At 48.1% G+C, this 60948-nt stretch overlaps 1 protein-coding gene and 1 long non-coding RNA gene across 3 annotated transcripts; one reads left to right on the top strand and one right to left on the bottom strand.

Annotated features, from left to right (window-relative positions):
- Nucleotides 1–4946: 4946 nt before the first annotated feature.
- LOC146041761 (uncharacterized) lies at nt 4947–12140 on the bottom strand. 2 transcript variants are annotated; one of them, XR_014463580.1, is made up of 3 exons: nt 11985–12140; nt 11200–11299; nt 4947–5099 (listed from the first exon to the last, which is right to left on the bottom strand). It is a non-coding gene; the product is annotated as an uncharacterized LOC146041761 (long non-coding RNA). The 2 variants fall into 2 exon arrangements; XR_014463581.1 differs by having other exon boundaries at nt 11179–11299.
- Nucleotides 12141–37524: 25384 nt separating this feature from the next.
- Nucleotides 37525–55941, top strand: CCDC93 (CCC complex scaffolding subunit CCDC93). The gene is made up of 23 exons (XM_083162232.1): nt 37525–37814; nt 39876–39989; nt 40523–40617; nt 41983–42094; nt 42271–42369; nt 42546–42602; nt 43172–43272; nt 44218–44254; nt 45258–45344; nt 46146–46196; nt 46456–46542; nt 46662–46778; nt 48389–48451; nt 48543–48616; nt 48891–48972; nt 49152–49223; nt 49334–49405; nt 50549–50657; nt 50804–50886; nt 54751–54788; nt 54999–55083; nt 55425–55538; nt 55615–55941. The coding sequence occupies exons 1-23, from the start codon at nt 37794–37796 to the stop codon at nt 55666–55668; spliced, it is 1824 nt and encodes a 607-aa protein (XP_083018358.1). The 5' UTR covers nt 37525–37793; the 3' UTR covers nt 55669–55941.
- The last annotated feature ends 5007 nt before the right edge of the window (nt 55942–60948 follow it).

The raw sequence follows: 60948 nt of genomic DNA on the forward strand, positions 1-60948 counted from the left end.
CATATTTATTTATTTATTTATTAGCAGTTTCTTATATAGCGCACACAGATTCCGCAGCGCTTTACAGAGAATATTTGACCATTCACATCAGTCCCTGCCCCAGTGGAGCTTACAATCTATATTCCCTACCACATGTACACGCACACACAGACATTCTAGGGTTAATTTTGTTGGGAGCCAAATTAGCCTAGCAGTATATTTTTGGATTGTGGGAGGAAACCTGAGTACCCGGAGGAAACCCACGCAAGTATGGGGAGAATATACAAACTCCGCACAGTTAGGGCCATGGTGGGTATTGAACCCATGACCTCAGTGCTGTGAGGCAGTAATGCTAACCATTACACCATCCGTACTGCCCGACATATAAAACAAAAGCACTTTTTACAGCATGTAATGATCAGTTCTCAGTTATTTGTGTTGTTCTTTTGGTGAAGCAGGCCCAATGCGTTTCGTCAGAAAAGTGACTTCATCAGGGGCTTATAAGCAGAGAACTTTAACAACCAAATGGCACTTTATGTAGGCTAAAAGAGTTTTACAGGATTTCCGAGGTAGTTCCGTAGTGCATACCATTACAATACATATAAATTTACATAGGTAGAAATGATCCGACCAGATCAGTGGGGATAAAGAACTGCCCCAGACCCGAATAAGATCTTAATAAAAGATTTAGGCTCCGCAACAATATTTGCCCATATAAAACAGGACAACAGGATGTGTACTCTCTGGAAGTGTACCGTTAAAACACATATATACTATTCAGAAATTTAATAGCACAGACCTATAAGGTCGGACCCGGTTGGCGGGGATGAGACTCTGCTCAAAACTGATACGGTCAGACTAAAGGATTTAATTCCACAATAAAAAATCGCCCATATGGGTCAGGATAACCGGATGTGTACTCTCTGGAGTCCAGAACTGAATGTTCTGGACTCCAGAGAGTACACATCCGGTTATCCTGACCCATATGGGCGATTTTTTATTGTGGAATTAAATCCTTTAGTCTGACCGTATCAGTTTTGAGCAGAGTCTCATCCCCGCCAACCGGGTCCGACCTTATAGGTCTGTGCTATTAAATTTCTGAATAGTATATATGTGTTTTAACGGTACACTTCCAGAGAGTACACATCCTGTTGTCCTGTTTTATATGGGCAAATATTGTTGCGGAGCCTAAATCTTTTATTAAGATCTTATTCGGGTCTGGGGCAGTTCTTTATCCCCACTGATCTGGTCGGATCATTTCTACCTATGTAAATTTATATGTATTGTAATGGTATGCACTACGGAACTACCTCGGAAATCCTGTAAAACTCTTTTAGCCTACATAAAGTGCCATTTGGTTGTTAAAGTTCTCTGCTTATAAGCCCCTGATGAAGTCACTTTTCTGACGAAACGCGTTGGGCCTGCTTCACCAAAAGAACAACACAAATAACTGAGAACTGATCATTACATGCTGTAAAAAGTGCTTTTGTTTTATATGTCGCCTTGAATTAGGCACCTTTTATTAAATTATATGTAATTTACAAATTGTCTAATAATTTCTGATAGCGCACTCTGAACCTTTTTTCCCTATATATATATATATATATATATATATATATATATATATATATATATATATATATATATATATATATATATATATATAAAGATTTGGTGGCGGATCGGCACTCCAGCGCTCTGGTAGAATCACCTAGGTGCCCTCCGGGTCAGATGAATAGTGGAAGGATGGCAAGCAGGCGGCGGCACTTTAGGAGGAGATAGTGGGGGCCTTGAAAAAGGTCTGGTGGCAGACCGAAACATTGGCCCTTGGCCCACTGTCATGCACATTGCATTTTATTTGACTTGGTGAGATGAAATAAAATAGTCTTTATATTCAAGAAGACCGGTGAGTGTCCTCATCTGATTTTTCTATATATATCTATATATATTGATATTGATATATAGATAGATACAGAAGTACCAACACAGTCGCCATTCCTACGAATGGGGTGCAAACAGCACCCACACTTCCCAGGTTGGGAACTCTGTGTTTACTCTTTTTATATCATAATTACAACAGAAACTACCCAAATGAACCTGATCAAAATTTTACGTACCCTGGAGATTTTGGCCTGATAACATGCACACAAGTTGACACAAACGGGTTTGAATGGCTACTAAAGGTAACCATCCTCACCAGTGTGTGTGTATAAAAGGTCAGTAATGTTCTGGTCTCCTGAAAGACCCTTGCAACTTTCATCCAGTGCTGCACTGATGTGTCTGGATTCTGAGTCATGGGGAAAGCAAAAGAATTGTCAAAGGATCTGTGGAAAAAGGTAAGTGAACTGTATAAAACAGGAAAGGGATATAAAAAGATATCCAAGCAATTGAGAATGACAATCAGCAGTGTTCAAACTCTAATTAAGAAGTGAAAAATTAATTAGGGATTCTGTGGAAACCAAATCACGGTGAGGTAGACCAACAAAAATTTCAGCCACAACTGCCAGGAAAATTGTTCGGGATGCACAGAAAAATCCACAAATAACTTCACCTAAAATACAGGAGTCTCTGAAAAAAAAAAAAAGTGGTGTGGTTGTTTCAAGATGCACAATTAGGAGGCATTGGAAGAAAAATGGGCTGCATGGACGAGTCGCCAGAAGAAAGCCATTGAGTTTGAAGAAACTCAGGAGCCCGAGGTGTGCTCCCTACCACCAGTGCTGTGCCTAAACACGTGCAAAGAGGGCCGTGCGATCGAGTGGGCTTATCTCCCGAAGGAGACGGGCCCCGTTTTTCCCCTAACCCCTCTCAACCATAAGGCAGAAGAGGGGAAAATAGGGAACGGTGGGTCCTCTTCGCCGAAGCTTAGAGAGACCCTCATTCCTCAACCCCCGGAAGGGTTAGGACGGTGGGTCCTCCGCACCCGAAGGTTTGGAGAGACCCTCAGTGGACTTCCCGCCGCCTTGCGGCTCGGGGTCGTCCTCGGGGGACCGATGCTCTCCCCAAAAGGCGAGAGCTTCGGCACATTGAGGAAATTGAAGGCCCGAAAGGGTCGACCACACTACTTAAAAAAACGTGACAAACTACAAAAAAAACCCAGAAAACTTGAAAGTAACGAACGTGAGAAGGAAAATAAATAAATAATAAAGAAGACCCTAGCCAGAAGGCCGGGGTGGGGGGTGTGAAAAATTGTCCTACCCCATCCAAAAGGACGAGGTAAGGACGTGAAGCGCTAACCTAGAGGGAAGTGCGCAGTGCTTACTAGTGCATGGTGATTTTGGGATCACTCGTGCATGTTCGGCACCCCCGAGTTTCATAGTGCAGCCTCGGACTCCAAGAAAGCCATTACTACGCAAATGCCACAAAGCATCCCGCTTACAATACTCCAAACAGCACAGAGACTAGCCTCAAAACTTCTGGAACAAAGTCATTTGGAGTGATGAGACCAACATTTAACTTTTTGGCCACAACCATAAACATTACATTTAGAGAGGAGTTAACAAGGCCTATGATGAAAGGTACATCATTCCTACTGTGAAACACGGAGGTGGATCGCTGATGTTTTGGGGATGTGTGAGCTACAAAGGCGCTGGAAACTTGGTCACATCGGCAAGATGAATGCAGCCTGTTATCAGAAAATACTGGAGGAAAATTTACACTCATCAGCCCAGAAGCTGCGCATGGGACGTACTTGGACGTTCCAACAGGACAATGATCCAAAACTCAAGGCCAAGTCGGCCTGTCATTGGCTACAGCAGAATAAAGTGAAGGTTCTGGAGTGGCCATCTCAGTCTCCTGACCTCAATATCATTGACCCACTCTGGGGAGATCTCAAACGTGCAGTTCATGCAAGACAGCCCAAGAATTTACAGGAATTGGGGGCTTTTTGCAAAGAAGAATCGGCAGCTTTACCATCTGAAAAAATAAAGAGCCTCATCCACAACTACCACAAAAGACTTCAAGCTGTCATTGATGTTAAAGGGGGCAATACACGGTATTAAGAACTGGGGTATGAAAACTTTTGATCAGGGTCATTTGGGTAGTTTCTGTTGTTTGACAACAAATCGCTTCACCCAACCACTAACCATGAGTGAAAGAAAAGTTTGTGAGTTATTCATATAGTCTCTGACAAATGGCCGGAAAATCACACATTCTGCTAGGGTATGTAAACTTCAGCACAACTGTATATATATAAAACAAAAATATATATAAAGCATAAATGTTTAAATGATTATATATCAGTTTAAAAAGTGGATGTGTTCTAGAATAATTCTTAAAATAGATGACCTGTGTCCTCTTCAATTTATCTGTTTCAAGATAAGTGAAGAGGGGACAGAAAAAAAATTATTTCATGTTTATTAGGCATTTACAGCACACCGTCACCAGCCATTTTGGTCCCAGCTCCAATGATGTCCTTTTATGTCCTATATTCTGATTAGTCCTCTTTTATACATGTCTTTACACGGCGGGAAATGTAATAGGATTAAAGAATCAGAAAGTGAGAGATTTGGTAAGAAATTATAAGTTTTTTTTTTAACCAGTTTGATTTTGCAGTGTAAATGATTGCCGCTTAAAAAAAAAAAAGATTTCTTACCAACTCTCTCAAATCGTACAATTCGCGGGTCTATGAGAAGGGGGTGGGGCTAAATGAGGGAAATTAATGCTGGGGGGGGGGGTGCTTGCGGTATCTGGGAGGGTTGCCCACCTCTCCAAGGGGCCACAGTCCCAACTAGCAGGGGCTATTCTCCCACGTGGGGTTCCACGACCACCATTGAGGGAGAATAGAATTTGTGGCGAGCGCTTCGCAAGCGCAGTGAGCCCGCAATGGGCTTCGTAGTGCTCACCCACCTGTCGGAGTCCCAGATAGACTAATAACTGTCAGAGTCCCATACCACAACCATGTATACGAATCCGCATCTCCCAGACTTGGTAAACAGGAGTAATTTCAATTCCACAGCAGACACCGCACTGTTATTTATTTATTTTATTTCATGGAACTGTGATATTTATTGGTGTGATATCACGTGTCACATTATTACTCTCCGCCATCTGTCTGCAATGTGGCTCAGCGATGCAGCAAGCCTTCAGCAGCAGCCTATCGGAGTAGGAGTCTGACCTTGGATCTGGAGGAGGAAAGCAGGTTACTGAAAGTTCATCATATGGGAAAAGTTATGCAGGGACACTGATAAGATCCTATGCTATAAGGCAATGAGGCAGACAGCCTAAATAATTGCTTTGAAACCTAGGCGTGTAGATTTTATTCCACACTCATTCTTCCTTCTGGTGTCAGCGTCTGTTACTCTAAATCATTAAAATAGATCATATCAGCCGACTAGAACTGGATCCAAAATATTGTTTTTCGTGCTAAATCACGAGGAGGCGGAGGTGCTGACGGAGAGCTGAACCAAAGTTGGCTGCCATTTTTCTCCTATAATGTGCATGGAACATAATGCCTATTTTTTTCCAGTATCAGAGGCGGATCCAGGGGTGGGGGTAATCAGTGTGATTATCCCACTTGGTACCAACGTTAGCTATACATTGCTACTAGGCAGCCAGAAATGTATTATCTACTACAGGTCCATTTTTACAGCTGTCTGTTGTAAGGACAACCTGGCAGTGGCATAACAACAAATTTTGCACACATCCCCCCCCCTGCCGGAAAATGTTGGCATGCCCCTCCAGTAAAGCAGCATCATAACAATAGCCCCTGCAGACCCCCGGCGTCCACACTTACTCAGCGCCTCTCTGCCACTGCGGGGTCTGCGGCGCAATTGTTATGCCACTGTGACCTGGACCGAATGGGCCAGTACCACAAAACTTGTGTTTGGTTATTGTCTGACTGAATCACTAATGCCCAGAATCCTGTGCTCTGCTGAAATGTATACAGCGCCTCGGATGTTTACTTTCTCCCCCGGTCTCCACACTAAGAGCCCGCCCGTGTCTATAAGACTTGAGTACATTTAATAACTCCAGAAGGTGCCAGAAAACATAACACATAGATGTGAGATGTTGGGCTCGCACGGACATGGGAGGATTACAGACTGAGGGCAACCAAATAACTAGAGGATTCAGTGTCCTCCATTGCTGGAGCCAGGGAGAAACTATATGGATAATATATGTTGGGGGCGATTCAGGTGCATCCCGAATACGCTCCTCTGGCTGATGTTTGGAGTTTGCGCCTGCTCGAATATGTGCACACCCCAGGAGCGAACGCCTTCGGCGAGTTTCACACTCACCGAAGTGTTCGCTCCAGGATGGGTGGGCAGGGGGGCGGGAGCAGGGGAATGGCCAGCGTTTTATTGGTGCACCCATAGACATGCTGGGTGTACCCCTGGCATCACATGACATCAGCGCCCGCCCCATATTTGTCCATCCCTGGCCAGGATACAATACAGTCTAGACTGACTTTTATTAGCCAAGGGGTAAAAAGTTATTTGATGTTGAGCGGATTTGGCCGGGCGAACGGTGGGGAGGCGTTTACCTGCTCGATAAGCAGCGATTACACATTGCTTAGCGAACAGGTCTGAATCAGACCCATTGTTGGCGACCATCAAATGATTTTACGCCCGTATGCCCGCATGCCAGTCCGGACATTTGTGCGGCGGGGGGCATTCGCTTGCCCATCGGGCGTCATCTATCTGCTCGCTAAGCAGTGAAAGAATGCTGCTTAGCGAGTAGGTCTAAATCAGGCCCATTATTGCCAATGCTGCATTCTTACTCATGGGATATTCAGAAGATTCCTGATGGTTCTTACTGTGTGGAGTTTGTATATTCTCCCCATGCTTGCGTGGGTTTCCACCAGGTAGTCCAGTTTCCTCCCACAATCCAACAATATACTGGTAGGTTAATTGGCTCCTAACAAAATTAACCCTAGAATGTCTGTGTGTGTGTACATGTGGTAGGGAATATAGATTGTAAGCTCCACTGGGGCAGGGACTGATGTTCAACTATACTCTGTACAGCGCTGCGGAATATGTATGCGCTATATATGAAACTATGTACTTGTGTATTATCACTGCGCCCGTCACGTCGCATCGCATACCACTAAGTAAGGTATGCGATGGCATGCGATGGACCCGATTTGAGCCTTTTCCCGGGATGAGTGTACAATTTTAATATCGCGTCGCATCGCATGCCATTATAATGGCATGCGATGAGATTTCAATGTTAAATGCCCACCCAGACTCGATTTTTAATTGTATCCCCACCCTGATGGGTAATGACAATGTTAAATGCCCCCCCATTGTTAACGCCACCCCACTATCAATGCCAACCCGAAGCGTGGCGAGCGCAGCGAGCCCGCGAGGGGCGTCGTTACGCGTCCTCCGACCTTTTCATACCCCCACTATCCACTTCGGCGTGGAGTTGATTTTATATAGTGTGGCGTGCGCAGCAAGCCACCGAGCCCGAAGCGTGGCGAGCGCAGCAAGCCCCGTGAGGGGACGTGCATTACTTCACAAGTATTACGCGTCCCCTCGCGGGGCTCGCTGCGCTCGCCACGCTTCGGGCTCGGTGGCTCGCTACGCTCGCACACTATATAAAATCAACTCCACGCCAACGTGGATAGTGGGGGTATGAAAAGGTCGGAGGACGCGTACCACCGCCCCTCGCGGGCTTGCTGCGCTCGCCATGCTCCGGGTTGGCGTTGATAGTGGGGTACCGTTAACAATGGGGGGGCATTTGAACATAGTCATTACCCATCAGGGTGGGTGTACAATCTAAAATCGGGTCGGGGGGGGGGGGGGGGCATTTAACATAGGAATCAGGCATCTGGGTGCCTGTAAAATAAAAAATCGGGTATAATCGCGTCTCATCGCATGCGATCATATGGCATGCGATGTGATGCGACGCGATTTTGTGGTTGTACAATGCCCTGCGATGGAAATCGGGGGCGCCGTGATAATACACAAGTACCAGAAACTGGTAATAAATAAATAAATTACTGGGAAGTCCCCTGGAAGACTAGGCAAGCCTAAACCTTAACTCCCCCTCCCCGCAGCCTAAACCTTAACTCCCCCTCCCTGCAGCCTAACCCTAACTTTACCCTCCCTGCAGCCTAACCCTAACCTTCCCCCTCCTGCAGCCTAAACCTAACTCTCCCTCCCCGCATCCTAACCCTAACCTTCCCCTCCCAGCAGCCTAACCTTCCCCTCCCTGCAGCCTAACCCTACCCTCCCCACAGCATAAACCTTAACTCCCCCTCTCTGCAGCCTAACCCTAACCTTCCCCTCCCCGCAGCCTAACCCTAACCTTCCCCTCACTGCAGCCTAACCCTAACTATCCCCTCCCGCAGCCTAAACCTAACCTTCCCCTTCTGCAGCCTAAACCTAACTTCCCCTCCCTACAGCCTAACCTTCCTCTCCCTGGTGCCTAACCCTAACCTTCCCCTCCTGCAGCCCAACCCTAATCTTCCCCTCCATGCAGCTTAACTCTAACCACCCCCTCCCTGCAGCCTAACCCTCCCGCAGCCTAACCCTAACCTTCCCCTCCCCACAGCCTAACCCTAACCATCCCCTCCCCGCAGCCTAACACTAACCATCCCCTCCCCCCAGCCTAACCCTAACGTTCCCCTCCCCACGGCCTCACCCTCACATTCCTCTCCCTGCAGCCTAACCCTAACCTTCCCCCTTGCAGCCTAACCCTAACCTTCCCCTCCTAGCAGCCTAACCCTAACCTTCCCCTCCCTGCAGCCTAACCTTCCCCTCCCTGCAGCCTCACCCTAACCTTCCCCTCCCCGCAGCCTAACCCTAACCATCCCCTCTCCACAGCCTAACCCTAACCTTCCCCCTTGAAGCCTAACCCTAACCATCCCCTCCCCGCAGCCTAACCCTAACCTTCCCCTCCCAGCAGCCTACCCCTAACCTTCCCCTCCCAGCAGCCTACCCTAATCTTCCCCTCCCTGCAGCCTAACCCTAACCTTCCCCTCCCTGCAGCCTAACCCTAACCTTCCCCCTTGCAGCCTAACCTTAACCATCCCCTCCCCGCAGCCTAGACCTAACTCCCCCTCCCCGCAGCCTAACCCTAACCTTCCCCCTCCTGCAGCCTAAACCTAACTCCCCCTCCCCGCAGCCTAACCCTAACCTTCCCCTCCCCGCAGTCTAACCCTAACCATCCCCTCCCCGCAGCCTAACCCTAACCTTCCCCTCCCAGCAGCCTAACCCTAACCTTCCCCTCCCAGCAGTCTAACCCTAACCATCCCCTCCCTGCAGCCTAACCCTAACCTTACCCTCCTCCAGCCTAACCCTACCCTTTCCCTCCCTGCAGCCTAACCCTAACCATCCCCTCCCTGCAGCCTAACCCTAACCCCCCCCCCCCCCCTGCAGCCTAACCTTCCCCTCCCCGCAGCCTCACCCTAACCTTCCCCTCCCCGCATATTCACTGATCAGGATGCCAGCTGACTTTTTCATGGTTCCGGCGCCGGTCTCCTGGCGTAAATCGGTAATCCGGTGTCGATATATTATACTACATCTCCCCACACGATAGAATGTTTTTTCTTAAACATTCCACAGTAGCTGCAAAGCCCAATTGCTGCATAACGAAACCAAGTATCAAGATGTCAAGTGCATCCTCAACTTCAAATGTTTTCTTTTAGGTAAAGTGCCCTTATGTTACTGAGAACCAAAGCGATTACAGGTACATTGGTGGCTGTATTAGTGATACACCCTTGGCCTATTACCAGGCTCCCAATACATGTTCAAAATGTACCTCTGAGGACTGGCAATACGGCTGTTCCCGCAGTCCTGCCAACACGGCACATAATCACAAAGAAAACAGCCGGAGACCTAGGGAGGGTTTTATTCCAGACTAATTATTTTTTCAACAGTCACACTTTCTTGGCAGGCTTTGTGCTGACCCTGCCTGTCCGTCAGACTTCACAGTCTCACTGCCAAGGTGCCAGTCCAGGAAACGCGTGATGGGACTCAGAAAACTACCCCACCTGCATTATGTAAGGTTCTTTATTCTGCTCTGTGTGATTGCCGTGATTTAAGGCCCATACACACTGGGCAATTTTTACGTGAAAGACACTCGTTTTTCTCGTTTCCTCCCAGTGTGTACGGCCCATCGTTGAGCGTTGATGCGTGCTCCCGTATCATCGCCAGGAAAGCCGTTCAGCTGCTCTGCGCTATGCAAAGCCATTCGCTCCCAGTTCACCGTGCCAGTGCTGTGCCAGGCTTTCCCCCAGCGATGACAGCGGTCATCGCTGTCCATACATGCTGGGCATAATCACCCAGTGTGTATGGACCTTTAAGCTGGGTACACACTGGTCGGTATATGTGGCCTCATTTAGATCTGATTGCAGGTCACAAAACGATGCTACACTGCAGGTGGGGCAGATGTAACATGTGCAGAGAGTTAGATTTGAGTGAGGTGTGTTCAAACTGAAATCTAAATGTCAGTGTAAAAATAAAGCAGCCAGTATTTACCCTGCACAGAAATAAAATGACTCACCCAAATCTAAAGCTGGGTACACAAATAGATATCTGCAGACGGATCGGGCAACATATTCTCCATACACGTTGCCCGATCCTTCGGGACTGACATCACAAATGGGCGGGCACATTTGCATGTGCCCGCCCACTGAGCTGTCAATCACCGCAGCTCCCGGCGCGGGTGTGTGGGTGGTCGGTGGATGCATACCTCCCAACTGTCACGATTTTAGAGGGACAGTCCCGATTTTCGGGTCCTGTCCCGCTGTCCCACCCGCGGCAGGCATTGTCCCGCTGCGGGGGGGTGACAGTTGGGAGACCCCCAATCTAGTAGAATAGACGCTGTGCGCATGCGCACAGCGTCTATTCTCGTATGAAAATGAGGTCGCGGCTAATTAGCATAAGCCGCGACCTCATTTGCATACGCCCCGCCCCCTTTTCGGGCGCTCGCGCGGCGAGTGTCCCTATTTCACACGGACAGAAGTTGGGAGGTATGGGATGTTTAGATATATTGACCGAGCATCGGCTGTGCAACACCTATATATCTTTAAATTACCCCGTTCACAGATATATCGATGGTACGCACTTTAACTCTCTCTCTGCACATTAAATTTGCCCCACCTGCAGTGCGCATCAATCAAAATGTGCCCTGAGATCAAGTCTGAATTAGGCACATCAAATTGAGCGGACGATATCTTTTGTTGGACCATTGGCCAGTGTGTACCAGCGATATGTGTGTATATGGCAGTGTGTATGGAGATATATCAATATGTACCCAGCCTTAATGAAGTTATACCGGCAGTAGCCCCTTTCTTCTATTTTCCCTGTGCTGGATTTAGTCACAGGCTCTGCTGATAAAAGGGGATATTTCTGGATTCTCCAGGGACCCACGCAGCCTGAAAACAGAAAAAGGAAATGAAGGCTGTAGCAGGCCATGCTGGGAGGGAAAGACACACAGGGACAGACAGAACGGGGAGAGTGTGGGACAATATTCCTACAAGTTGCCCTGTGGTTGGGAACTTGGGAGGGAGTTTTGCCCAAGAAATGTGAAACGGGCATTGGGGCAAAAAAATCAGGTGTCAGGCGAGCTAGTTGCTTACAGAGTGAGGCACTGATGAGGCGGGCAGAGTTGCCTTCCCTGTGTAGAATAGACACAGCAAATATGCCTGGATCTCCCCCCACTCGAGATTAGAGGGCAGGGGGATGTGCGGAGAACAATTTCACATGACTATTTTTAGCTTACGCCACAATGAAAAACTTCAGTCACTGCACACAGGAATCCACTCACAGTAATGTCCACACATAAGGGAGCAGGGCAGAGAGGGAATTAGCCGACACAGCGAACACACAGCGCAAGCACATAATGGGCCCCATTCAGACCTGTGTAAATTCGGAGCCTAGGGAGCAGGTTAACGCTGCCCTGATGAACGCACACCTACCCCACCGCCCAAATCCCCTCGCTATGCTGCTACACTTAAACATCCACTCACAAGCGCCGCACAGAAGAAAAATGCTTCGATGTCTACTCATCATTGAAAGATTTTTCCTCTGCATGCAGCTGAAAGGAAGCCCAGGACTTACTTTTCGGCTGCACGCTTTTCTCCGAACTGGGGGTGGGCACTGACATCGTTTGACATCAGCCCGCTCTGAGCAGGCAGGGGACGCCTGCGTTCCCTGGGGCCCATCCAGGGATTCTATAGACAAGGCCATGAAACAATGGGTGTCCATCCCGGATCGCCCCCTGCCTGTCAATCACTGTCCAAGCGCCCCGCCGAAGGTGCTCGCAGCGGTACCTCAGTGGTATCCCTCAGGCCCTCAAGCAGTTCATGTTTTCCAGGTCTCCAACAGAATGACAAATGGAATTAGTTATAAATCAGTGGACTCCTATCAAGGTATCTTTAAGATAACCTTAAGATACCTTGATAGGAGTCCACTGAGTTATTACATTGTGATTACGGGTACGCCCCATTGGATATGTAAAGATACAGTACCATGTGTTTATATTGTACCATAGAGATGTGAGTTGGGTACCATAGAGATGTGAGTTGCATACCATAGAGATGTGAGTTGCGTACCATAGAGATGTGAATTGGGTATGCTGTCACAACAAGCAACCCCACTCACGGAATATTTTTTTGTAACAGCTATACCCATATGTGTTTTTCAATTACTGTATATTTCCTTATCTCGGAATATCCAGAGAAAAACACCGGAATGTACAAAGGTAAAAGGAAGTACCTCTTTGTTATTATTATTTTTACTTTTATTTTCATTGTTACTCAGATTTTTTTGTTTGTCCATATGCATGCATCTATGTATCTATAGAGGTAGCGCCAATTTATACATACCACCTTCTCCCACACAGGAGTTACATGCTCATTGCCAGGGGTTTCATGCTCATAACCAGGGGTTACATGGTCATTGCCAGGGGTTTCATGCTCATAGCCAGGGGTTACATGCTCATTGCCAGGGGTTTCATGCTCATAGCCAGGGGTTACATGCTCATTGCCAGGGGTTTCATGCTCATAGCCAGGGGTTACATGCTCATTGCCAGGGGTTTCATGCTCATTGCCAGGGGTTTCATGCTCATAGCCAGGGGTTACATGCTCATAGCCAGGGGTTACATGCTCATAGCCAGGGGTTACATGCTCATTGCCAGGGGTTACATGGTCATAGCCAAGGGTTTCTTATTCATTGCCAGTGTTATTTTTTTGCTTGTTACCAGTTGCCAACGTGTTACATGTTCATTGCGAGGTGGGTTACATGCTCATTGCCAGGTGGGTTACATGCTTGTTGCCAAGGGTTTCTTATTCATTGCCTGTGTTGTTGTTTTTTTAGCTTGTTGCCAAGGAATAACATGCTTGTTGCTAGGGGTTACATGCTCATTGTTAGGGGTTTACATGCGATATATGCTGATATATGTAGGGCCTCTAGCCTCTGTATCCTCCAAGGCAGCGGCCATTTTTGGAGAGATATTTTCAGCAGATTTCATACGCGTGACTGAAAAGACCACATGAACCACCTTTGGCAGAAAAAGCAATCATTCTCTGTTCTGGCCTCTTACATCGTCATTTGAGGAATTTTGGCACCCTACTCTGAACAACACTGTCTCGTGGACTTTGACTTTGCCATTCCAAAACCTTTCTTCTTTCCCTTTTCCAGATATATTTGTTATTTAGGGCCTTATTCTAGTTCACTCTTTCTGACAAAATCCTTCTTAGATGGACAAAACCATGTGCACTGCTGGTGGGGCAGATGTTACTTGTGCAGAGAAAATTTTATTTGGGTGAGTTATTTTGTTGCTCTAGTGGTGCTCGGCGGCGCCGTCAGCTCGTGAGCGGGTCGTGTGTTCCTGTGACGACCCGGTGTGTACCGGGCATAAGTCACAGGCTTTTTCCAGGCTTGCACAGGGCGGGATGTCACTCTGGCTGGCCGGCGGCTATCTGATCACAGGGCTCTGCAAATTTAACAGCCCAGTGATCAGGTCTGAATAACCCCCATAGTTCCCATCTACAGCTGTGAAACCTTTTCAGTAGAAGCCTGGGAAGCTGCACCTCTGTACGAATCAGCCTTCAAACAGGCTCCATCACTTGTCTCACTTCCTCTTCTTCATTGTAACCAGTTTCATTTCAGCCAGTGTGTCTGTGGTGCCCTGCGGTTCTCAGTCATCAGCCGTATAACTCCCTTTACAGGAAGGATCACTATGCAAATATTGTCCCGGTACATCCAGAAGACCATAGGAAGAGTCATGAGTCACTTATGAAGGGCTTGTAGAATAAACTTGGTTCTATGACCTCATAAGACTATACAATACAATACAATAGTGGCAGCTTATGTGGTATACAGCTTGGCTTCGGGTTCACCCTATTGGTGGACAGCAGGTGGAGGGGTTCGGGTAGATGCAAGGCCAGATTAACAATGGGCTGGATGGAGCTGCAGCTCCAGGCCTCCACAGAAAATAGGCCCATTATCATGACAGCATGAGGGTCATCAGCTGGCCCCATAGTTGGCTATAAATCATAAATATTACATTGCATTTCTATTTTCCACACACAATGATTCTATGTTTGCACTTGTATATAGTTAGGGAGAGACTGGTGGTTCTAGTGTGTGGGTTCTACCTGCCTACATGACATTGGCCTCACCTCCTCCACATCTCATAATAGGGCCGTGACCATGTTCTGCTCCAGGCCCATGAGGCCCTTGTATACAGGACAACAGGTCTAACAAGTTGTATACAGTCATTCAATAGTGTGCAAGACACAATAATCATCCCACACACCAACAGCCTCACATCAGTGCCCTGTGCTGACGGGGACTCTGCTCTATATACCTCTCAGTCTGTGACTTCCTGCTATTCTGCCATCACCAACTCATCACTCATCTCCTGATACACTCTGTGCTGCTGGAGACTCTGCCGCATATACCTCTCAGTCTGTGACTTCCTGCTATTCTGCCATCACCAACTCGTCACTCATCTCCTGATACACTCTGTGCTGCTGGAGACTCTGCCGCATATACCTCTCAGTCTGTGACTTCCTGCTATTCTGCCATCACCAACTCATCACTCATCTCCTGATACACTCTGTGCTGCTGGAGACTCTGCCGCATATACCTCTCAGTCTGTGACTTCCTGCTATTCTGCCATCACCAACTCGTCACTCATCTCCTGATACACTCTGTGCTGCTGGAGACCCTGCCGCATATACCTCTCAGTCTGTGACTTCCTGCTATTCTGCCATCACCAACACAGCACTCATCTCCTGATACACTCTGTGCTGCTGGAGACCCTGCCGCATATACCTCTCAGTCTGTGACTTCCTGCTATTCTGCCATCACCAACACAGCACTCATCTCCTGATACACTCTGTGCTGCTGGAGACCCTGCCGCATATACCTCTCAGTCTGTGACTTCCTGCTATTCTGCCATCACCAACACAGCACTCATCTCCTGATACACTCTGTGCTGCTGGAGACCCTGCCGCATATACCTCTCAGTCTGTGACTTCCTGCTATTCTGCCATCACCAACACAGCACTCATCTCCTGATACACTCTGTGCTGCTGGAGACCCTGCCGTATATACCTCTCAGTCTGTGACTTCCTGCTATTCTGCCATCACCAACACAGCACTCATCTCCTGATACACTCTGTGCTGCTGGAGACCCTGCCGTATATACCTCTCAGTCTGTGACTTCCTGCTATTCTGCCATCACCAACACAGCACTCATCTCCTGATACACTCTGTGCTGCTGGAGACCCTGCCGCATATACCTCTCAGTCTGTGACTTCCTGCTATTCTGCCATCACCAACACAGCACTCATCTCCTGATACACTCTGTGCTGCTGGAGACCCTGCCGCATATACCTCTCAGTCTGTGACTTCCTGCTATTCTGCCATCACCAACACAGCACTCATCTCCTGATACACTCTGTGCTGCTGGAGACCCTGCCGCATATACCTCTCAGTCTGTGACTTCCTGCTATTCTGCCATCACCAACTCGTCACTCATCTCCTGATACACTCTGTGCTGCTGGAGACCCTGCCGCATATACCTCTCAGTCTGTGACTTCCTGCTATTCTGCCATCACCAACACAGCACTCGTCTCCTGATACACTCTGTGCTGCTGGAGACCCTGCCGCATATACCTCTCAGTCTGTGACTTCCTGCGGGATGCGGTCATTTGGTCTACTGCATTATGGTAGAAAGTCATTAGGTCGAATCCATTAGGTCGACATGCTAAAAGGTCGACATGACTCTAGGTCGACATGGGAAAAGGTCGACATGATTCTAGTTCGAAAGGTCATTAGTTCGACAGGTCATTAGTTCGACAAGGTCATTAGTTCGACATTGTCTATGTCGACATTCACAAGGTCGACATGGAGTTTTTCACTGTTTTTTGAGCCAACATGTGCCGACAGGCGGTATTTCATGCCCTACCATCCACTAGGGCGTGGTGGGAGAATAAAATAGTGTGCCGAGCGTAGCGAGGCACCGTGCCCGACGCATAGCGAGCGCAGCGAGCGATGCGAGGGGATGCAGTGCACTTTAAACTGTGTCCATGTCGACTGTGTTGACATTCAGGTAAAAAAACAGTGAAAAACCCCATGTCGACCTTGTGAATGTCGACATAGACAATGTCGAACTAATGACCTTGTCGAACTAATGACCTGTCGAACTAATGACCTTTCGACCTAGAATCATGTCGACCTTTTCCCATGTCGACCTAGAATCATGTCGACCTTTTAGCATGTCGACCTAATGGATTCGACCTAATGACTTTCTACCATAATGCAATAGACCAAATGATCCCAACCCCTTCCTGCTATTCTGCCATCACCAACACAGCACTCATCTCCTGATACACTCTGTGCTGCTGGAGACCCTGCCGCATATACCTCTCAGTCTGTGACTTCCTGCTATTCTGCCATCACCAACACAGCACTCGTCTCCTGATACACTCTGTGCTGCTGGAGACCCTGCCGCATATACCTCTCAGTCTGTGACTTCCTGCTATTCTGCCATCACCAACACAGCACTCGTCTCCTGATACACTCTGTGCTGCTGGAAACCCTGCCGCATATACCTCTCAGTCTGTGACTTCCTGCTATTCTGCCATCACCAACACAGCACTCATCTCCTGATACACTCTGTGCTGCTGGAGACCCTGCCGCATATACCTCTCAGTCTGTGACTTCCTGCTATTCTGCCATCACCAACACAGCACTCATCTCCTGATACACTCTGTGCTGCTGGAGACCCTGCCGCATATACCTCTCAGTCTGTGACTTCCTGCTATTCTGCCATCACCAACACAGCACTCATCTCCTGATACACTCTGTGCTGCTGGAGACCCTGCCACATATACCTCTCAGTCTGTGACTTCCTGCTATTCTGCCATCACCAACTCGTCACTCATCTCCTGATACACTCTGTGCTGCTGGAGACCCTGCCGCATATACCTCTCAGTCTGTGACTTCCTGCTATTCTGCCATCACCAACTCGTCACTCATCTCCTGATACACTCTGTGCTGCTGGAGACCCTGCCGCATATACCTCTCAGTCTGTGACTTCCTGCTATTCTGCCATCACCAACACAGCACTCATCTCCTGATACACTCTGTGCTGCTGGAGACCCTGCCGCATATACCTCTCAGTCTGTGACTTCCTGCTATTCTGCCATCACCAACACAGCACTCATCTCCTGATACACTCTGTGCTGCTGGAGACCCTGCCGTATATACCTCTCAGTCTGTGACTTCCTGCTATTCTGCCATCACCAACACAGCACTCATCTCCTGATACACTCTGTGCTGCTGGAGACCCTGCCGTATATACCTCTCAGTCTGTGACTTCCTGCTATTCTGCCATCACCAACACAGCACTCATCTCCTGATACACTCTGTGCTGCTGGAGACCCTGCCGCATATACCTCTCAGTCTGTGACTTCCTGCTATTCTGCCATCACCAACACAGCACTCATCTCCTGATACACTCTGTGCTGCTGGAGACCCTGCCGCATATACCTCTCAGTCTGTGACTTCCTGCTATTCTGCCATCACCAACACAGCACTCATCTCCTGATACACTCTGTGCTGCTGGAGACCCTGCCGCATATACCTCTCAGTCTGTGACTTCCTGCTATTCTGCCATCACCAACACAGCACTCATCTCCTGATACACTCTGTGCTGCTGGAGACCCTGCCGCATATACCTCTCAGTCTGTGACTTCCTGCTATTCTGCCATCACCAACTCGTCACTCATCTCCTGATACACTCTGTGCTGCTGGAGACCCTGCCGCATATACCTCTCAGTCTGTGACTTCCTGCTATTCTGCCATCACCAACTCGTCACTCATCTCCTGATACACTCTGTGCTGCTGGAGACCCTGCCGCATATACCTCTCAGTCTGTGACTTCCTGCTATTCTGCCATCACCAACACAGCACTCATCTCCTGATACACTCTGTGCTGCTGGAGACCCTGCCGCATATACCTCTCAGTCTGTGACTTCCTGCTATTCTGCCATCACCAACACAGCACTCATCTCCTGATACACTCTGTGCTGCTGGAGACCCTGCCGCATATACCTCTCAGTCTGTGACTTCCTGCTATTCTGCCATCACCAACTCATCACTCATCTCCTGATACACTCTGTGCTGCTGGAGACCCTGCCGCATATACCTCTCAGTCTGTGACTTCCTGCTATTCTGCCATCACCAACACAGCACTCATCTCCTGATACACTCTGTGCTGCTGGAGACCCTGCCGCATATACCTCTCAGTCTGTGACTTCCTGCTATTCTGCCATCACCAACTCGTCACTCATCTCCTGATACACTCTGTGCTGCTGGAGACCCTGCCGCATATACCTCTCAGTCTGTGACTTCCTGCTATTCTGCCATCACCAACTCGTCACTCATCTCCTGATACACTCTGTGCTGCTGGAGACCCTGCCGCATATACCTCTCAGTCTGTGACTTCCTGCTATTCTGCCATCACCAACACAGCACTCGTCTCCTGATACACTCTGTGCTGCTGGAGACCCTGCCGCATATACCTCTCAGTCTGTGACTTCCTGCTATTCTGCCATCACCAACACAGCACTCGTCTCCTGATACACTCTGTGCTGCTGGAGACCCTGCCGCATATACCTCTCAGTCTGTGACTTCCTGCTATTCTGCCATCACCAACACAGCACTCGTCTCCTGATACACTCTGTGCTGCTGGAGACCCTGCCGCATATACCTCTCAGTCTGTGACTTCCTGCTATTCTGCCATCACCAACACAGCACTCATCTCCTGATACACTCTGTGCTGCTGGAAACCCTGCCGCATATACCTCTCAGTCTGTGACTTCCTGCTATTCTGCCATCACCAACACAGCACTCGTCTCCTGATACACTCTGTGCTGCTGGAGACCCTGCCGCATATACCTCTCAGTCTGTGACTTCCTGCTATTCTGCCATCACCAACACAGCACTCGTCTCCTGATACACTCTGTGCTGCTGGAAACCCTGCCGCATATACCTCTCAGTCTGTGACTTCCTGCTATTCTGCCATCACCAACACAGCACTCATCTCCTGATACACTCTGTGCTGCTGGAGACCCTGCCGCATATACCTCTCAGTCTGTGACTTTCTGCTATTCTGCCATCACCAACACAGCACTCATCTCCTGATACACTCTGTGCTGCTGGAGACCCTGCCGCATATACCTCTCAGTCTGTGACTTCCTGCTAGTCTGCCATCACCAACACAGCACTCGTCTCCTGATACACTCTGTGCTGCTGGAGACCCTGCCGCATATACCTCTCAGTCTGTGACTTCCTGCTATTCTGCCATCACCAACACAGCACTCGTCTCCTGATACACTCTGTGCTGCTGGAGACCCTGCCGCATATACCTCTCAGTCTGTGACTTCCTGCTATTCTGCCATCACCAACACAGCACTCATCTCCTGATACACTCTGTGCTGCTGGAGACCCTGCCGCATATACCTCTCAGTCTGTGACTTCCTGCTATTCTGCCATCACCAACACAGCACTCATCTCCTGATACACTCTGTGCTGCTGGAGACCCTGCCGCATATACCTCTCAGTCTGTGACTTCCTGCTATTCTGCCATCACCAACTCGTCACTCATCTCCTGATACACTCTGTGCTGCTGGAGACCCTGCCGCATATACCTCTCAGTCTGTGACTTCCTGCTATTCTGCCATCACCAACACAGCACTCATCTCCTGATACACTCTGTGCTGCTGGAGACCCTGCCGCATATACCTCTCAGTCTGTGACTTCCTGCTATTCTGCCATCACCAACACAGCACTCATCTCCTGATACACTCTGTGCTGCTGGAGACCCTGCCGCATATACCTCTCAGTCTGTGACTTCCTGCTATTCTGCCATCACCAACACAGCACTCATCTCCTGATACACTCTGTGCTGCTGGAGACCCTGCCGCATATACCTCTCAGTCTGTGACTTCCTGCTATTCTGCCATCACCAACACAGCACTCATCTCCTGATACACTCTGTGCTGCTGGAGACCCTGCCGCATATACCTCTGTCTGTGACTTCCTGCTATTCTGCCATCACCAACACAGCACTCATCTCCTGATACACTCTGTGCTGCTGGAGACCCTGCCGCATATACCTCTCAGTCTGTGACTTCCTGCTATTCTGCCATCACCAACTCGTCACTCATCTCCTGATACACTCTGTGCTGCTGGAGACCCTGCCGCATATACCTCTCAGTCTGTGACTTCCTGCTATTCGGCCATCACCAACACAGCACTCATCTCCTGATACACTCTGTGCTGCTGGAGACCCTGCTGTATATACCTCTCAGTCTGTGACTTCCTGCTATTCTGCCATCACCAACTTTGAAAGGGAACATCGATGGTCGTCCTTACTTTAGAGTTCACTGTTCAGTGAACTGCGGGTCCATAAGGGCATGGTTTCACAGGTGTCAGGGGTGGTGCTATGATCCGTGTCCCACACCCGAAAAAAAAAAACCATCCAGATCTCCACCATCATTGGTAAAAGTAGTTCCATAGGTTATAGACCACTGATGATTAGACAACATCGATGGTCGATGTCTATCCCAAGCGTGTGCTGCAGCAGCGAAGCATGGCACCATGCACTACACTAATTGTCAGGTGTCAAACCTGACAAAAAAAAGTGAAAAACTAATTCTGACATTTCCATGTGTCTGTCAACCTTTTAACTGCCAACCTTTTTCCTATGTCGACCTTGTGTCTGTCAACCTTTTGGGTTGGCCTAGCTCTATTGGCAACTTGCCATCTTCGATAGAACATCTTTCTTAGTATTTTTTTTTACCCCAAAGTGGCAAACATTAAGGACGAGACACATTAAACCAGCTCAGTAGTTACATCTTACTGCTAGTGCTTCTGCAGCACCCTCTGGTGGTGATCATATAAAATAACAGAAGGCTTTGAAATATGATGAGGGTGATGATGTCACCTCATTAGCTGGAATCCGTTGCAGCATGACCAATACCGCTTGGTACTCATTTCCCTGTGTTTCCAGCTGAGTTTCCTATTGCAGTAACCTGTGCAGGCTGAGACAGCTGGTATCATATTATAACACCTCTGCAGATAGGTATCACTGGAATGCAATCTGATGTTTCAGGCTTCCAGTTATGTTATTGGCCACAAAATGGCCATTTAATCTCCGGCTCTGTGTCTGCGACCATCGACTGATTTCTTCTGCTAGCAGCTGCATGCGAGGCGATGCTTTCTCGTACAGATCGCATGCGATACCCCGCCAACTCACCAGATACCTCCCGGGGAGACTAGATCGCATATGATACATCATCAGTGCTCGTCTTGCATACGATGTATCGTATGCGATCCCAGTAAGGGATCTGTGATTGAGATGCAAGGCACATGGGAACGAGCCTCACATCGCAAATGCAGAAAAAGGACTTGTGATATGGCACTTTCCATGCGATGTGTCGCAACAATGAAAAGCGCCAATGTTGCATTAGTGTATGGCATACTTGCCTACTTCTGAACTATCCTCTCTGGGAGAAGGCCGGAGAGGAGACTGACAGCATCACTTCTGGGGGCGGGGGCCTGATGTAGACGTCATCAAGCCCCCGCCCCCAGCACTGAAAATCCCCCCGATTTGTGGGACCTCGAGGAGGGGGCGGGACTACATGGCGCTATTTGCATATTTAGCCCCTCCCCATGAAAAGCCACAAATGACAGTAATTCAAGAAGGCGGCCAGGCAGATTGCGGAGGGTGAGGAAGAATCCGGGAGGATTGCCCACCTTTCCGGGGGGCCGGGAGGGGGACCCGATTTTCGGGATCCTCCCGGCCAATCCGGGAGGGTAGGCAACCCTGGTGTATGGGGGCCTTAACCCCTTCCCGACAATTGACGTACATTTACGTCATGGTCGGGAAGTACTTCCCGACACATGGCGTAAATGTACGTCATGGCTTGTAACTGTCACCGCGTCTATAGACGCGGTGACAGTTTCAACATGTCTGCTGTCCCTGACAGCAGACATGTCCGTGCATGCCCAGGGGGGGCTGCGATGCCGCCCCCCCGTCGGCGATCGCTGTGATTGGCTGTTCAGTGTGAACAGCCAATTACAGCGTTTTCTGTGTCACCGGCGAATAACGTTCGCCGGTGACACGCGATCGGAGGTGATTGGTGCTGTAAAGTACAGCACCAATCACCGCGGGGTGTAAGGGTGACACTGGTGTCACCCCACCTCACCCCGCCCGCCCCCAAAGGCCGTGATTGGTTCGTCGGACCGACGGACCAATCACAGCCAAGGAGGGGGATTTAAACTAACGGTGACTGCACTGCAGACGCCATTCCGGTCTGGAATTGCGTGCAGTGCGGTCACCGTGCCTAGCTGCCGCAGTATACTGACCTGAACCTTGCCAAATACTTACCTGATCCTTGCAAATACCTTGCCTGATCACTGCTTCATCACTGCTTGTAGTGTGCTGGATGCTTCCTGGATCCTGTTACTTGTGACTTCCTGTGTTGTGAACTTGTGCTGCTGCAGTGTAATAGCGTTAGATAGAGAGAGAGAGATAGAGAGAGATAGTGTCAGAGAGTGCTATATTTTGTGCTGCTGCAGTGTGATATAGTTATAGATAGAGACATAGAGAGAGATAGAGAGAGATAGAGAGATAGAGAGGCCTAGTGACAGAGAGTGCTATATTTTGTGCTGCTGCAGTGTGATAGTTATAGATAGAGAGATAGAGAGAGATAGAGAGAGAGAGATAGAGATAGTGACAGATTGTGCTATATATTTTTTATATAACTGACTGCTGCCCCCCCTTTTGTGCTGATCAGTATAAATTAACTGATCAGCAACTTTTTGGGGGCGCAGGTTTTTTTTTATATATATATTAGGGCGGAGTGAAAAAACTGAAATTGAGAAATTCAAAATCGGCTAGTGTGGGAAAGTTGTGACTTGACCTGAATAAGAAACGTGCAAAAGCATTTTGATCTGAGTCAACATCTTCTGTTCTGGCAAGAGGCCTAAAGTTTCACTTTTTAGGTGAAAATAACGAAACCTATGAAGATGCTCCAATCTAGTTATAATTATGTCAGGATGTCTTAGAGTGGTTCATTAATATACTTTAGCACAGTAAAAAACAGTACGAGCTTGTCCTAGTGCAAAGTGACTGACTGGCGGGAGAAAAAATCCCTAATAATTGACCCATATTCATGGTCACAATTGTGAATATTGTGTGTTTTCTCCTGAACGTGTTTATAATAGAAGCACAAATACTCTAAATGGAATTTCAGTGACACTGTGTGAAATATAACACTGCATAATGGCCCTTAATCAGACCTGATCGCAGTACAAATTTGTTTTCAAAATGGGCAAAACAAATGCTGCATTGCAGGTGGGGCAGATGTAACGTGAGGAGAGAGTTAAATTTGTTTGGGGTGTGTTGAAACTGAAATCTATATTGCAGTGTAAAAATAATGCAGCAGGTATTTACCCTGCACAGAAACAAAATAACTCACACAAATCTAAAGGTGGCCATACATCTACAGATCGATTGTCAGATCTGGCTGGTTGGAACAAATACCTGGTAATATCTGAATGACAGTTTTTGGCAGTTTTCCAGCATTTCAAAGCAAAGTATCAGCATTTCAAAGCATCCATTACCAGTATTTTGTTCCAAACAGACAGATCAGACAATAAATCTGTAGATGTATGGCCACATTAACTCCCTCTGCACATGTTACATCTGCCCCACCTGCAGCTGCATTACAGCATATAATTATGCCAAAGATAAGCCAATATATTAACAGTTAAATACATTAAAGTGCATTATGCTGTAATAAGTATTGCTGATCAATCCTGCCTAGCAGGGCCGTCTTTTTGTATGGCCTTAATGGGCACTTGCCCAGGGGCCCCAGGCGTATAAGGGCTCTATGTTGATAGCTGAGGATCCCCTTTTTCCAGGAATACCAGAATTTTAAAAAAATCGGCCCTGGGGAACTGCAGATATCCAACTTCAAAGCAGCAGTCCACATCCGACCTGTTAATTACAATTTCCAGTCATATTTCTCAGGTTTTCTCTGACACTAGCGGCTTGTCTCTATCATGCCCAGAACCAGAGATATCAGCCTTCAAGCAGCCGGTCCCTGCTCCAGCTCCAAACGTCTGGTGTAGTTTTATATTTTTGTCAATGGATTGCTCTGGCTCCTGATCTCTGATACCCAAGTTCCCAGCACCTCCTGAAAGTTGGGACTCTAGGTTTTTATACTAGGCTAGGAAATCTATTTCCAGATAATGGCGATATCTGCAGTCAAACAAGCTGCCCTTCCACCGGAAAATGACGAATATTAAGCCCACTCCATTATCCAACTGTCCCCTGTGTATAAAACACCCCCTACCTCCCTGGAAGTCATTTACAAGGGACCCTTCATACAGCTCAGTGCCCCCTTCCACACGTTAGTGTTCACCCTCCCACCACCTGTGCAGTAAAGGAGTAATTAGCAGAAGTTACTGCTCCAGGTCCTACATGTTGAATGGAAGATAGAGCACCCCCTGCCACCCGTGGGACATCAAAGCTGCTGCTGATACCACCCCCACCCCTAGGAGGGGAGAATGGGTAAGGGCCCCAGTGCATTGCTTTGCCCAGGTGCCCACACTGCTGTTAAGACGGCCCTGCTGCCTAGGAATGAACACAGTGATTGGCATATATGTACTGCTGGACACCACTCATAGAATGATTAACCTGTTATTTTTTGAATCAATGTATTTGTTTATTTATTTACAGTTTCTTATATAGCTCAACAGATTCTGTTGCGCTTTACAATAGTAGACATTGATAAAACAAACTGGGTAATGACAGACAGACTTGGGGGTTAGAGGGCCCTGCTGCAAGCTTACAATTTATTACATCATAATACACTTCAACGCATTTAACAGTTAATATATTGGCTTATCTTTGGCATAATTATATGCTGTAATGCAGCCCAATCATGTTCCCAGTATAGGGGATGCAACACTGTTTTTCTGTCAATAAACAGAAGTGATATGTAAAATGATACATTAGACAGTTTACACTGTTACTTGTAAAACTTATTGTAAGTTACTGTTTTTCAATAACAGACTGCAACAGTTATTTCTTATTTATATACACAGGATTGTCTATCTTTGTATATGCACTGCAAAGAGAGCAGCATAAATCCAATTTCATGTAGTTCAGTGACACTGTGTGAAATATAACACTGCATAATGGCCCTTAATCAGACCTGATCGCAGTACAAATTTGTTCTCAAAATGGGCAAAAAAATGCTGGACTGCAGGTGGGGCAGATGTAACATGTGCAGAGAGATTTAAGGTGGCCATACATCTACAGATTTATTGTCCGATCTGTCTGGTTGGAACAAAATCCTGGTAAAAGATGAGAGCAAATGACAGTTGACCACTTGCTTTGAAATGCTTAAAAACTGTCATTCAGATATTACCAGCTGTTTGTTCAAACCGGCCCAATCTGACAATCGATCTGTAGATGTATGGCCACCTTTAGATTTGTGTGAGTTATTTTGTTTCTGTGCAGGGTAAATACCGGCTGCATTATTTTTACACTGTAATTTAGATTTCAGTTTCAACACACCCCACCCAAATTTAACTCTCTCAGCACGTTACATCTGCCCCACCTGCAATGCAGCATTTGTTTTGCCCATTTTGAGAACAAATTTGTACTGGGATCAGCTCTGGTTAAGGGCTATTATGCAGTGTTATATTTCACACAGTGTCACCGAAATTCCATTTAGAGTATTTGTGCTTCTTCTATTATAAACACGTTCAGGAGAAAACACACAATATTCACAATTGTGACCATGAAAATGGGTCAATTATTAGGGATTTTTTCTCCCACCAAAGTCATTCACTTTGCACTAGGACAATCTCGTACTCTCTTTTACTATGCTAAAGTATATTAATGAACCACTCTAAGACATCCTGACATAATTTTAACTAGATCGGAGCATCTTCATAGTTTTCGTCATTTTCACCAAAAAAGTGAAACTTCAGGCCTCTTGCCAGAACAGAAGATGTTGACTCAGATCAAAATGCTTTTGCACGTTTCTTATTCAAGTCAAGTCACAACTTTTCCACACTAGCCGATTTTGAATTTCTCAATTTCAGTTTGTTCACTCCGCCCTAATATATATATACCTGTCACTGCTGCTGCTGCAGTGTCATAGAGTGTTAGATAGTGAGAGATAGAGAGAGATAGTGACAGAGAGTGATAGAGAGTGCTAACTTTTGTGTCTGCTGCCCCCGCCTTTTGTGCTGATCACTATATCTGAGGTGATCAGCAACTTTTTGGGGGTGCAGAGGTTTTTTTTTTTTATAAATACCTGCCAGTTGCACTGTCAGTTGCACCAAAGGTTGTGCACCTGCTGCCCCTCACTGGTAATCAGTGTCGCATCACTGATCACCTTTTTTTTTTGTGTGTGTGCTGTGGGGTCTTTTTTTAATTTTTTTTTTACACACACTGTGATTTTGTGGGTGTCCTGTGGCCGCTGTGCGCTGATCAGTGACGTACATCACTGATCATCTTTTTCGGCACAGGGTTGATCTATTTTTTTTTTTTTTTGATCAAATTCCTGTTGCCTTTGAGCGCTGTTCAGTGACGGACGTTACTGACCAACATCTGTGCTCAATTTTTGGCGCAGGACCTTTTTTTTTTTTTTTTTAACCCCTTCAATTTTTTTTTTAACCCCTTCAATTTTTTTTTTTAACCCCTTCAATTTTTTTTTTTTTTTTTTTTTAACCCCTTCAATTTTTTTTTTTGTATAAAGTATTTTTTTTTTTCTGCACTACATACACACTACACACTACATACCCCCCGGGTTGAAATAAAGTTTGTACCCCCCCCTACACTATACACGTGTTGAAACATTTCACTACCAGTAACACAAAAATAAAAATGGCATCCCAAATGTCATCCCAAATGTCATCCCAGTCATCCAGAAGAATGTATTCAGCGGAGGAGGCATATGCCATGCTTGCTTCTGACTCTGACACAGCCAGTGATGCAAGCGGGGAATTTGAAGGATTCGCCTTAAGCTCCTCTTCCTCCTCTGGTGATGAGGGACCCCCTCAAAGACGCCCCCGTAGAGCAGCTGAGACCCCCCCCCAATAATTGATCTCGTATGGACCCCACCACCAGACAATTTTGAGCCCCAGGTTCCTGAGTTTTTGGCCATGCCAGGAATCCAATTTGATTCCACAGGTCTCAGAGAAATTGACTTTTTCAAATTATTTTTCTCTGATGATTTTATAAATTTAATGGTGGACCAAACTAATTTATATGCCCAGCAGTTTATTGCTCAAAACCCCACGTCATCATTTGCTAGGTGGACTCCTGTAGATGCAGTAGAGATGATGACGTTTTGGGGTCTGGTGTTTCATATGGGCATAGTAAAAAAGCCAGAAATTAGGCAATATTGGAGTACAGATGTTCTGTACAGCACCCCATTTTACCGTATGGCCATGCCCCGGGCTCGATTTGAGACGATCCTTAAATTTTTGCATTACAACGATAATGCACAGTGCCCACCCAGAGATGATCCCACCTTTGACCAGCTATTCAAAGTCAGGCCGGTCATTGATCATTTCAGTGCCAAATTTGAAGACATGTACATCCCAGATAAATTCATTTGCATAGACGAGTCCCTTATACATTTTAAAGGAAGGGTTAAATTCCGCCAGTACCTTCCCAGTAAGAGGGCAAGGTATGGCATAAAAATGTATAAGCTGTGTGAAAGCACCTCAGGGTACACTCACAGGTTTAGGGTATATGAAGGGAAGGATTCAAGAATTGAACCGCCAGAATGCCCCCCCTCCCTCGTAGGTGTTAGTGGCAAAATTGTCTGGGATTTAGTGCACCCCTTCCTGGATAAAGGTTATCACCTCTATGTGGATAACTTTTACACTAGCATCCCCCTGTTTAAGGCCCTTGGTTCAAGAGGTACAGCAGCTTGCGGTACTGTGCGCAAGAACCAAAGAGGCCTCCCAAAAACGCACATTGCCCAAGTAATGAGAAGGGGTGAAAGCAGGGGAATATGCACCGAAAATATGTTGTTGGTCAAATATAAGGACAAGAGGGATGTCCTTATACTGACAACAATTCACGGAGACAGTACCACCTCCGTCCCTGTACGAGGTACCAGTACCCACACCTCAAAACCTAATTGTATCCTGGATTACAATAGGTACATGGGCGGAGTGGATTTTTCAGATCAGGTACTGAAGCCGTACAGTGCCCTGCGGAAAACAAAAATCTGGTACAAGAAGCTGGCCGTGTATATCATCCAGATGGCACTGTATAACGCTTACGTGCTATTCCGTTCTACCGGCCAGAGGGGGACATTTATGCACTTTCAAGAGGAAGTCATAAAGGGCCTAATATTTGGGAACCAGCAGGCAGAGGGCCCCAGTACTTCTAGTACTGGCCCCCGTATTGTACCAGGGCAGCATTTTCCTGATGAAATCCCCTCCACTGGAAAAAAGGGCAGGACACAAAAAAGGTGCAAAGTTTGCTATAAAAAGGGAATAAGAAAGCAAACTATTTTCCAGTGTGACACTTGCCCCGACAAACCCGGCCTATGTATAAAGGAGTGTTTTAAAATATACCACACATCTATGGATTATTAGGTTCATAATTTCACCGTGCTTCGGGGGTCTTGCTAATGCCACATAGCACCCACCATTCATTCCACCAGAATCTGAGCCGCAAAATCCAAAAATCACTCCTTCCCTTCTGAGTCCTGCCATGCACCCAACTGGTATTTTTGGTCACATGTGAGGCATTGCCGTACTCGGTAGAAATTGGGGCACAGATTTTGGGGTGCTTTTTCTCCTTCATACCTTCTGAAAATGAAAAATTTTGAGCCAGAACTGCATTTTTGTGTAAAAAAAATGTAATTTTTCATTTTCACTGCCCACTTGTATCAAAATTGGTGAAACCCCTGGGGGTTTGAAATGTACACTATACCCCTAGATGAATTCCCTGAGGGGTGTAGTTTGCAAAATGGGGTCACTTGTGGGGGGGTTCCACTGTATTGGTGCTTTGGGGGTCTTGCTAATGCGACATAGCACCCACCATCATTCCACCAGAATTTGTGCTGCAAAATCCAAATATCACTCCTTCCCTTCTGAGTCCTGCCACTTTTTGGTCACACATGAGGCATTGCCGTACTCGGGAGAAATTGGGGCACAGATTTTGGGGTGCTTTGTCTCCTTCATTCCTTGTGAAAATGAAAAATTTTGAGCCAGAACTGCATTTTTGTGTAAAAAAATGTAATTTTTCATTTTCACTGCCCAGTTGTATCAAAATTGGTGAAACCCCTGGGGGTTTGAAATGTACACTATACCCCTAGATGAATTCCCTGAGGGGTGTACTTTGCAAAATGGGGTGACTTGTGGGGGGGTTCCACTGTATTGGTGCAACATAGCACCCACCATTCATTCCACCAAAATCTGTGCTGCAAAATCCAAAAATCACTCCTTCCCTTCTGAGTCCTGCCATGCACCCAACTGGTATTTTTTGGTCACATGTGAGGCATTGCCGTACTCGGGAGAAATTGGGGCACAGATTTTGGGGTGCTTTTTCTCCTTCATACCTTCTGAAAATGAAAAATTTTGAGCCAGAACTGCATTTTTGTGTAAAAAAATGTAATTTTTCATTTTCACTGCCCACTTGTATCAAAATTGGTGAAACCCCTGGGGGTTTGAAATGTACAATATACCCCTAGATGAATTCCCTGAGGGGTGTAGTTTGCAAAATGGGGTCACTTGTGGGGGGGTTCCACTGTATTGGTGCTTGGGGGGTCTTGCTAATGCGACATAGCACCCACCAAAATTCCACCAGAATCTGAGCTGCAAAATCCAAAAATCACTCCTTCCCTTCTGAGTCCTGCCATGCACCCAACTGGTATTTTTTGGTCACATGTGAGGCATTGCCGTACTCGGGAGAAATTGGGGCACAGATTTTGGGGTGCTTTTTCTCCTTCATACCTTCTGAAAATGAAAAATTTTGAGCCAGAACTGCATTTTTGTGTAAAAAAATGTAATTTTTCATTTTCACTGCCCACTTGTATCAAAATTGGTGAAACCCCTGGGGGTTTGAAATGTACACTATACCCCTAGATGAATTCCCTGAGGGGTGTAGTTTGCAAAATGGGGTCACTTGTGTAGGGGTTCCACTGTATTGGTGCTTGGGGGGTCTTGCTAATGCGACATAGCACCCACCAAAATTCCACCAGAATCTGAGCTGCAAAATCCAAAAATCACTCCTTCCCTTCTGAGTCCTGCCATGCACCCAACTGGTATTTTTTGGTCACATGTGAGGCATTGCCGTACTCGGGAGAAATTGGGGCACATATTTTGGGGTACTTTTTCTCCTTCATACCTTCTGAAAATGAAAAATTTTGAGCCAGAACTGCATTTTTGTGTAAAAAAATGTAATTTTTCATTTTCACTGCCCACTTGTATCAAAATTGGTGAAACCCCTGGGGGTTTGAAATGTACACTATACCCCTAGATGAATTCCCTGAGGGGTGTAGTTTGCAAAATGGGGTCACTTGTGGGGGGGTTCCTAAATTTTAGCATCTTATGGTGCCTAGAAACCTACATGGTGCCTAAAAAATAATCTCATAAAAAGGAGGCTCCAAAATCAAGTAGGTGCTCCTTCTATTTTGAAGCCTGTGGTTTGGTCAACGTGCACACTAGGGCCACATATAGGATATTTATGAAAACAAAAGAATTGGGGGAATCAATTTTTAGTCACATTTCTCTAGTAAAATGTACTGTGTTCCTTAGAAAAATGTATTAAAATTGCAAATCTGCAAAAAAAAATGAAATTTTGAAATTTCACCTACACTTTGTTTTAATTCATGTGAAACACCTAAAGGGTTAACAAACTTCCAAAATGCTGTTTTGAATACTGTGAGGGGTGCAGTTTTTGAAATGGTATCATTTATGGGGGTGTCTCACATACAAGTCCCTCAAAGTCACATCAGAACTGAACTGGTCCCTAAAAAAATCAGTGTTTGAAATTTTCTTGAAAATTTGAGAATTTGCTATTCATATTGTAAGCCTCCTAGTGTCCAAAAAAATTAAAAGGAAGTTGAAATAATGATGGAAACATAAAGTAGACATATGGTCTATGTTAGTTATTAACTATTTTGAGTGGTATGATTATTTGTCTCACAAGCAGAAAATTTAACATTTTGCAAATTGCTAAATTTTCCATTTTTTTACGACATTTTGGTATTTTTCACAAAAAAACACAGACTGTATCGACCCAAATTTACCACTAATTTGAAGTACAATGTGTCACGAAAAAACAATCTCAAAATCACTGGGATAAGTAAAAGCAAAAAAAAGTTATCCCCACTTAAGTGAGACATGTCAGATTTGAAAAAAAGGGCTCTGTCAGGAACGCAAAAACTGGCTCTGTCAGGAAGGGGTTAACAGACACTCATAAGGTAAGGGGGCCCTGCGTGCAAGCCTACAATCTATAGGGAAATAGGCACTGATACACAGGGATAGGTGTTATCTATTGCATAATGGACCACCAGTTTGCAAAGGTTTCTGGTGGGCTGTATGATATGGTGACCCAGCAATATTGGCCAGGGGTCAGAAGGATGGAAAGTGAGAGTGGCTATGTGTGTACTGTACAGTGGGAGTGTGATGAGTTTGAAAAAACTCAGGAGCCCGAGGTGTGCTCCCCACCACCAGTGCTGTGCCTAAACACGTGCAAAGGGGGCCGTGCGATCGAATGGGTCCGTCTCCTAGGAGACAGGGCCCCGTTTTTCCCCTAACCCCTCTCAACCATAAGGCCGAAGAGGGGAAAATAGGGAACGGTGGGTCCTCTTCGCCGAAGCTTAGAGAGACCCTCATTCCTCAACCCCCGGAAGGGTTAGGACGGTGGGTCCTCCGCACCCGAAGGTTTGGAGAGACCCTCAGTAGACTTCCCTCCGCCTTGCGGCTCGGGGTCGTCCTCGGGGGGCACGAAGCTCTCCCCAAAAGGCGAGAGCTTCGGCACATTGGGGAAATGGAAGGCCCGAAAGGGTCGACCACACTACCCAAAAAAAGTGACAAAACTACAAAAAACAAGGAACGTGAAAAGTGACGAACGTGAGAGGGGAAGAGAAATAAATAATAAAGGACCCTAGCCAGAAGGCCAGGGTGGGGGTGTGAAAAATTGTCCTACCCCATCCAAAAGGACGAGGTAAGGACGTGCAGCGCTAACCTAGAGGGAAGTGCGCAGTGCTAGTGCTTACTAGTGCATGGTGATTTTGGGATCACCCGTGCATGTTCGGCACCCCCGAGTTTCCCCGGGGGCACAGTGCAGCCTCGGACTCCAAGCAGCCAGCCAGTCAGCGTCCGACCAAGTGTTTCTCCGTCTCAACAGCAGGCACTTTCCAGCCCCTGGCATGGGAATGGGTACTCCACTGGGCTTTTCGAAAGACTCCCTTAGGGGCTACACCCCCCTCGGAAGAGCAATCTACTCAGTCCCAGTGTTTCTCCGCTCCCAGGGTTAAGATACTAGGCTGAGCTTTTCGCTGTGCCCAGGCTGGGGGCCTGCCCAACCTGGACCATTCTACTCGGTCTCAGCTTTTCTCCGCTCCCTGGGAATGGATACTAGACTGAGCCTTTCGCTGTCTCATCCTTCGGGGGCTACGAACCCTGTCAAGAGAGTCAAACTACTAGGCCCAGTGTTTCTCCCCCCCTCTTACCAGTGGATTTACGGAAACAACACCTCCTACCAAAGGCAGAGGTGAAGGTACTCAGCCAGACATTTCACCACTCCCAGGCAAAAAAGAGGGGTCCCACACCCTCTGCCCATCAGAGCAGCTACTCAGTCCAGCCTTTCTCTATTCTCTGCCAGAGGCCAGTCCATACCCACTGATAAGAACAGATACTACACTTGATCTTAGCCAAAAGGTGTGATTGGATAGGAACGGTATATGAAGGTTCTGTGGCTGGTTCCTGAATTTGATGAGCTGCCTGAAGAGGTGAGTTTTCATGGAATGCTGAAGGCTCAGAGACTGGAGGAAAGTCTTATTGTGAGTGGGAGGGCGTTCCACAGAGTAAGAGCAGCCCAAAGAAACTCTTGCAATGATGGCGGGTTAGGAGATATTGGGGTGATTCGGGTTGGTTTGCAAAAGCAAACTCCCATACCTCCCAACTGTCCTGTTTTTCACTGGGCCGTCCCGCCCCCCGCCCAGGATCGGCGACGGGGGGGCAGTGCCACCAGCCTGACGGAATAGACACTGTGCGCAGATTCTATTCAGTGGAACAGAGGACGGAAATGGGGCGTGGCCCTCATATGCACACACCACAGCCCCATTTACCCCCTTTTCGGCACTCTTGAAAAAGTTGGAAGGTATGAACTCCTTTTAGGGACAAAACAATGCTGCACTGCAGGTGGGGCAGATGTAACACGTGCAGACAGAGTTAGATTTGGGTGAGTTATTTTGTTTTTGTGCAGGGTAAATACTGGCTGCTTTTTTCTTACACAGCAATTTAGATTTCAGTTTGAACACATCCCACCCAAATCTAACCGTCTCTGCACATGTTACATCTGCCCCACATGCAGTGCAGCAGGTTTTGCCCATTACAAAGAGATTTTGCTTTTGTGAGCCAACCCGAATTAGGCCCATTTTGAGATAAGAGAAGGGCTGTACATTGGTGTAGTTTGGTTTATGGCCTTGTGTGTGAGTAAAAGTATGTTATATTGAATACAGAAGAATGCAGGTAACCAATGGAAGGAGCGACAACGCAAATCAGCAGACAATAAAAGTCTTACAACGTGCGATCAGTCTCACATAGGGTGGCCAATCCCGGGATCGGGATCGGCGGGATCCCGGGATTTGGCCCCCAAAACACCGGGATTTCAATCCCGGGATTGGTGTATCCAATCCCGGGATTTCGGGATTAGACTGCGCATGCGCAGTCTAATGCCGGGCAGCATCTGAGCATCGCTCAGATGCTGCCCGACTTCCCCTGTACCCAGCAGTGCGGCCCTGCGCAGCGTGACGAGGTCATAGGTCACGCTGCGCAGAGACCCCGCCTACCCACCCGGCTCACGGAAAACACTTTCCTCCACCCGGCTTGCTCCGGTCCGAGACCCCGTCTACCCACCCTGCTCCCGGCGACCCCTCCTGGCTCCATGCCCACCCTCCCGACGACCTCAGCCAGCAACGTCCTGCGCAGCGTGACGAGGTCATAGGTCACGCTGCGCAGCCCGCCCCGCACAGACAGCTAAGAAGCATCCTGATGTGCTGGCTCACGGAGACCCCGCCTACCCACCCCGCTTGCTCCGGTCCGAGACCCCGTCTACCCACCCTGCTCCCGGCGACCCCTCCTGGCTCCATGCCCACCCTCCCGACGACCTCACCCAGCAACATCACCATGCCCAAGTAAGTAAACATGCGGGGCATTTTTTTTTTTTTTTAGGGAAGCCAATCCCGGGATCCCAGGAATCCCGGGATTGAGCATTTTTCAATCCCGAATCCCGGGATTGAAAAAATGCCCCGGGATTGGCTTCCCTAGTCTCACAGTTGTATACAGAATGGATTGTAGTGGTGAGATCAATAACAAGACTATCGCAATAATGAATGGACTATAGAAATAAAAGATAATAATTTACATAAATAGTACAAGGTGCAGTTATAAAAGAGGTTCTGGTCTTAACTCTTTGGTACCCAGACCCTTGCAGGCTCAGCTAAGCATTGTGGGTAGATTTCTGCAGGATGAACCTCCTGGGTAGTTCTCTATTGTCGGGGAACTGGCATGCAAATGTGGGACTGTCAGCAATGATTCAAGAGCAAGGTACACACACAAAACCCTACAGCTGCTTTGTAATATGTTCTGGCGGAATACAAAACAAAACACTACACTTGTGTATATTATAAGTCTGTATGAGTTACAAACTCTGTAAACAGCGCTTTAAACGTAATCCTCTTGATTTAAGCTGAAATATTCTTTACAAGGAATGTAATACCCCTTTCACACTGCAGCTCTTAACCAGTATATTGCCATTTTTTTAGCCTTTTAGACCGGTTAGAGCTGCAGTGGGAAAGTGCCAGTCTGCATTTACCGGTTACAAATAACCGATACTTGCAAACAGGTAAAAAGCAGAGTCCTACACGGTTCAGAGCCGTTTTTTATGCAGTGTGAGCGGCTCGGAACCGGTATATAGGACTCAGGAGCCGCTCATTTCATATGCGCATATGTAATAAGTGGCTAATTCATATGCACATATGTAATGAGTGACTCATTCCTATGCGCATATGTAATGAGCGGGATCCGCTCCCTCCTAGTGACCCGTGCACGCCCGCTGCCCGGATCCGCAGCCAGGTACCAGGGGAGGGAGGGGGTGTTACTAGGTGGGGGCCCTGCCGCCCCCAGGTCGCCCCCTGAACCTGATCTGGTATATTACTGGTTAATTACCGTGTACCTTTCACAACAGGTGCAATGTGAAAGGTAAAAAAATGGTAAATAACCAGTAAAATCAGTGTGAATGGGGTTAAACTTGCTCTGACCCGGAGAAACGGGTCAGAGCAAGTTTGGCAGTCGGAAAGCAGCATAATAGAAGCACCGGGCTGTGTGATGCGTGATTGTGATGTGTAAGTGTGATGCTACTGTAAACATCTGATATGAACTAAAAGGACACTAAACAATTATGTGTTATCCAACTCCTTGTCACAACTCACCGCCTACTCAGTCTCATTCTACTCTTTTGATCTCCTCGCCGAGAACTCTTTGTGGGGAGATTTAAGTGGCAAATGCATGGAGCACCATAATTTGGATTATTGCACAATCTGATTTGCTGCACATGACAGCATCATGCCCACTCCCCACCCATTTCCTTAGGGAAGTGGGCAATGTGCAAGAGGGTTTTCTGACACTTGGTGAGGCATTTTGCATCATCTCGGCCCTGCTCCGCCCTGTGCAATGATGGAACCACACAGTAGGGACCAGTGTTGGACTGGCCCACAGGAGCATCCCATGCTTACCTACCCTCCCGAAATGGCCGGACACTTGCAGGGGTGCCTCAGGACACTTGCAGGGGTGCCTTGGGTTGGTGGACCAGGATCAATTCATATTATTAATGGTCAATATAACAGGCAAAACCAGTGCTGGTGGCTGCCAATCATAATATATGTGGACAAACAGGAGCAAATCCTGTCCCTCACCAGATAACTGTGACGTATAAACACAATGCACTTCATTTCATATTTTTTCTAAATTTCTCAGAAAGAAACATTTGGCCTAGGGGAGCCTTGAAAACATTTTGATGCTAGGGTGCCGTGATTCAAAAAAGTTTGGGAACCACTGCTCTAATGGTTAGCCAAACCTCTGAGGCATCTGGCCACACCCCTCTGGAGACTGGCCACACCCCTTAGCAAGTTGGCAGCCTATGCTCAGTAAAATGGCAGTCTGCCAAACCTAGCAATCAGTGCTAGGTGATTGGCTTCTGTGTCCCAGCATGCATATGCCTATCTCTTATACCAAATACTGTATTGCTGAATTTTCTATTTGACTACCCATTCTGCTTTTGTAGATTTCTGTGTATCAATCTGGATCCTTTATCTGAATTTCTATTGTTTAATCTCCGCCTACTCAACCTGACCACCAGTGTACAAGACCGTGGATTATATTTTGATTTGCCACAGCCCTTACAGCTCTAGCCTGACCATGGATTTTGCCAAATGTTCTTGTATTTGGACTTGCTTTGTCCTGAGGATTTATATTCGGATGTGCCTTGTCTCACCTCTGCCTGCTTTAATTTGACATCCAGTGTATACAGACTGCTTGGCGACAAGATTAACCATATTGCATCAACCATGCAGACGAGAAGACCTCTTTGGCCTAGGGATGGCCATCGACCATCGATGATTTGAAATCATCGAGCGTTTATGACCAATGTCGAATACTTTTGCCATCGATGGGGGAGAAGAAGATAATTTCCCTCCATCGATGGAACAGCAAAAACGATGTTTTTTTTTTTTTTTTTTTCTAAAGTGCCGGGACTGGAGCATAGCTCCTACTTTGGCCAGTTATCTACTGTGGTTGCTCACCATCACCATCACCATCACCACCTCCGGCAGGAAACCAGAGAGACAGAAGCCAGTGGAGTGCATCAGCCAATCGTTACACTGGAGTGATGAATGACAGGTCCATGAGCCAGTTAGCTGAATGAAGAGTTAGCCAATGACAGAGAAGTTTTGCAGCAGGAGCAGGAAGTGTCTGGGCTGGCTCATATCAGTTGCTACCCATCGGGGCAGCTACGTGCACAGTGCCGCCCGTCAGAGTTCCGGGGTCTCTGCCGCTGTTGTGCACTGAAGCATGGAGCCTGGCAGCGCTTCGGTAAGCACCACCAACGCTGCGACTAACGGTCCCGGGGTTCCCCTGATGTAGCTCCTCCTATCAGGGTCACTGATGACCGTCACGTGGGTGTCTGCTGCAATTGCAACCGTATTATTGCTGCTGCCCAGCATTATAATGCAGTCTGTGGCAGAATATATACATGCCTCCCAGCATGACCCTCTCCAGGGGGGCACAATGCTGTTTCTGGACTTCCCTATTAATGTATGATCACTGTCACCTGAGAAATTAGGAGGGATGTCCAGAAACAGAGCATTGGGTACTTCATCTTTGCCGCCACCACTACGCCAGTGACGTTAGCCGCTACGGCAGTGACGTTAGTCACTACAGCACCATTGTCCCCTCGCGGGCTTGCTTTATTTGCCACGCTTCGGGTTTGGTGTCTCACTTCGCTCGCCACAACTTTACTAAAGGTAATAAATAGATGGTGGCGTGGTGCCGTCGTACAGTACGTAAGTTACGTAGCATAAGCGGTGGCTGCAAAAAGGAAGTACCGAGCATTGTGTCCCTCCTGGAGAGGGTCATGTTGGGGATTCAGTATTGAATCCCGGCGGTCGGGATCCCGGCGTTCAGAATCCCGACGCCGGAATCCTGACAGCCGAAATGCCGACAAGGGGGGGACGTGGATCGCCCCCCCTTGCGGGCCCGGTGCCTCGCTACGCTCGGCACACTAATTTATTCTCCCTCCAGGGGTGTCGTGGACACCCCAGGAGGGAGAAAGTGTCGGCATTTTGGCGGTCGGGATTCCGGCGTCGGGATTCTGAACGCCGGGATCCCGACCGCCGGGATTTTAACTGCATCCCCATGTTGGGAGGTATGCACACATACAGCACTCACGGTTTGAAATAAAATAGAAAAGTGTATTGGTCACATAGAACCCAATGTACATACCGATGCAGGCATACAGAATTTTGATGCCAGTGTCCCGATGGAGGTAATCCTGACCGGTACAGTAAGTATACTCCGGGCTCTCACAAGAAATAGTGGGGCCAGGGACTGACACAATAGGCAGGGCCCTCCTTCCCTTTCTCAAACACCTGGAATGACTGGTGACGCTTGTGTATGCAGCACTGGCCACGCTAAGCCACTACATCGCTTCAAGGGAAATGAGAGCTTTGTTTATGACAAATTATACTTTATAAACTCCAGTCCTGGGGCCCCCTTTCTGTCTTGGCCCCCTGATGGCTGCCCTGAGTATACTTACCTACCCCCTCCCCAACCTTAACTGCTAGTGCCTATTCGCTAGCAATCTCACACTCCCCACTAGTGCCTCTCCCTACCTACCCCGCCCCCTAAACCTATCTCCTGCCGCCCTTCTCAGTACCCAACCCTACTTCCCTACGCTGGACACGACCATGTCATCTGAGTGGGGACGTTGGTGTAAAAGGGGTCAAATGCTGTGTTGGAGCCGGCTCCAAAAACTCGGGTGCGAACCGGTCGTTTGGTGTAAAAGGGGTATAAACCACATGTGTATGTAATAAAGCATAGTGTTTACATCTATACATCAAGGCCCCAGAGAGTAAGCTGCGGTACCATAGCCCGACCAGAGGACTTCTTCTCGCAGTCCTCCTGCGGTGGCAGCAGAAATCCAACTAAACTAGTGCCACAATGCTGTTTTCCGCCATTAGCGCGGTGCCAGGAGCATTGCGGAAGGCTTTTCGGTCGGAGAATGCTGGTTCTCACAACTCAACATCCAGCTTAAAAATGAGAACTGGGATCTCCCTGCTAGTGATGAGGCTCAGGGACCTCCTTCCCGGTGCTATGCTATCCCTTTGAATTAAATTGACCCCATAGAAATTAAGCCCTTCGCATGGATGTAGCAAGTCTGTTTTATAAAATGATCTCTACGTCTTGGGTCTCCTGGTTGGCCGTGAGGGTAAATTACACTGGCTCCTTGTTGCGAGTGACCTGCAGACATTTATCTGTGCAGTTTTGGGGTTCTCTGTATGGGTCTTATTCATCCCCTGCCCTTCGCACTCTGGTACCCATCATCAGAGCCTTAGGTAATATGAGCGTTAAATACACCATTCATTCTCATTTCAGGTAGAAATCAGGGAGGACGAGGAGCAGAATGTGAAGCTGGCTGAGATCCTGGAGCTACTGGTGGCTGCTGGGTATTTCAGGGCAAGAATTAAAGGCCTCTCTCCCTTTGACAAGGTGAGCTTGGATGAGTTCTCGTTGTAATGGTCCTATGTTGCATGCTGGTGGTTTCATGTAGGGATGGCCATCGGCACATCCCCCATCGATGGTTGCCATAGAAGGCTTTTAAAGCAGGAACCATCGATGGCTATAAACCATTCTACCCCCTACCATCGATGGTTCCTGCTATTGATGCGCAGAGCAAGGGGACGGGCAGCCACGGCGCTGCGGGGGGCCTGCCCGGCTGGGATGTGCGCACATGCGCTGAAGAAACTTTAGCTAGCCATCCATCTAGTTTAAGGTTTTTCTGCGCATGTATGCACCTCCCGGCGGGGCGGGCCACCCGAAGCGACACCACTGAATACAGCAACGCTGCGCACCCAGTGCACACGCGCCCCCAACCTTACCATCGCAAGCCATACATCAAACTATTTGACTGTTGATGCCCAAAACATCGAGCACTGGGTCCCAACCATCGATGTTTTGGGAACATCGACAGTCAGTGGCCATCCCTAGTTTCATGCCTTTTTACAATGTGTCGCCCCCTACAGGTGGTCGGTGGGATGACCTGGTGTATCACTACGTGTAACTTTGACATCGATGTGGATCTGCTTTTCCAGGAGAACTCTACAATTGGACAAAAGATGTGAGTTTAGTTCAGGTTCTGAGGTGTCCACTATTGTATGGGTGACACAGAAAAATCATTTTTTGGGTACTGAAAGACCCCTACGCTGCTGTATTTGCAAATGGAAATATGCATGGAAGTATTTAAGCTGTCACAAAGCCAAGTTAATTTGTGTGCAACCAGCAGCCGCATAGCCCCTGCAATCATTCCAGCTCTGCACTTAATGACGGCCCCTAGACCACTCTGCACCCCACTAATGTTCTGCCATACAGAGTCCATCACAATGAGCAGGGATAGCACAGGTCAAATGTTGCTGCAAGGTTACCGGACATTCCCTTCATATTATTGGTATAATACATCTGCAGCGCACGGGTAATGTGAGAAACATCACACAGGTTTGTGCCAGTACTTGATGCTGGTCATGCAGCTGTTGAAATTATGTATTCCTTGCTCACCAATGGTATTGGACATTATACAGCAAAATGGTGCAGCAACCCCCATACACAGCTTGCTCCACTGGTAAAAGATACGTTTGGTGCCGGAGCGGTACAGGAAATATTTCAGCAAGAAAGGGGCACTCCAGTGTCTGATGAGTTAATGCAGCTATCAGACACATGTAAGAGGTCCGTACCTACACAATTCTTGGAAAGAGATAAAAAAAACCGGACAGTCTGGTCCTAACCGCCATGTTACAAGCGCGGTTTGAAAATAAACAGCAGCTGGTTTGTTGATACTTTGGGGGGTATTCAGTCTGGGATTACGACAGTCGGAATCCCAGGCCATTTTCGGTCAGCTTGCCTGCAACTCAACAGTCGAGTGGAGAAAAGTGGGCGTGTCAGTGAAAACTTTGGTGGATTGTCGAGAAACGGTGGTGAATTTGACAATCCAAGGCCGGTTCCGACAAAACAGATCCGACTTGTTTTTATAGTTGGATCTGTTTTGTAGAAATCTGCCTTCAATGCTGTCAGAAACGGCGGCATTGAATAGGCAGCGGGCCTATTCCGCCTGTTGGAAATAGCGCCTTACATTAAATACCGCCCTTTATCTCTCTCCAAGGCTTAGTACACCTGCTCCAAAGTACCAATCAGCTTCTACCACTTTTCAAGCACTGCCTATAGAATAGAAGTTAGTAGCTGATTGGCCGGCACTTTGTCTCTCTATGTCTGTGTATAACCTCTCCAAGCGATGATGTATATGCCCCTTTGCCTGTTACTAAGTGGAAGATTTATCAAAGCTTGGAGAGAGATAAAGTATGAATCATTCAACTCCGGTCATTTTTTAAACACAGCCTGCAAAATGAGTTAGAAGCTGATTGGTCGGTACTTTATTCAAGCTTTGATAAATGCAGACAAGACCTATCGCATGAGTTCTGGCCTCTTGTTTCAGAGCATTAACTGAGAAAATCGTATCGGTTTTGCCAAAAATGAAATGCCCCCACCGCCTGGAGCCTCATCAGATCCAAGGCATGGACTTTATTCACATCTTCCCAGTGATCCAGGTAAGATGCCGTGTGAGACCTGAGGCCGAGCGGACGTTTGTCGGGTAATAGTGGTGGCCGGTGTGGGGTAATTACTGCTATTTAGCCAGGAGGTCTGACTGTGCCGAGTGGAAGGTCCTGGGATGATCTATCGCATACTCCTATACACTCACCCCTTATATCTGTGTCTCCGACAGTGGCTGGTGAAACGCGCCATCGAGACCAGGCAAGAAATGGGGGATTACATCCGCTCCTACTCAGTGTCTCAGTTCCAGAGGGAGCACAGCCTTCCGGAGGTGCGTACTAGGAATGCCACGGGGAGGGAGGAAGCACAGAGAAGAGGGGGAGCCACACAGGGCACAATCTGACATAGAAATAGGAAATCGCTTTCTTTATGAATGTGTCACTTTATAAAATTCTATGTGTAATGTTCCGGCACATTCCTACTTGTCCCTGTGCTTCCCTGTTATAGGATGATGAGTTTGTGAGTCGGAAGGAGAAGGCTGTAAAAACTATTACGGAGACCTTTGTAAGTACCTCTGGCCATACGCTTTCCCCAAATACTGCAATATCATTGTCCGTAACCCAGCGATTAGGTAAACAGCGCACCTTACACGCGATAATCCTCCTGTGTGCACGGCTGCAAATACATTCACAGCCGTGCACATAGGGGGGCAACCATTGTAATCACTCATGGACTCGAATGGTTTCCCCTGAGTGCGCAGCGGCGAGTAAGTCAGGACTCCGTGGGGAGAAGGAGGACGCCGCTGCTGATGTCAGCATCAGTCCATCCTAATGGCCGGGCAATGCCTTCATTTTCCGGGGCACTTCTTACAAACGCACATCGCCTATCAATCAGCTTACAAACAACCAGCGATGGTTAGCCATCTCTGGCTGTGATCGCAAGGATGGCTGCGGTCATTTGATAATCGCTCGGGCGGGTTTCCGGAGCAGACAGGCGTACCCCTGCAGCTTGCGCTACCTTCTCCACCCTCAGACTGCATAGATAATAGTCTTATTTGTCTTCTCCAACATGTTCTGGGCTTTCTTGTCTCGTATATATCACTCTCTGTCTCCTAATCTCTGCCCTCTCCCCAGGACACCTACAAGCCGCGCAGGAAGTACAAGAGGCAAGGAGACACAGCAGCACTAACGGACGAGGAGTCACGTGTACACTCCACTCTTCTGGAGTATGGCAGGTAGCGCACCCTGGGGGATACAGCAGCAATGTGTTACTTTGTCAGCTCTGGAGCTTTCACAGCTGTCCTATAGAACTGTGTAGCATTGTATCATTAAGGGGAGGAAAGGAAAACTGGCATACAGAAAAGATCCTGCTGTAGCCCATAGCAACCGGATGTTTACTAAACACTTGGCAGCCTGACTGTTAGAATTGGTCTGTTACCGCAACTTTCTCCTATGCACCAATTGTGTTGCATGTCCCCCAAGGCTGATTAATCTGACCCCTGCGCATATGTTTTATCTCCAGACATTTGCGTAGGGGCAGGTTATAACTGAGAGATGCCAAGGGTCCTGAATGTATATAAATATAAAGGAGGAATCAATATATAAAATATAGATAAGCATAATAACAGCTCTGACTCTATAGAACTCACTTCCCTGCACAGTTTGATAGGCCCCCACAGACTCAAGACTTTCCTGTTTACTCAAGCATTTACTTAATTCCATTAAGTATCGTTTAGGAAAAGCTTTTCTGTACTTTATTGTTTCCGTACTGTATTATATTTGTTCTATCTGTTAAACGCCTTGAGTCCTACTGGAGAAAGGGCGCCATATAATTAAAATGATGAATTTTACTATAAGCCAATGTCATATGACAGAGGGGCTTTGGCGCGGTCCTGGATCTGACATTTATATTAGATGATACTTCACAAATGATGAAATAGGAAATACAATTTTGAATATTTAAAATGTAAAATGGAAGAAAATCAAAGAAACCAATGTCAGAATCCGCTAACCTAAATCCTGTATACAGAGAATGTCGGGAAGGCTTGTGTAAGGACTGGGGGTACACAGACATCCTAGACCTAACATTACATAGGGAGATGGAAATATTACATTAAATCTCCCATCGGTTACGTGGCTGCTAGATAATGAGTCTCCTTGTATCGCTCCTGTTTCTGCAGGAGGTACGGGGTCAGTAAGCCGGGAAAGACGGACAAGGTTTGTTATTATTACACGGTCTGTTCCCTTTTCCTTCTCACGCTCCTTTATCTCCCCCTATCTGTTCTTGCTCACACTTATTTATTCCCCCCCCCCCCCAGTTGTTTCACACACCTTTACTCCCCCCCCCCCCCCCCCCCCGTCTGTTCCCTACTCGTGCTCCTTTATCCCCCTCTGTCTTTTCCTCACTCACGTTCCTTTACTGCCCCCCCCCAGTCTGTTCCCTGCTCGTGCTTCTTTATCCCCACCTATCTGTCTGTTCCCTGCTCTCTCTCCTTTATCCCCCCCACCCCAGTCTGTTCCATGCTCACGCTCCTTTATCCCCCCCCCCCCCGTCTTTTCCCTGCTCACGCTCATTTATCACCAACCCCATCTGTCTGTTCCCTGCTCTCTCTCCTTTATCCCCCCCCCCCAGTCTGTTCCCTGCTCACGCTCCTTTATCCCCCCTATATGTCTGTTCCCTGCTCACGCTCATTTATCCACCCCCCCATCTGTTCCCTGCACTCGCTCCTTTATCCCCCCCCCTTCCCCCGTCTGTTCCCTGCTCATGCTCATTTATCACCAACCCCATCTGTATGTTCCCTGCTCTCTCTCCTTTATCCCCCTCTCTGTCTGTTTCCTGCTCGGGCTCCTTTATCTCCCCCCCCCCCCCCCCCTCCCCGTTCCCTGCTCCCACTCCTTTATCCACCCCATCTGTCTGTTCCCTGCTCTTGCTCCTTTATCCCCCCCCCCATCTGTCTGTTCCCTGCACGCGCTGCTTTATCCCCCCTATCTGTCTGTTCCCTTCACGCGCTCCTTTAGCCCCCCTCTGTCTTTTTCCCTCTCGCACTTCTAAATCCCCCTCACAGTGAACAAATGCCTTATAATACACAAGTGGTGATAGTATATGTGTGTGATCACAGATATATTATATTGCTTTCATTTAACACCTAACCTTCTGGGCTTCTTCAGAGGAAAGCCAGAAGCTGCTGCAAGTGACTGTTCTCATTGCTCTGTCTGACAGCCGGATGACCACAAAATACCCGTCCCATCTGGGCTAGTGGGAAAAGGAGACGCGAGGGAGGAGGAGGAGCTGCACGCGCAGGAAGAAGTAAGTGATCGCTGGAAACGACACCCTCCGCAAGCACCATCTGGCCAGCATGGCCACCAGCAGGCTGCATAGGCGCTCAGTGAAGGCCGACGCCTGGCTACATGGTAGGAGAGGGACAGATCGCATAAGTGCCAGGCAGCACATTCTCTAGGGCCACAAGGTGGCCCTAGTGCCTGGTATAAGGTGATATGTCTACCTTGCGGCACAGGCTGCTGAATTACAGTCACTATATGATTACTATTGAGTATAGAGCATGTGCTTGAGATGATCTTCCCTACATAGTGTAGGCGGAGATGCTCTCTCTTTCTCTTCCTGTCTCTTTTTTTTTTCTTTTTTTTCTCCTTTTTTTTCTCTTTTTTTTTTTTCTCTCTCCTCTCTTCTCTCTCCCTCCTTCATCAACCAGGTGTCACTGGAGTAACAGTGGGAAATAGAAGGGCGACTGCAGGGAGCATGGGCACTTTAAGAATTTTAAAGACCGTAGGCCAGCTCCTCCCCTTCTACTTCCCCCAGTCTTATTTTGTGCCCTGCGGGAGCTTGGCGCAATTCTGACTTGCTCCAGGGAAAGTTCATGAAAAGATATATTTTTTTATTGAATAAAGCTGCAATCAGCAAGAGGAGGGTCAGGTAGCTTCTGCCTCTGCCTCTCAGTGACACCTGTGGAATCGGAGAAAAGGATTTAACGATAAGTACAAAATCCTGTTTTCTTTATTTTTCCAGTTTTTCTTTTCTCTCTCTCCCCCCCCCCCCCCCTTAAATGTTTTCTAAAGTAACTGTGCTCATGTATGTTTCTCCTCTGTATAGCTCCGTATAAAGGCTCTGATGACTGGAATGGCCGCCATGGACCTAGAACAGGTGGGAGTCTCATTGTCATTGGATGATATTCCTGTTCTGTAGTGAGTTATTGGCAGAGACAGATTACTTGTAGGTATGATACGGAGTACTGACAATGTGTGGGCTGCAAAATGCCCATGTAGCACCCATAACAGACGGAATTGGGTTCATCTTTCTCTAACACGAGAGCTATTCACTGTGTGATTTCATAAAAAAATTATATATATTCACACATAAAATCACCGTGTAACCTGTCTGTTGGCTGGATTTGGAATTTCAGGGGCGCCTGACGGCAAGCACCGTGGGGCAGATCGTGGGGTTGCAGTCAGACGAGATAAAACAGGTGGTGTCTGAGTACGCTGAGAAGGTGAGTACCCCTAAGCATGGAGAGATTACCCATAGCGCCCCCTACAGGTTCCCAGCTGCTGTCATTAGGCTGTGACCTGCGATACGCGTCCGCCTGACTCGTCTCTGCTTCTATTCCAGCAATCTGAGTTTACATCAGAGGAGCGTCCTGAGAACCTGGGGGCCGCTCAGCAGCAGCGCAGGAAAGTGGCCTCCGTCACTAAGCAGATTGCCCAGAAGAGTAAAATCCTGGAGCAGGTACAGGAGCTGAGCGCTTGTTACCATTTATCAACCATTGTTCATGGATTAGCGCTGGCGGAATTTCTGAGTAGCGGACAGAGGGCAGTAACATGGGCTAAAATCCTTCTTCACACCTGGGGGAGGGGCTGGCTATGCATAGCGACGCGCCTGGGGGAGGGGCTGATTTGCATAGCAGGACGTCTGGGGGGTGGGGCTGGCTATGCATAGCAGGGTGCCTGGGGGGAGGGGCTGGCTATGCATAGCAGGGCGCCTGGGGGAGGGGCTGACTATGCATAGCGAGGCGCCTGGGTGGAGGGGCTGGCTATGCATAGCGAGGCGCCTGGGTGGAGGGGCTGGCTATGCATAGCGAGGCGCCTGGGTGGAGGGGCTGGCTATGCATAGCGAGGCGCCTGGGTGGAGGGGCTGGCTATGCATAGCGAGGCGCCTGGGTGGAGGGGCTGGCTATGCATAGCGAGGCGCCTGGGTGGAGGGGCTGGCTATGCATAGCGAGGCGCCTGGGTGGAGGGGCTGGCTATGCATAGCGAGGCGCCTGGGTGGAGGGGCTGGCTATGCATAGCAAGGCGTCTGGGGGGAGGGGCTGGCTATGCATAGCAGGGTGCCTGGGGGGAGGGGCTGGCTATGCATAGCAGGGTGCCTGGGGGGGAGGGGCTGGCTATGCATAGCGAGGTGCCTGGGGGAGGGGCTGGCTATGCATAGCAGGGCGCCTGGGGGGAGGGGCTGGCTATGCATAGCAGGGTGCCTGGGTGGAGGGGCTGGCTATGCATAGCAAGGCGCCTGGGTGGAGGGGCTGGCTATGCATAGCGAGGCGCCTGGGTGGAGGGGCTGGCTATGCATAGCGAGGCGCCTGGGGGGAGGGGCTGGCTATGCATAGCGAGGCGCCTGGGTGGAGGGGCTGGCTATGCATAGCGAGGCGCCTGGGTGGAGGGGCTGGCTATGCATAGCGAGGCGCCTGGGTGGAGGGGCTGGCTATGCATAGCGAGGCGCCTGGGTGGAGGGGCTGGCTATGCATAGCAGGGCGCCTGGGGGCAGGGGCTGGCTATGCATAGCGAGGCGCCTGGGGGGAGGGGCTGGCTATGCATAGCAGGGCGCCTGGGGGCAGGGGCTGGCTATGCATAGCAGGGCGCCTGGGGGGAGGGGCTGGCTATACATAGTGAGGCACCTGGGGGTTATTAAAGGCAGTATCTGACTTTTTCCTACAGAAAGGGGTCTATGTGGTTTCCATTGAATCTTTGTACTGAGTCCGGGCAGTGCGAGGAGCTGTGATATTCCTTTAATAAGCGACACCTATGAATTACACAGGTTCACTGGCTGATTTAATCCACATGAAATGCAGACACAGAACCTGTATAATTCATAGTGTTCCAGATCCAAGAAATATAAAAGCGACCCTATGGGAGGCCCCACTATAAGAGATACCTGGGCCCAGACGTCCCGTGTAATAATACCAGAGAACACCTGCGGGCCCGGGGGCGGTATCCCTTACACTAGTGCTACAGCAGCTCATAGTAATGTACTTGGTATTAGTGGCTGGTGTCCGTGGATACGCAGCTCGGGTCCTTGGTCTGTGCCTTCGTTCATTTATAAAAATGTAATTTTTTTTTTTATAGCTGAAGGAGAAATCCCACGACCTTCAGGCCGAATGTGATGCAGCAAAGCAGAAGCTTTCCGAGGTGATTAGCATTGTGGCCCCTGATGGTGGCAGGTGTGGCCCCAGGCGGTTTGTCTCCTCTTAGTCATTCTCTGATACTTCCCGACTCTCAGGTCACAAGTCACAGCGAGAAGCTGGATGAGGAGCTCGCGGCCCTGGAGACGGTGGAGGCCAAAGCTGACCCCGCGTGAGTATTCGGAGTAATAATCTGGGTATTATTGTTACCTGCAGGCAGCATCACGGACCTCAGACTAGAGGGACTGTGATCCCTACTTACATGATATAAAACATGAGAGTTGTGTAACTTTGTAGCACTAAACTGGGGATGGTGATTGGATCATTAGCGTTCAAGGCCAGTTCTTTAGTGACCCAGCTGTCATGGAACAGCCATAAGAAGTCCTATAAACATGACAGACCATGGAAGGTAGAACTGGATCAGTACATAATATTTCTATATTCAGCATCTTGCAGAAGCTCCGATCCCTGGTGGCCATGAATGAGAGCCTGAAGACTCAGGAGCAGCAGTTCCGGGCCCACTGCCGGGTGAGTCTCATATGATCTGCTGGGTCAGGACCTCCTGGAAATCTCACCAACATGTCCCGGGAATCCGATGTACTGGACTAGAACTATATGGGCTATAATAACTCTGATCTTCTAGAACTCTCCATTTCTTTTAGACCTTCACTTACACTGTATAAATGAGTTTATTCTGCCGCGTGCAGGAGGAAATGGCCCGCCTGCAGCAGAACATAGAGAATCTAAAGACTGAAACTTCAGAGAGCGGAGAGGAAAAGGTAAAGTGGCCACTTTTGTCCGCTAACCGTATCCCGACTTTTACACCTTTCTGTTCTTGGTGATAGATGAAGACTGAGGAATATTATTGCACATTGTGCTGTGTTTCCAGGAGCGATCTCTGCAATTTGAACAGCAACACAAAGCGGAGCGGGAGAAACTGCAGAAGATCCGACTCCTCCTGGTGAGAATCCCGCACTTCGTGTGTATACCCCAAACCGTTAGCGTTGGTGCTCTCCCACTGGACATTTGTATCATGGCTGCAGGATTCACATCAATTCCAAGTTGGTGAGGTGGAGCACTGATGTCGGGCAGTAAGGTCGGACTGGATGTGTAGGATGGGGTCCGGACTGTGCAGGACCGCCAGGTTCTTCCACATCAGTCCCGGCAGACCAGTCTTTCTGTGCACACGGGCATTGAAATGTTATCGTTGGTGCTCTCCCACTGGACATTTGTATCATGGCTGCAGGATTCACATCAATTCCAAGTTGGTGAGGTGGAGCACTGATGTCGGGCAGTAAGGTCGGACTGGATGTGTAGGATGGGGTCCGGACTGTGCAGGACCGCCAGGTTCTTCCACATCAGTCCCGGCAGACCAGTCTTTCTGTGCACACGGGCATTGAAATGTTATAACAGGAGAGGGCCTGGTTTTATCAAACGGCACAAAGTCGGCAGCTCACGATTCTGTAGAATGTCAATGTAAGATTTCCCTTCACTTGGGACTAAAGTGCCCAAACCAAATCATGAACAAGAGCCCCAAATAATTGTTCCTCACCCGCCAACCATTACGGTTTGTCTGCCAGACAGTGAAGCGTTAAACATCACTCCCGAGAAAGCATTTCCGCTGCTCTAGAGTACAATGGTGCATACGCCGTACACTGCTGCAGCTGATGTTCGGGCACGGTGTTCCGAGAAACTCAATCCGTGAAGCTTTTATGCCTCTCTGGGTCCATGAGTCCTTAATGTAATGACAGATTTACACATAATTACATCAAGGGTTTTATCAGTGTTCAGGAGAACAAGGGGGAACCACAATTGTATATTATTATTATGTTCTGTAGTAGTAGATGCCTTGGACATATTCAGATGTAGTTGGGGAAACTGTGAGGGACTTATGCACAGCAGTTTAATGGACGTCTGATGCCCCAGATGAGGGTCTTCAGTCCCTTCTGGTTTACTAGAGTCCAGATAACTTTACGTGAGACGCTTGGTACTGAGATGCATAATGGTCAGTAATGAGTAACACAGAATCCTCATTCGCAGTGTTCTACGTGTGTAAATGTCTATGAAACCTCCGCCCTCCTCACTTCTGTGCCTTGTGTTCCAGGCGCGGAGGAACAGGGAAATCGCTATTTTGCAGCGTAAAATCGATGAGGTACCAAGTCGGGCGGAGCTGACGCAGTATCAGAAACGATTCATTGAGCTGTATGGACAGGGTAATGATCGTTCCTATGGGCCTTTAATCCCTTCTGATCTCATTCAGTAATGATCTGGGGTCACATTAAAGTGCTGACACCATTGTGTGACATGTGGGCATCACGTGGATACGTCCTGCGTAACCACATATGTTCCTGTCTTCTAGTCTCTGGCACCCACAAGGAGACCAAACAGTTCTTTACCCTGTACAACACCTTGGATGATAAGAAGGTTTATCTGGAGAAGGAGGTGAGATGCATGGAATCGTGTGTGCATGAGTGTTCCTATAGAGAGGGTACATAGAATCACACGTGTGTATGGTCCTATAGAGAGGGTACATAGAATCACACGTGTGTATGGTCCTATAGAGAGGGTACATAGAATCACACGTGTGTATGGTCCTATAGGGAGGGTACATAGAATAACACATGTGTATGGTCCTATAGAGAGGGTACATAGAATCACACGTGTGTATGGTCCTATAGAGAGGGTACATAGAATCACACGTGTGTATGGTCCTATAGAGAGGGTACATAGAATAACACATGTGTATGGTCCTATAGAGAGGGTACATAGAATCACACGTGTGTGTGGTCCTATAGAGAGGGTACATAGAATCACACGTGTGTATGGTCCTATAGAGAGGGTACATAGAATAACACATGTGTATGGTCCTATAGAGCGGTTACATAGAATCACACGTGTGTATGGTCATATAGAGAGGGTACATAGAATAACACATGTGTGTATGGTCCTATAGAGAGGGTACATAGAATAACACATGTGTATGGTCATATAGAGAGGGTACATAGAATCCACACGTGTGTATGGTCCTATAGAGAGGGTACATAGAATAACACATGTGTATGGTCATATAGAGAGGGTACATAGAATCACACGTGTGTATGACTGGCCATATAGAGAGGGTACATAGAATCACACGTGTGTATGACTGGGCATATAGAGAGGGTACATAGAATCACACGTGTGTATGACTGGGCATATAGAGAGGGTACATAGAATCACACGTGTGTATGGTCCTATAGAGAGGGTACATAGAATCACACGTGTGTATGGTCCTATAGAGAGGGTACATAGAATCACACATGTGTATGACTGGTCATATAGAGAGGGTACATAGAATCACACGTGTGTATGACTGGTCATATAGAGAGGGTACATAGAATCACACGTGTGTATGACCGGCCATATAGAGAGGGTACATAGAATCACACGTGTGTATGGTCCTATAGAGAGGGTACATAGAATCACACGTGTGTATGGTCCTATAGAGAGGGTACATAGAATCACACGTGTGTATGACTGGTCATATAGAGAGGGTACATAGAATCACACGTGTGTATGGTCCTATAGAGAGGGTACATAGAATCACACGTGTGTATGGTCCTATAGAGAGGGTACATAGAATCACACGTGTGTATGGTCCTATAGAGAGGGTACATAGAATCACACGTGTGTATGACTGGGCATATAGAGAGGGTACATAGAATCACACGTGTGTATGACTGGGCATATAGAGAGGGTACATAGAATCACACGTGTGTATGACTGGGCATATAGAGAGGGTACATAGAATCACACGTGTGTATGGTCCTATAGAGAGGGTACATAGAATCACACGTGTGTATGACTGGTCATATAGAGAGGGTACATAGAATCACACGTGTGTATGACTGGTCATATAGAGAGGGTATATAGAATCACACGTGTGTATGACTGGTCATATAGAGAGGGTACATAGAATCACACGTGTGTATGACTGGTCATATAGAGAGGGTACATAGAATCACATGTGTGTATGACTGGGCATATAGAGAGGGTACATAGAATCACACGTGTGTATGACTGGGCATATAGAGAGGGTACATAGAATCACACGTGTGTATGACTGGGCATATAGAGAGGGTGCATAGAATCACACGTGTGTATGACTGGGCATATAGAAAGGGTGCATAGAATCACACGTGTGTATGACTGGGCATATAGAGAGGGTACATAGAATCACACGTGTGTATGACTGGGCATATAGAGAGGGTACATAGAATCACACGTGTATGACTGGGCATATAGAGAGGGTACATAAAATCACACGTGTGTATGACTGGGCATATAGAGAGGGTACATAGAATCACACGTGTGTATGACTGGGCATATACAGAAGGTACATAGTATCACATGTGTATGACCAGGCATATAAAGAGGGTACATAGAATCACGTGTGCATGAGTGGTCATATAGGGAGGGTACATAGAATTACACGTGTGTATGACCGGCCATATAGAGAGGGTACATAGAATCACACGTGTGTATGACCGGCCATATAGAGAGGGTACATAGAATCACACGTGTGTATGGTCCTATAGAGAGGGTACATAGAATCACACGTGTGTATGGTCCTATAGAGAGGGTACATAGAATCACACGTGTGTATGGTCCTATAGAGAGGGTACATAGAATCACACGTGTGTATGACTGGTCATATAGAGAGGGTACATAGAATCACACGTGTGTATGACTGGTCATATAGAGAGGGTACATAGAATCACACGTGTGTATGACTGGTCATATAGAGAGGGTACATAGAATCACACGTGTGTATGACTGGTCATATAGAGAGGGTACATAGAATCACACGTGTGTATGACTGGGCATATAGAGAGGGTGCATAGAATCACACGTGTGTATGACTGGGCATATAGAGAGGGTGCATAGAATCACACGTGTGTATGACTGGGCATATAGAAAGGGTGCATAGAATCACACGTGTGTATGACTGGGCATATAGAGAGGGTGCATAGAATCACACGTGTGTATGACTGGGCATATAGAGAGGGTACATAGAACCACACGTGTGTATGACTGGGCATATAGAGAGGGTACATAGAATCACACGTGTGTATGACTGGGCATATAGAGAGGGTACATAGAATCACACGTGTGTATGACTGGGCATATAGAGAGGGTGCATAGAATCACACGTGTGTATGAGTGGTCATATAGAGAGGGTACATAGAATCACACGTGTATGACTGGGCATATAGAGAGGGTACATAAAATCACACGTGTGTATGACTGGGCATATAGAGAGGGTACATAGAATCACACGTGTGTATGACTGGGCATATACAGAAGGTACATAGTATCACATGTGTATGACCAGGCATATAAAGAGGGTACATAGAATCACGTGTGCATGAGTGGTCATATAGGGAGGGTACATAGAATTACACGTGTGTATGACCGGGCATATAGAGAGGGTACATAGAATCACACTGGGCATATAGAGAGGGTACATAGAATCACACGTGTGTATGACTGGGCATATAGAGAGGGTGCATAGAATCACACGTGTGTATGAGTGGTCATATAGAGAGGGTACATAGAATCACACGTGTATGACTGGGCATATAGAGAGGGTACATAAAATCACACGTGTGTATGACTGGGCATATAGAGAGGGTACATAGAATCACACGTGTGTATGACTGGGCATATACAGAAGGTACATAGTATCACATGTGTATGACCAGGCATATAAAGAGGGTACATAGAATCACGTGTGCATGAGTGGTCATATAGGGAGGGTACATAGAATTACACGTGTGTATGACCGGGCATATAGAGAGGGTACATAGAATCACACTGGGCATATAGAGAGGGTACATAGAATCACACTGGGCATATAGAGAGGGTACATAGAATCTCGTGTGCATGAGTTGTCATATAGGGATTGTACATGCAAACACACGTGTGTATGACTGGGCATATAAAGAGGGTACATAGAATCACACGTGTGTATGACTGGGCATATAGAGAGGGTACATGCAATCACACGTGTGTATGACCGGCCATAGAGAGAGGGCACACAATATACCTCTGTATAAGGGTACACATATTACACATGTGGCCATGTACAGGACAGAGGCTACATTGCACATGTATATAGGGCTATGAGAACACCTGACCCCTGGGGTGACAGTCTGCACTGGGCATGGTACAGACCAGAGGGTGGGTACAATAATTTGATGCCCCCGGGGCTGTCAGTCAGGCGGACATGGCGTCTTCTTACAGGATGACTTTTGTGTCTTTCAGGTGAATCTGCTGAACTCCATTCATGACAACTTCCAGCAGTGAGTCCTCTACTTACACTGTGTCCTGACCTCTTCTGGCTGATCAGGGGAATGTGGGACTGGAGACAAGGGGATGGGTGTTGGGGGTGTGCAGGACTGGATGGAAACCTCGAGGGACCTCGGCTGATTAGGAGAGTGACGGGGCTGGGGACCAGGGACACCAGTATCAGTGCCTTCTAATGAGCTTCGGCTGCATCTTATACCCTGCAGGGCGATGGCATCATCCAGCACCCGGGAACAGTTCCTCCGCCAGATGGAGCAGATTGTGGATGGCATCAGACAGAACAGGAACAGGGTACTTCTCCTCCATTGGCATTATTCTTATTATACAAGTGGCGTGTATATCGTTTAGACAGAGGGGTAATGAAATGTGTCATCGTACCACAGACACGTGACCGCTCATTAAATCAGAGGTAGTCAGATAGCCACGTGTCTGCTTATTAAACTAGTCCCAAGCAGCCACTTTAACTCCGAGATAGGTGGTCGCGTGGCTGCTCATTTTATCAGAGATGGACAGACAGCCACGTGACGTATAGAAAGGCACATCCATAGGCTGAGAATGGCTTACATCTATATAAAGCCTCCGCTGTATGGTACCCAAGTCTAAGCCCCGTGTAATGCCCACTGTACCCTCAGATGGAGAAGAAGAAGCAGGAAAATAAGATGAGGCGCGACCAGCTGAATGACGAGTATCTGGAGATGTTGGAGAAGCAGAGGTTGTACTTCAAGACGGTGAAGGAGTTTAAAGAGGTGAGAGATGAGTGACCAGCCGAGTATTAGGCTCCGCCTTCTGTGCCATCTTTATAACTGGTGCCTTTCTTCCTAGGAATGCCGCAAAAACGAAGTCCTGCTGAGTAAACTGAAGGACCGCACCCCGTGATGGACTTGGAGAACGATTTAACTGTATTTCCGGGTGAATTAGGACATTGACTGGTTCCTGCAGCACATCATTCCCCCCCCCCTCTGTCACAAGCGATGGGTAGTTATTGGCCCAGCCCACGTATGTAACACTTTCTCATGTAAGTGGGTTTAGAGCACTTTGAGAAGAGCCTTATAAAGACCAATAACGTGGCTGACTGAGTGTTGAAACGTGAGTTGGCGCAGTCTCGATCCACAGCGATAAAACAGCATTAAACTTATGCACTTTTCGTTACCAGACTCTGATATTCTTTCTGCAGCAGAGTTCTATATTTCTGGAGGGAGCTGTATTCTGTGCCTGCAGCTGACAAAGAATCTGGTCTTGGTTCTGTGTACATTGGGCAAGACTAGACAACGAAGATGGTGCTAGGGAGCATACTGGCATAGATTACATGAGGGTAGGCACAGGATCGGCAAATGGCCCATTGCAGATAGTCGGCTTTACCCAAACCGTTCAGTGGCAAAATGCATTGGCCCTCTATGATCTGTATAAAATGAGGGTATGCGGAGGCAGCAAATGATGCAGGGCAGGTGCGCGGAGGCGCAACTGATGCTGGGCAGGTGCGCGAAGATGTAGAATTAACGGGCACTTATTTTGTTTGCAAACATGTCTAAAAACACTGGAAGGCTTCTACACAGACCTTTCCCTGTACCCCAAATTACTAGAGTGACATTAATTTGCAGAAATGTTTTGCCCATTAACCCTTTCCCTGGCACTCCTGAGAATTTTCCAGGCTATGCCGCAGTGCCCAGACTGGCAAACCCGGAAAATTCTCGAGAGTGCCACTGTCTGCGATGCTTAGCACCAGCCGGTGCCACTGAGCTGAGCACTGAAAAAAAACGCGCCAAGAGTGGAAAAATCGTTCAACACCATTTAATTACCTCAGGTACTCTCTGAGCCCACATGGTCCTGCTGTCACTTTGTTGGGGTCCAGGATGGGTTCTGCATTTTTATACTTATCCCAGCGTATACCGGGAGTTGGCATTTCTGATTGGATCGCACATTTATTGGGTTCGTGCATTAGTGCAGGGGTTCTCAAACACAGTTTTCCAGGTCAACCGGCAGGTGCACAGGCGCATTTATTACTCGCCGACACATTTTCAAAGATCCACAGGTGGAGCTAATGATTTCACTTGTGATTCTGCGAAGAGACCTGCAAAACATGACTTTTTTTTTTAAATTGAGAAATTTTTATGAATTTTGTAAAAGAAAACAAAAAGTAAATGAAAGTGCTGACATCAATGTTACAGTAGAACAATAGGTGCATGGAGAAAGTATGTAACATCTACAATGATATATATAAAGGAGTACATAAAAGCATCCATATATATTCACGCGCAGAACATGTATAGTATATATAATGTGAATATCATCCCCTCAGGATATAGGCAAGCATACATTAAATTAGGTACCCGGAGGCGCCATCTGGGCTCCCAGAAACGGAGACGTAGAAGGAGGCACAATTAAATGGACATAGCGCATAACAAGTCATTAAGCACCATTGGTCAGCTTCTTAGAATAATCAATTAACAAAAACACCACTGTCTGAAATCTAAATAAACCCACTAACATTAATAAAGAAACAAAAATAAAAAAAACACCCAAAAGACCCAAAGCAAAACCTCCCTTGTAACCCCCCACCCTGTACTACCCACCCCCAACTTTAGGTGTACCTGGATCCCTGAAACCATATTACCATTATAGCCATTCTGATAACCCCCCCCCCCACTACTTAACCTACTACAATTCTAACTAAATCAAGTCTTAAGGCCCCCATACACTATGCGATTTTCGGCCGATTTCATCCGATTTCGGGCCGATAAATCGGGTGAAATCGGCCCAAAATGTGTTTGACATCTGATCTGATGCGCGGTCCCGCGCGCATCGGATCGGATCACGGCGTCGGACCTACAGAACATAAGATATATCGGAATCTGAGCCATCATGGGTGCTTTTTAGCACCCACGATGTTCAGATCCGATATATCTTTATATACAGCCCCCCTGTCTTACTAGCAGCGCCCCCCCCCCCCCCCCCGCATTGATGGCTCCCGGTGGAGGTAGTGCAGGCGGGGACCGCAGGCGTCGCAGAGCAGAGACCGTCGGCGCGGCGGGAGAATAGGAAGAAATCCTATTCAAAAGACCGGGCGGCCGCTGATTGGCTGAGCTCTCAGCCAATCAGCGGCCGCCCAGTCTCTTAAATAACATTTCTTTCTATTCTCCCGCCGCGCCGACAGTCTCTGCTCTGCGACGCCTGCGGTCCCCGCCTGCACTACCTCCGCAGGGAGCCGGGAGCCGTCAATGCGGGGGGGCGCTGCTAGTAAGACAGGGGGGCGCTGCCGGGGACACAGAGTTGGCAGTAACAGAGCCGGGCAGGAAAAGCTGTCGGCGCTTGAAAAAAAAAAAGCCCATACAATGAATGGGCAGCCTATGATTGGCTGAGCGCTCTCTCAGCCAGTCAGCAATTGGCTGAGAGAGCGCTCAGCCAATCACAGGCTGCCCATTCATTGTATGGGCTTTTTTTTCCAGCACTGACAGCTCCCGCCTCCCCCTGCCCTGTCACTGTCCCCTGCACCCCACCAGCAGCCCTGTTCTGCAGAAACCCCCCCCCCCTCCCCCTGCTCCCCGGGTTTACATGTGATAAATCGAGACGATTTATCACATGTAAAAAATGGGGTACTTATGTATTATCTGGGCTCCCATGTTAAATGCACCCCATTTTTTCATACCCCTACTATCCAACTACGCATGGAGTTGATTTTATATAGTGTGGCGAGCGCAGTGAGCCACCGTGCCCGAAGCGTGGCGAGCGCAGCGAGCCCCGCGAGGGGACGCGGTCTCATAAGAAAAACGGGAGCCCAGATAATACATAAGTACCAAAAATGGCAATCTTATCAAGCTATACCCACTTGTGGAACACAAGGGGGGGGGGGGGGTGCCGCAAATCGCCACAAGAAAATAAAATAAATCTTCAGAAACTCATGTCAACCTTTTTCATTGTCGACCATAGCCATGTCAGTGTTTTGCTTGTGCAATCCTGGGGTTGCCATGAATCGCGGGGGGGGGGGGTGTGCAGCGAATTGCGGGGGGTGTGGGTGCCGGGAATCGTGGGTGGAGGTGCGGGGGTTTGCAGCGAATCGCAGGAGGGTGGGTCGCGGGGGGTTGCTGAGAATCGTTGGAGGGGGGGTCAGGGGGCCAGGGGTTGCCGCGAATCGTGGGAGGGGGGGTCATGGGGGGTGCAGTGAATCGTGGGAGGGGGGGTCGCGGGGGGTGCCATGAATCGCAGGAGGGGGGGTTGAGAATCGCGCAGGGGGGGGTGGCACTTCAATGGTGTCCATGTCGACACATGAGAATGAATATGAAAACATTCAAAAATTGAAAAATAAATCTTCAAAAACTTATGTCAACCTTTTTCATTGTCGGTTGCCATTAATTCTGGGGGGGGGGAGAGGTGGGGGTGTCTGTAAATTGCAGGAGAGGGGTTCGTGGGGGGGGGCGCGAATTGCAGGAGGGGGGATCGTGGTGGGTGCGGCGAATGGCGGGAGGTTGCTGCGAATCGTGGGAGGGGGTGTCGCGGGGGGAGCGCGAATCGCAGGGGGGAGTGTTTTGCCACGAATCGCGGTAGGTTACGGGGGCAGGGTTGCTGCGAATCGCGGGAGGGGGCTTCTGAATTGTGGGAGGAGGGTGGGGGGAGTGTTTTGCCGCAAATCGCGGGAGGGGGGGCGGGGGTGTTTTGCCGCGAATCGCGGAGGGGTCGCGGGGGTGCCGCGAATCGCGGGAGGGGTCGGGGTGCCGCAAATCGCGGGGGGGGGGGTGCTGCGAATCGTGGAAGGGGGGGATGGGGGGGGGGGTGTTTTGCCGCGAATCGCGGGAGGGTGGCGCTTACCTGGTGGCTGTGGAGTAGGTTCCTGGGCAGCATGGGGAGGCAGAGGGTGTCTAGCGCTGTGGGCTCACTGGGCTGGTTCTCTTTCATGTGAGTCAGAGGCTCCACCCAGCGTTACAGACACACTCACACACTTTGAGTGCGCGTCCTCTGACCTTTTCATTCCCCTACTATCCATGTCGGCGTGGAGTTGAGAATATAAAGTGTGGCGAGCGCAGCGAGCCACCGAGCCCGAAGCGTGGCGAGCGGACGCGTATACCTGTGAAGCCGCTTTGGGCTCGGTGGCTCGCTGCGCTTGCCACACTTTATATTCTCAACTCCACGCCGACGTGGATAGTAGGGGAATGAAAAGGTCGGAGGACTCGCACCGCCGCCCCTCGCGGGCTCGCCGCGCTCGCCACGCTTCGGGTTCGTGTCAATCGTGGCGTGGGGTTCAGGGTGTAAAATTGGGGGTCTAGGGAATATTTTACATTGAATCCAATGTAAAATAGGGTCCCAGGGACCCTATTCACATTTGATTCAATTTAAAAATCGGGTCGGTCGCATCGCATGCGATGCGACCAACGCAATTTTTCCGACACGACCACCCCGATGGAAATCGGGGTGGCCGTGCTAGGAAACAAGTATCACTTATTGCAATACTTAGGCAGCACACAGCCATATTACACTACACAGAAGTACAGCATCACTGAGTGACGACTTCTCCAGCACAACTAGGGATGGCCATGGACCATCGATGATTAGAAATCATCGATGGTTCATGGTCAATGTCGAATAGTTTTGCCATCGATGGGGGAGAACTAGATGGTTTCCCACAATCGATGTCAAGCTTAAATAAATAGTTTAGTTTTTGCTTTTTCACTAAAGAGCCGGGACACGGAGCTTAGTCCTACCCCCGACACCCATGAAGCCCCACCCCCAGATTTTGATTGGCCCACAGGCCAATCAATCAAAGAAAATGGATGACCGTCGATATGGAAAAACATTGATGGTCATCCACTGAATAGAAATACACTATCGATGGTCTGTTGCACTTTTGCCATCGATGGCAAAGGCAGCGATGGCCATCCCTACTCCTGCTACTATTGGTGAACATCATCACCACATGAGGGCGCCTCTCAAGAGTAAGTTGTTTATGGCAAGGATTGGATGGAAAATCATCAATGTTCACTGATTGTTTAAGAATTCTTAACAACTCAATTACTTTTTTTTTGAGAGTCTTGTTCTTGTTCCAGTATAATTCCAATAGACACAAACCTATTATTAGTAGCTGTGCTTTATGGTCACTGAGCACTGAGATGGGCCATTGTGGTGAAGCCACTCTTTCATGTTGCATCCATTGGTTTCCAAGGACCGTTG

The sequence above is a fragment of the Crinia signifera genome, chromosome 19 (genome assembly GCF_055691185.1).
Source record: "Crinia signifera chromosome 19, ASM5569118v1, whole genome shotgun sequence".
Lineage (NCBI taxonomy): Eukaryota > Metazoa > Chordata > Amphibia > Anura > Myobatrachidae > Crinia > Crinia signifera.

Excerpts from the sequence above, each read along its gene's own strand:
- CCDC93 (XM_083162232.1), top strand. The coding sequence starts at position 37,794 with ATGGAGCCTGGCAGCGCTTCG. Across the intron at positions 40,618-41,982 it reads TCTACAATTGGACAAAAGAT|AGCATTAACTGAGAAAATCG; the intron begins GTGAGTTTAGTT and ends CTCTTGTTTCAG. Across the intron at positions 46,197-46,455 it reads CCGCCATGGACCTAGAACAG|GGGCGCCTGACGGCAAGCAC; the intron begins GTGGGAGTCTCA and ends TTGGAATTTCAG.